Here is a 71,016-nt window from a genome sequence, read left to right on the forward strand (position 1 = left end):
CGGATTCGGATTTATGTGCCGCAATATGCGGTCCTGTTCCAGAGTTCCTATGATATTTTTTACAAATATTTGTTTGTTAAAAGAATTCAATACTTTTACACTTGATAATAATAAGATTTGCATTTGAATTATAACATCATATTCCCATTAGGATCGTTTGATGTATCTTTCATTAATTTTTATTATTACAACTTTTCACTTTTTCTTAAATTTAATAATAAATGAAATCTATATAACCATGCGCTTAAATTGAATATGCAATTTAATTCTGTTTGCCCTTTATAGTATCGTCCATTAACAAGCTCAATCAAACCGAGTCGGTAACACTTTCAATTTTTTCCGTTTTGGACTTTCTTTAGGCTTTCATATTTTCTCAATACGATATCTAATTTCGTTTCACGCTGAACGCTGTGTTGATAAATATTATCATTCAAAGAATTTTTGTACTTTTACTATCATGTACAATCATTCCAATGAGATGCCGATATATTGCGATATCTGAAATCACTTTCAATGTTTTATTTGTTGGAACTGACACATAATGTTTAAAACAAAATTATCACAGAAATGGAAGTAATGCAAGCCAACACTTTACACGACATTACACGTACAGATGAGTACATTTCACTTGTCTGCTCACTACTTTATTTAAAGACATTACAAATATCTTGTTCTTGTTTTAACAATGGGACTTTCAAACAAGTTTTCTTTCTTCAAATGATAAGAATATTTTTTGTATCAAGTTTATTCACACCAACTTACTACAAAACAATCAGAACAAAGTTTCCGAAGATTCAATTTATTAACATTTCTAAAAAAATTTAATTTATCATTTATAATTAAGTTTATCGCAAGTCACCTCTTTCTTTTTTGCATTTTTACTTTTTTTAATTAGAATATTGCATATTTATCAATTGATAATATAGAATTGAAGAGGTATTTTAATGATGGCTATGGGGGTTGCGTTCATTGAACACTGCCTTTCCTTGTTGATCTTGTTTATCATAGTTTAGTTATTCAAAACAAAACTTTTGGCATCTAAGCATTAGATATAAATCAACACATCAAGATTAAAGAATAAAAAAGCTGAAAACATAAAAACTAGATCTACTAATTGCTTCTTACAATTAATATGTTTGTGTATTATTTACCGATATTTTCTCTTTTCATTTTCGAACAATTTGGTACTTGCCCACGTCGTATGTTCAGGACCATGTTAATAATCGTCGTAGAAAGAAAGAAATACTGGTGGAAATATCTGACTTTGATCTTGAGCTATTTCCTCTAATACAACTATTCCTAATTAATTCCTATTTAAATCGATATTTATATATATATATATATATATATATATATATATATATATATACATACAGTCACATTCCTCCATTTACGGGGCATCGGTCTATTTGAGACCATACTTGTGGGGTTTATATTTAATGTGGGGCATACATAAGGCCTCGCAACTCTGGCATGTTTTAAAACGATGTATGGGGGCGTAGGCTACCCTTCTAACATAGTGCCCGTAGGCCGGTTTTAGTAGTAAATGATATATGTCCCACAAATGTATATATTTTTAATGGGGGTTTTATGTTATTGGTCAATATGTTTTCACCTATGGTAAAATAAATATATAGTTGATATATATAACTTAGTACCCCTTAGTTCTGTTGTTTGGAAATGTCATTATATGCCTACATAGTGGCATATATAAAAACTGGACTGCATGAAATAATGCCACTCAACTCGGTCTTATAAATAGGCCCCGTAAGTGAAGATATGTGTGAATATATATATATGATATATATATATATATATATATTATATATATATATATATATATATATATATATATATATATATATATATATATATATATATATATATATATATATATATATACTGATCAATTCATTATCTATATCTATGACTTTTAACAAATTTCTTCGAGTTTGTTGTTCACCTTTTTGAAAGTGTAATATTAAAAGAACCTTATGTTAGACGTTCTGAACAAGTGAACCCTAAGCAATATTTCTCGTATGTTTAAAGCATTGCTTCTAAACAAAACATTATGATAATATTAACACGATAAAAACCGCCGAGTTTGACAAGGTCCCAAATGTCTGCCCTATGCTTATGTGCTTGTTTAACGGTAGAATGTTAAAACAATTACTTTTATCAGGTGCCGGAGATATGTTTTCTTCGAGGTTAATCCACTGACAAGAAATAATTCTGAAAAACAACTCAGAAGATGACAAAAGATGAAAAATGTGAACATGGCCTTTGTAGATAAAGCGGAAATAAATTTCTGTAAAAATCATTAAATATGAAAAATAAAGCATTAATAAAATGTACATTGAGGACCCTTATACGATGGGTCAATGCTGATTTATAATCTTAAATACTGTTAATGTTATCTTTTAAATGTAACTGATAGAATGGACTATCTTAAAATGCAATCAACATTTAGTTAACCAAGCTTGATTATGTTTGACTGATAAAAATCAAACTGCAACATATTTCAATAAAGGACATGAAGTATTTTTAAGTTCTTATTATTTATACCATCTATGTATGATTATACAACTGGTTTTGTTTATCTTTTTGGTTGCTATGTCGATTTTAACACAATTTTACATATATTTCTGTGTACGTCCAAATTATATTGCGGCCATTTTGAAAATGGCGGCCATCTTGAATGAGCGGAGAAATTTTTGGGCCTACTTAACTTTTCAAATCTACATGGTCTTAAGATGATTTCCTGAAAGTTTCATGCTTGTATCACCATTTGCACTATTTTCTCAATTTCCCGCCCCACTAATTGTCATATTTCGGTGGTCGTTGATCCTTACCGGCTTTTCTAGATAATAAACCAGTAATAGTTATTTCCCCACAAATGGCAGACTACAAATCCCATTTGATTTCTGAATCAACAGCGAGAGACAAATGACAATTAGTCTCAGTGTCTAAGATCAGTTGTCACCGCAAAATTACGCTGTCCTATATAAACAAAAGCGCATATACATATTTGTATTGATAATTATTTTACCATTATGCTTGAAGATATATTTTAATGACAAAATATGTTAACCTTTAAGTTATCTGATATATTAACGGAAAAACACTCCCTCCTAATATGATTTTTAATTTATTAATTTGTCTAAGTTTTGAACACGTAAAATTTGAACAATAACAGAACTAAAACTAAAACATGTTATAATAGAGACTGATTGTATTTATTTTCTCTATAATTGTACAATATACTAGATTTAGTGTAGCGTTGTGTACAAGACTATTAGCATTTCATATATGACTAATCACTCATTTAGAATTCAAAGTTTAAGAAAACGGTTAATTAACTTCGATAAATGAGGCAGTGGAGAGCTGTTATGATTACTCCGTTATGAAGTCTGTGTTACTGTAGAAAATACTCATAGGTCACTTAAGTATTATCAAGACAGGTTAATTACAGAAAGATACAGAGGCACGTGATGTGGCTTTGGTTTGGGCAAAGAGTTAATAAAATTCGTACGGAACAATAGGGATTGGTAAAAATGTTCTTTGTTAGTAAGAAACATAATCAGTAGAATTAATCCCATATAAGTACTCTTCACTGAGAATGAATGACTATATTTTGAGGTATTCAAAATATCTTAGTAGGGGGACTTACTTTAATTGTCACTAGTACCATAATATGCCTATTATAACCAAGATGGCTCCAGTTGATATGGTAGTTATACTATTTATCAAGCGTTAGCCTCGTGCGAAAGTTCTTACAAAGGTCGTGACATCCAGTGACAGAAAGCAATCATGTCAATGTCTATTGGTGTGGCGTCTGGTGAAGCCAATAAATTATTATTATAACTTGAACTACATTATATCATTTTCAACAAATAATAATTAATGACGTTATAGAATATTTGATAAACCATAATAAAATTCATAAAGTATTTCTTTTTCAAAAATCACTGAAGACTAAAATATCTTGAAAGCTGAATGCGCTCCAAAATCTTTGGTTTTGCTTAAATATTTGAATTGCTGTGACACATATAAAAACGTTTTGAGGTATTTTGGTAAATGGACTATAGGGATACAGTACATGATGTTTATTAAGATTTGACTTTCCACATATAAAAGAGGTAACATATACATAAAAAAAAAATGTTTAGTTGGTTTTAACGCTTCTTTTCACACACTTTTTATCATATATCTCGACTGTCGGTCCATTAAACAGGCCTTTTTCCCTGGATAACTTACCGGTAATAACCAATCCTGGATAACCGGTAATAAACAATTTCGCCGCAGGTGACCAACTACTGTCCTAAGAAGATAATTTGGTCTTAACGGTACATGGGAAAGTCGAAAAACGGGGTTATCTGGATTATTATCGGATATCGTAAAAGTAAACACTTACATATACTATATAGCATTATTTTTACAGAATCGTTGTGTATTACCGTTATGGCTCAGTCGGTAGGTCGGAGTAATTGTAACTATTAGTGTTTTGTACTCATAGGTTCGAACCCCACTTGGTGTCATTTTATAACCACAGTTTTTTCTTCTTACTCTGTTTTTTCATCATTATTCTTTGTTTATTTTCGTTTTTCTTTTTGTTTTCTTCTTATAATATATATTTTATAGTATATATATATTTTTTTAATTTCCATTCTATTTTCTTTTTGTATTTTTTTGATCGCAGTGTAATAAAATATTCGATATCATATTCATGTATGTATATGAAAAAACCGGTCAAATTTGTTTTCTGAACAATTGGCTGTGCTGAAGTAAACAAAAAATATGTACCATGTTACCAGTAGTCGAACTTCTGCCTGTACGGGTAAACACATTACTGACACGGTTGCTCTACCTACTGCGCTAACAAGTCATATGATAATATGTAGTTTTATTTTCATTTTTATAGGTTGTGGCATTGATCTGCCTAACCTATTTTTTGCATTGTTATTGGTCTTTGTTATGTAAACAAAGGCTCAAGTTATCATCCTAGGACAGTACTTAATTTAAGGTTACTGCAAATACAAAACTAGTGATAACAATAAAGAATAATTTATTATTAAGAATTAATAATTCCCTATCTATCAGTACACTTTATAACAGGACAAATTAAGTATACAACATGTAGCTAATCATCAAAAAGAGAGCCACGATGATCTTACACCGCACAACTGTTCATTTTGGCTCTTAATAAAAACGATAATAATGATAGTGAGCAATAAAAATAATAGCTGGATCTAAAGGTCAATGGATTTCAAAGTTCGAGTTTGCATTACAAAATGTTCATGTGCTCCAAATGTCAAACCTTAAGCTTAAAAGATAAAATGGCACACAAGCATCGGCTCAAAATCTAGGTTAACTAATAGCAAATCATCTTGAGTATGTGATACATCAAAGTTGATGACGTCGATTAATCAGTAATGTCAATGATATTTGGCTTTAAAAGTTTTATAAAATGTTGAAAAATGGCAAATTATGTCTTAAAATTGTAAAATCGTTACATGTGGGGCTATTACTTAAGCTCTCGTACATCATTCTTCAATTTAAGCTAGATGTAATGGTTTTAAGCCGTTATTTATTGCCCTTTTTTCCTTTTTAAGAAATTGTCATTTATATTATAGCCTTAAACGTTAAATTTTCTCTGATTGAAGCAAATGAGTCTATATACATTTATTTCTAAATTTCTTACAGGAAGGAATATTACGACAGAAGAAATTAAAAAAATCATGGTAAAACAGAGTTCAATGGACGTTTCCTAATTAAGGGTAATAAAAGCACAATAATTCGTATTTTCAACAATGTTTCCAAACAATGCGCAGAAAATATTTAAATTGACATGAACTTATGAAATATAAAACCATCTGTATTGATATTGTTATAATGTGTGCCAATAATATCAGGCTTTTTTTAAAAATAAAACAGTAATTGTCGATGATTAAATTGTACAATAACCAATAAGGAATTAAGAGTTTCATATTTAGTCAAAGGGAGACAAATCGGGTGTTTTAAATCTGACACGATCTATGCATGCAGGTAGTATGCATATTTGCAAATAGAATTCTCGTTTTTTCCTTGAAGAGATTTCAATTGATTTTCTTTCAAAAGTTTTAATTGCTGAGTACATGCAATTGTATATTTAGGCTATATCTATTAAAAAATATTTGTTGAAAATTATTTTTCTTTAACAAGATATACACCAACTCGTGACTTGAAAATAAAATAATAATAATTTTAAGTAATTTCTTTTTTTAATCATTTAAGTTATGTATTGTAGACATGGCCATACTTCTAATAACTGGGAGATAACACTCGCTTCTGCCCAAATGAAAGGGCGGAGAAAGATTTTCGCCTTGTCTTAATCCGGTTTAATGTATTAGGACCCTAATGGACACTATCAGGAACTAAAAAATTGACATCATAGGTCAGATGTATACCTTAAAATACACCAGTCCTGTATGCAAAATTTAAACAAAGTTTACCGTACGGAAATCAAGTTATGGCCACTTTTCTGAACTCAAGCTAGGATGTTATGATGGCCCTTTTTTAGAAATGAGGAACCTTTAAATAATCTGCAATAACATTCTAATGAAAAATGTTTTCCCATTAATTTTTGGTAAGAAACAAATAGTACCATTCAGCTAACAAACCACATGAGCAAAATTATGGTTTCTACTTAAAATTTATGAAATCTGTATAAAAATGTTACCCTACCCCACCAATTTTTACCACGTGTCTGACCATTTTTCTACTTAGGGAGCCTAATTTAAAACATTCTTCCAAATGAGTGCCTGTTTTCAAATTTTTCCTAAATGTTTAAAAAGTATATTGGTTGATCTTGTAAAATATGAAATACTTTTACCATCTAGTTTTGATTATATTACACTTTGAAAATATCAGGTACCATAATTATTACTAGATTTAGCATAATTTAGCCAATAAATACCTAAATAAATTAAAAAAATCAAAATTAAACACTTTTTTCTTTCCAAATGGGACATGAGAGATACATAATGTTAAAAGAAGAAAAGAAAGAAAATAAAGTTGAGCTTTCTGGGGATTGAACCCTTGGCCCTCATTTTCAATGTAGTAAACAGTAGTTCTAGCCTATTTGAATACTCTTCAAATGGGAGGTAATGCATTAGGATGCTCGTATTTAAAGTAGAAAAGAAAGCAGAAATAACATTAGAAGTGACCAGACATGATTTTATAGCGGCGTACCTGTTACGTATAACTTGAAATATTTTCCCATTTATACATGTGCTAAACTTTGTTAAAAGCATATATGATACAATTTTTTTTCTTCTGTAACATATGTTTTTTTTATCAAAAACGTAAGATCAGTCACGTGTTTGTTTGTTTCATTTTACGCCTTTCTCAACAGTATTTCTGTCATATAGGCGGGAACGTTCCAAACCATTGTTCCTGGAGAATTACACCAGTACTTGACTACCTTCCTCCGTGCTAAACTACAACGCATCTACCGGGGATCAAACCTACGCCAGAGAGGTTACTGGATTAGAAGTTATCGACTCTAACCCCTCGACCATGGAGGCGGTATCAGTCACTTGTAATTGGTAATTCAATTATCGGTAATTAATAAAATGCTAAATCTACCAATCACCAAATTATTGTTGTTGTACTCAAAAAGCAGTAGCTGCATTTCATTTGAACGTTTTTTTATTGGGAAAGAAATTGTTATAACTAACATTAAATTAATCTTTTGCATATAACATATTTATTGCAAACATACCATGGCGGCGGTCAAACACACACGCCATTTTTTTTTAATCTTAACACTACTTATTATTTGGCAATGTTGACCTGTGACTCTTTTTTTTCCGTAAGTTTCGTAATTTAATACGATTTACCTCTTTGTTTTTCATGACAGAAAAAATCTTGTTACTAGATTTCAAAAAATTACAGCATTATAAACAGAGCAAAAACTTTACGTTTATGTTTATTTCTTTTGACAGGAATTGTATGAATCATCTAGTTTCATAAAAATGTTAATGTTTCCGTCCATTGTTTTCTCCTTTAGGGCACACGCATTTTTTAATTGGGGACCATAGGCCGCTTGTCATGGAATGGCATGAAAGTGTCACATTAAAGGTTCCATGATAACCGCCGAATGAACACATCTGCGGATGTTTCTAAATTCAAAATTTCACCATTTTCGTGTTCTGCTTAAACTGGTGCTAGTGGGCGTGGACGGTAACTTACGCTTTCAATTTCCGTCCATGAACAGGCTCAATCGAACCGAGCCTGCAACATTTTCAATTTTGCCGTGTTGAGCTTTCTTTAGGGATTCTGTTTTTCTCTATCTTATGGTCACATCAGTGTATTTGTGCCGGGTGGCAGCCGTAAAAATCTCCCCGTACATTTAATCAAATATGTTATATTTTCGATCCTTGAAGATCGGTCAGCACGGCATAATTGATGTGAATACATGTTCTTTGGTTTTATTAAAATCTTTTATTTGGCCTTTTCAAACTTGGGTGGTTCCAGTATTCCTACTTGAATACTGTCTAATCACGCATAGGATATGTTGCCTGCTTTTTTAAATTGTCTTTTGACGTCTTATCTGTGATATGTAGGCTTCATAACCTCAGATACTCTTTCAAAATATCAATTAATTTAGTTCCGCCCATTGCTTTCTCGTTTAGGGCACACGCATTTTTTTAAATTGGGGAACATAGGCCACTTGTCATGGAATGGCATTAAAGTGACACATTGAAATTCCATGATAACCGCCGCAGATGTTTCTAAATTCAAAATTTCACCATTTGAGTGTAAACGTTGTCTGGACATCCTCGGGGATCCGTGGTGCTGTCGTCCTTGGCATCTTCTCCGTCATCTCTGGTCGTTATGAAGATCACTTCGACGTCATCCGTGTCCGAGTTATTTCCATAAAAATGATCATTGCATTGGTCATTTTCAACGTAATCCAGCTCACTATCGTTTGCGGTATCATTGACGTCATTCTCTTATGTTAACGTTATCAGTAACACTAGAGTCATCATTTTCATTGACGTTATCTTCAGCTTCATTATCATAATGATTTTCACTATTGCCGCCATCTTTGCTGGCGTCATACTTATTTTCACTCTCTGTATTGACGCCATTCACGTTGGCGTCATCATCCCTATGATAATTAACAACAACGTCCTCAAAGTCATTAATGACCTCGATGCGATCTGTATTGGCGTTTTTTACTCCATTCACGTCATTATTGTTTTTATCCACCTCAGACGTCTGACCACTAAAACTGACATCCGGTTCATCGCCAAAATCAAGGTTGTCATTTTGTGGCAGCTCATCAGATGATATATCACTATATTGAACGTTACTGTTCACAGGTGACTTGAGCACTTCTATGTTGAAATTATCAATCGTGCCCATGTAGGAGTTCACTTGTCCTCTTTCACTAAACAACACAAACTTTTTTGCTTCACCCAAAGAGAAAGGTGTACATTCATTAAGTGGTTTTTCAAATATCCCTTTCTCATGAACGTGCTTTGGCATTGTTTAAATCACATAGCGTTTTATATTTGTATGTACCTGCGTGAAATGTCGTCTTAGGCTTTGTTGCTTGTAACTTCTAGAACACTGCGTGCAGTAATGCCTTCTGTCATAATTTTTGTAATTATTTATTGTTAACTGTTAGAGGTCCAATGTTTAAACTTTTCAAATATTGTCCCGTTGTATTATGTTTCACATTAATTAGCACTTATATATACTAATTTGGGTTTACATGTACATTTAGTTCACAATTCCACGTGCTTTTTCAGTATAGCGTTTGTTACCACCGTACAATAGTGATTATACTCCGCCGGTGCATTTATTTTACCAATCTTCCTGAAATAAACGAAAAACAAGATATTTTTTTCATGAGAAGTTTATTTTGAAATATAGACTACTTTCATTGCCAGCATTTCGTTCTGAATTACGAATACCAATATTTTCTAAACTGGACTTACCAACAATTGTTTCTCTCATTTGATGTTGAGGTATCTGGTATAGCTTGCCTATTCATTAGTTTCTAGGAGAAACAGTAAGTTTAAGGGTCTACCTATAATTCGACCAGACGGGAGTTGTACTATAGCAGATCTTATTTCACCATCGAAACTTTACGGCAATTTTACTATTTTTCCACATTTCCAACATCCTCGAGGTCAATCATCCTTTATTTGTACTACATCACCAACACATGGTGTTATTGACGATTGTAGTTTGCCTGCTTTTAATCTAGACTGTGTTCTTCCTCTTAGGCTCAAAAGATAGTCATTACGCCAAATTCGCCAAAATCAGTTCAGAAGCTTGTGTCCTTTTTTCCATAATTTCAAAATCTCAGTCTCAGATGACAAATGGAAAATGGCACGTTATCATCATCATTGTTTTCGAAGGTCTTGACTTCCGGAAGACTTAGATTCCGGTTAAATGACAGGAAATGTTTTGGAGTGATACCATTTAAGTACTTATTTCTGCGCGATTTTTGTTAAAATAAGGGTTTTTATATTTCTGCGTATCTCATTTCTGCAGTGTCATAATTCTCACATTGATGTTCGTTTTTTATTTATGTGGTTTAATTTAGATATTTTTACAAAACCCCGGGAGATGCTTTGGTAGTTTAGCGCGGAGGAAGGTAGTCTAGTACTGGTGAAACTCTCCAGGAACGTTGGTTAGGAAACTACCCGCCTATATGACTGAAATACTGTTGAAAAGGGCGTAAAATGAAACAAACAAACAAACAAACAAATTTTACAAAACATTTGTTGATGAAGCATGTACATTACTTCTGGTTAACATTCAGACGACTTCTAATGTGTTTTATCGCAATCATGATGTAGTGATCGGTATATAGACATTAATCAACAAAAATCAACAACGTGCAATGACAACAATTAATTGTTATACTGCATGTGTATAAATATGAAGTGTGAAAAATAAACAGTGGTAAAATTGCACGTAGACACTAAATATTATACAAATACAAAAGGGTATGTTTATTGCACGCATCAAACTATAATAGTTTTTATTTTACAAAAAATAATCAAGCTTAGGGTGTGCGAAAATCATACAAACATGATATTTATACCAAAAAGAACAAGTAAAGTAACTTTTTTTAATATTTTATTCATGACGGATACTTAGAGAGAACTTCTCATGTACAAAACCGATAACGGTACATGGTAATGTAATTATACAATACCTGTAGTTGACAAATTCCGGCATATACATAGGGAAAGGTTTAAAAATCGGTTTTTAAATCTGCGGTTTCCTTAAGAACCGCAGAAATAGCAGATATAAAGTTCCCGCAGAAAAAAGTATTTATACGGTAATTATATTTGAGTTTATATCATCCTCCAAGTATACGAGAGGTCTAGAATTAAGAACCGCTTCAGATTCTTTCAAAAGGGTTTGAAGCTGCATTCTTGTTAACAAGTTCTTTCCAACAGTTTTTCGGAGTGCTCTTTTTACTAACCCAAATAACCTCTCATAAAACCCTCCTATCCAACTATGAAGTGCCATTTTATTTTTGCGTTCGATGCATAGCTCTTGACGTCGTCTGCTTGCACAATCTTTTTCAACACATTCTCTAATGTTTTATAAGCTGCCTTGAATTGCAAAGCATTGTCAGAGATTATTATCTCGGGTGATCCACGTTGAGAGACAAATCTTCTAAATGCCATTAGAAATTCTTCAGTGGTCATATCGTTTACCATCTCTAAATGCACGGCTCTTGTAACCAAACAAGTAAACAGACACACCCACACTGTCTTAGAACCGTTTTCTGTTTTGATGAATATTGGACCCAAGTAATCGAGAGCGGTTCTCGAGAACGGTATAGATTGAGATTGTTTGTTTGTTTGTTTTATTTTACGCCTTTTTCAACAGTATTTCAGTCATATAGGCGGGTAGTTTCCTAACCATCGTTCCTGGAGAGTTACACCAGTACTAGACTGACTACCTTCCTCCGCGCTAAACTAAAAGCATCTCCCGGGGATCGAACCCACGCCAGAGAGGTTACTGGATTAGAAGTCATCGACTCTAACCCCTCGACCACGGAGGCGGTATAGATTCTGAAACATTGGTTTTTTGTAACGGTGGTATTTGCGGCCTTTTGTAAATGGTGTTGCACTGTTTCATTTCAATCATCTGCAATTTTCTGTCAATTTGTAATTATTTCTTTAAAAATTTTGCACGAGTTGAATTTTCTAGACATTTGTACCGTGACAGAAGAATACAATCATAAATATATTATTTGCCAATATACGTAAAAAGTATCAAAGTAACCAACTCCTTTGCTAGCCATATTGCATGACAACCCAGTTAAGATGACATTTGTTTGTTTGTTTATTTGGGGTTTTACGGCAACTACAACCAAGTAAAGATGACAGATCACGGTGTAAACAAAGAAATTATACTAAATTCTGGAAACAAAGGCAGACAGATCAAGTTTGTTTGGTTTTACGCCGCATTATCACAGTTTGGTCTTATAAAATTGAAAACAACAGAGTTTCCTTAAGAAAATAAAAAAAAAAGCAAAATTGAAAATGTTGCAGATTCTGTTTGATTTTTTTTGGCGCCAAAAAGGTAAAGATGGTTTCGGCCAACCTTGCAAATTTTAACGCGTTGGCTTTCTCGAGGGCTTCTGTTTTTCTCTATTTAGGGTGTTACACACTTAAAAACAACTCAGCTTCTTGCTCCAGAAGATAAATAGACTCCAATATATTTAGTCGCCTCTTATGATTACGCAAGTATGAACCATTACAGGCAACCCCTTAGTCAAGTCAAGTGGCGAATGTTTGTTTTATTGCTATCTAACGGTTTAAACTAAATAATTATGATATATATTATCTGAGATGATAAATAAAATAATTATTCCAGATATCAGTGTCGTTTTAATTCTGCATTATATAGCTCTATTCTGTAAAAGTCCTTTCGGATATGCACGTGAAGTTTTTGTCATGTTTTTTTATAATTGATCACAATAAATTTCCATTTTAATAGCTCCTTTGAAGTTCAAAGTGAAATTAGGTGTAAACTCCTGCCTTGCAAACATGAAAGACGATTTCATATTCATGATTTATGAGTTATTATGTGAATGAAAATTATGTCAATTAAATTTCAAGGATAAGTTATTGTTAGCATTTAAAACGAGTGATATATTGACGATATACCTTTGTAGTGTAATAACTTATACGGTATTGGTAATTTGATGCATTAACTAGTTTGGTATATTCCTTATCTAGTGTCTAAAATAATGAAATAATGTTCCTATACAATATTTTGCTTTTGAAGTCAACTATTTTGATGTCGGCTTTAATTTAATGGCATTTAATATTTGTTATAGTCTTAGTAGTGTCATTTGCTCATTAAAAAATGTATTTAGTAGCAGTAACAATGTCATTTTATAATGACACTTCATTGTTGGTACACTACACTACAAATGTAATAACATATTAAATGTTAAAACTGTTTTTCATTTGTATGCACATAGATTATGTCTGATTCGTTTGTATACTTATCATTATTATGTTCATTTAGTAATTTTTTTACGGCGCTACAATACAACTATTGTTATATGATGCTAAAACAAGGCAGATGAATTTGTCTAACCTAAGGTGTAACAAATAAAGAGCAACACCAGCAGTAAAATCACATCACCTTCTGTATAGACTCTTGTGATTCGAACAAAGAAAGTCGTCCGAGTGGCTTCCATTCTGATCAACTCAACCCGTAGAAGCAACCCCTCAGTCAAAAGAGGTTAAAGTTATTGTCAATATTGTTAGTGTTATTACATAGAGTTTAATGAAACGTTTTATTAGCTCCTTTTTCGGAAGAAAGAAGTGGAGCTATTGTCATGACCCTCTCGTTTTCGTCGTCAATGGTATATCCTCTTTGTAGAGCTTATGAATTCAAACTAAGTATACTTGTTAGTTGTCATAACATAGGGCGATATTTCTAAAATTATTTTAGGCAAAGTTATGCCCCTTCATCATCTAAGATATTTTACCTTGTTAACCTTTTTCTTTAGGTCTATTTTCTCAGATACTATGAAAATTGTTTATTTAAAACTTTATATACATGTTTACTATCAAAATATAACATCATTTCAGAATGAAGTTAATGATCAATTTTATTTTGCACAGTTGTGTCTCCTTTTTACTTAATTTATTTCTTCTTAAGTCAATTTTTGAAAAGTTGTCAAAGTTTATCAATGTGAAATATTTGCATTGGAATGCATTTCTAAAGGGCAGGTTACTTTAAGGTAACTTTCTTGAAATTCTTTGTTAACTTTTTTTGTTAACAGAAGGTACATTTCTTTAAAACTATCAAATATTATACATATATTGACTAGTGTGTCATTGAATATCACATTTGATTAACCGGCAGATGACAAATTGACCGAGGCGATAGCCGAGGTCAATATCACTATCTGCCGATGAATATTACCATCATATTCATTGGCACACTAGTTAATAATTGTTTTATCATATAAATAGGCTATAAGAATTAAAAGAAATCACAGAAAGTACAATTTTATACATGTACAGCATTTGCCTCTTTCGTTGAAGCGCGGGAAAAAAGACGCACGTGGAAGGCGTGAACGCTGAGCATACAAAAGTAATTCAAGTTTATACTCTTCATTGCGGTGCAACTTTTATCTATAATTGTAAAGAAATGATATTTTTACCGAGAAATACACCATAAAGAACAAAACGCAACAATTATTTTTTTAATAAGTAAGCGTAATTCAGCTATATTTAGATCATATAATAATTTGTTTTACAACTTGGTGTGCTTGTACTATCAAAATGAATTGCATTTGTAAGGTTTGTAAGGGACAGACACTCCTCATAGCCATTTTTTTTATTATTTAATAAAATATTTGTCGTTTTCTAAAAAAACATTTAAGAAATTCATATCAACTTAGACATATTTGTTGAGTGTGAAAGGCTGGCGTGTCTGCTTGGCATGTTTGCAGAAATATATCAACTTTTCTGTTACTATCCAGCACTGACTACTACTGTGAACCTTTGATTGTAACAAAAATTGTTTATTTGATGATTCTGAGCACAAATGTAAAACGTTTAGGTGTATCAATCGATGCAATCGGTTTATCATGCTTCATGGTAACTGCTTTTAAGTCATTTTTCATTTTTGTTTGCGAAGACTTTACAAGGAACAATGCGTAATCGTTAGTGTCGAATAAATAGATTCGAATTACCGGAGTCTATGAATCTCTAAGCTACAGCAGGTGAATTGATTTTGGCCTTTTGTGTTGTTTCTAAGTTTATAAATCCCGGGTTTGCCAAAATCATCTTTCCTGTCCCGGCGCCATGTGACCTGAATTGTCTTGCTGCGCCGTAAAGCCACACAAAAAGAAAACAACTTTAGTAGGGTACAATTTGGATGAAGAAACAGAACACCGTTATCTTTCATAAAATATGATAAACAAGATCAACAAGAAAAGGCGGTGTTCAATGGACGCTTCCCCAACACGATCCAGCAACATGAACCAGCGGCAAGGAGCCCAAGGATAATACTTATTCTGTAGAAAAGGTAGGATATTGGTATTCGTTTTTTTTTTTTGTTAGTACTTCGATTTATAAATATGTGTGCTTTTTTATGAAACAGAAATATCTCCTTCGTGTGACAATTATAAGACTACGACTAAAGAAAGAAAGGCAATAAGAAGCTTGATAACTGACAAAGGATACTATGTTATTGTATATAAATCAGACAGCTAGATTTCATGTAATGTGTCCACGATGTAACAAAGTGGGTGAAACTATAAAAAACATGCCAGACATGATTGACATGTATGGTATCTTTAACTTTCCATTTCCGTTCGTAAAAAGGTTCGATCAAACCGAGTCATAAATATCCCCAATTGTGTCGTTTTAGGAGTTTTTAGGGATTCAAATGAATTTTCGAGCTTGTTGTATATTTAACAACCAAGGAAGACTAAACTATAAATTGATATTGCTTTTATACATTTCTGGAAAGGCATGCAGTGTGAGTTATTTTAATGTTGAATTTGATAGAAGAGCGATATAAATCTCGTAAAAATTTGGAATCATGAAAGACGAATTTAACAAACAGATTAAAGAAACCTGAAAATAATATGTCGGTTCCATTGAAAAATTAAACTATTTTCTATGCTAAAAGCCAGGCATTAGAATATAATTCATGTCTTACAGCAGTAAAATCAGTACACATGGAACATAACATGGAATGGTTTCAGAACCCGCATGAATGAATATTAATATTTTCACATCAAATATAATTGGAAAGATTAAATTTGATATTGTAATGTTCTAACACGACGTTTAATAGTCATGACAACGAGTAGAAAAAGATGAATGATTGTTCATACATTTTAGTTGTTCAATTCAATTCTGAAAAATGTCTGCGTGCCAGCTCGTCTGGTAAAAGAAACGACTATCAACACACAAGGTAAGCCAAAATCATCTTTCCTGTTCCGGTGTCATATGACCAAGATCGAGTTGATGCGCCGTAAAACAAAGTTTTTGCACGACGGCGAAAACCATGACGCAGCGATTGTTATAGCTGGGCTTTTTCTTCAAAACAGTCGAGTATAAACAAAACATAAATTCGAAATTGTCTAAGAATTTTATATTGACACCTCCGCCAGAAAAAATAAACGAGTTTATATTATATGATACATGTTTTTTTTAAGTTTTTTTTTGTAACATTATGTTTAATTTTTATCAATTTTGCAATAGCGTATTCGTTGCGAGTTTAACAAGTTAAAAGTTTCAAACATTTGCAAAATACCTAGTCTATTTGAAAACCAATCAATATAAATTGTTTTGTTCTAGACATGTTGTTGATTGAAAAGAAGTTATCCAGATCTGTATGAGTGGAGAAATTTGACAAAACTATTGTATAAACTGCCGTTATACAGTGTATCCTGTGTGTTAATATCGAATAACTTTGATAAGTGTTTATAATTGATAACAAACAAGTTTGAATTATTTCCCTAGTGTAGGCAATTATTAGAATCACTCGTGAAAGAAAGGACATTAAGAAAGCCAGATACTTGACATGAAATAATATTTAATTGAACAAAAGTTAGAAGGCTAGACACCGATAATGTGTCTGAAATGTTGAAAAAACACTATATGAGAAATAAACCTATCTTATCAATTTGTTTGATATACCAGACATATTGATGGAATATGATTTATTTTTCCAGGCCCCGTAAATCGGCTTCAGCATAGTGCAACATTTGAAATAAAATGGGTGAAACTGTAAATATAGCAACATCAACAAATTTGTTCTTGGATCATGGAATCCTCAATGTGAAACTTTTCTGACATCACTTATCTAATCCTATGTGCCACGTGCTTACCTTTATGCAAATATAAGAGACACGTCTCCGGACTCTAATTCGATTGCACAAATTAAAAATATTTTGTAGTAAATAACATATCATGGTGAACCATTTGAATATCCTGTTGTTATTCTTTCATCAAAATCTTGATAAGGACCAGTCTGTGGTTTATGTAACTTATAGGGATATTGTCAATGGCCAATAGTCTAAAGATGACCCCTTTTTGTTTGTTGTCAAAGGGCAATGTTACAGCGACACTGAATGTAAATCATCTTGCCAAATCAATTGCATAACTTGAGAATTGATTAATATCTGGAAAAAGTAATCCCTCGGAAGCATAATAACAGCAAAACTACATGAAATTTGCAGATTCGGTTTAATTGGGTAAGCACGTGAGGGATAATGAAAAGTGCATCATTCCTCACGCACCAAATGTCCATTAGATGATCCTTTTTTTCGAGTGTCTTATGGCAACATTCTAGTAACTTTGTGTTTACCAGCTGTAATACATGTATAAATGAAACTTTGTCGTTAAACATACGGTATGCATGGTAACTTATTCAATTTGATGTTATTTTAAGGCCATAGGGCTTGTCGTTGATTTTCAAATCCCGTCATCGGACGTTTGATTTGAATTCGTAAATTGTCAGCTTATAGATTTACAAACACCTTATGTATAACGACAGTGTGATGAAGATCTCTTTTTTACACATTGTTTCATTGACAAAATACAACAGATGGAAAGCAAAACACCTTATTGAAAAACAATCTTTCATATCATTTTTTTTTATGTTGTACCTCACTACAGTGAAAGAAGGAGCGTCCGTAGCCGAGTTGTTAAGGTCGTTGACTTCAAACCATTTGCCCCGGGTTTGAATCCCTAGAGGGACTTTGGACTGTTTCACTTGAGGAAGCTATTCAGCTAGCTTTAAGAACGTCGGTGGTTCTACTGAGGTGCCCGTTCGTGCCTGAAATAATGCACGGAAGTGCACCTGAGGTCTTTCTCCACCAGTAAAGCTGAAACGTCGCCATATGACCTATAATGTGATAGTGTGGCGTTAAACCAACTTAAACAAACATGGAAAAAATAAACTTAAAACTTAGATGTCAGTTAATAGAAAACACAATATTACAATCTAGTCAGTGGTCTAAGACAGCTTCATCCTACGTTGAAATGGTTGTTTTATTATGTTTTAAAATGATTGGTTTAAGAAAGGATATTGTATAAAGAGCAAAAGAAAGAACAACAAACTTAGATAGTGAAGTCCTTAATATCCTTAAAATCATATTTCATTTCAATATTTTGAATATAAATCTTATTGAGGATGATTGTTTTGAATGAATATAATAACAATATGAAGTTAGAAAATTGCAATATTAAAATGCGGATATGTTTTCAATTCGATGTGTAATAATAAAGCTTACTCACGAAAAACAATAAATATAATGATAATACGAGCAGTTTCCGACTGTTGCCATGACTATAAACGCGATAACAGAAACACGCTCAAACGGATAAGCAAACCCCTAGAGTTACTATTATCAGTTTAAGGATAATTACGATTTTGAATCGAGCAAAACGATGTTAAAACAAAGATAACAAAGAACGTTCATGTGAATTAAACATATTTATGGAATGAATATTAGGATGTAGGAAAAAATAAAGTTTAACAAAGAAATACAATAATGCTCATTTGCAAGTCTGTTACAAGTAATATTATGGACCATAATGTCTGTAAATAACAATGTTAACTAAAATTATCATAAAAAAGGCCATGGCTTCTTACTTACTTAATGTACACTAAACATGGCTAAACAGTAACTAAATGATATATTTAAGAACGAATAAAAATATAAGAAGATAATTTTTGTCCAATAAGCACGACTTTCATTATGCCAAATTCGAGTAGATGCCCACATGTAATGATCTTTTTGTACTCATCTATATAAACCAACAAATGCCTTTTCCTATAAGAACATAAATGTAAAGCTAAGTTTAGATTAGGAATAAGCAAATGAGATTAGCTATACGTGATCTGGCATTGATTATCATGTGAGCAAATCATATGAGAATGCTACAGTAGTAACTTAGAAAAGAATTACTCCTAATGTAGCATTTAAAGCTTTTACTGCCTCATTTGAACTGTCTTCTACTTCGTGCATATATGACAATGTTGACAATTCTACACAATAACTTCTGTGAGAAAATAAAACCTGGTTTATTATTATGTAACAGCTGCGACGATTGATGAATTATGAATCACAATTATCCGATGAAAATCGACTTTATAAACAGTTAGTATTATAAAGATATCGCAAGCATGTTTAGCTAACTGAGCTTGTAGGATCGTTGAATGTCCGTCGTCTCTCGTCCTTCCACATTTGTTCGTTAACACTCTAGTGGTCACATTTTTTCCTCAATCATCATCAAACTTTGTCAGAATGCTTGTCCAGGTAAAGATGAGTGGATGAAAAGCTAGATCGGTCATAGAAAATGTTTTGTTGATACTCTAGAGGCTACTGTTTGATCCAAATATCCTGGAAATAAGTCTGAAAATTTGTTTTAATAATTTCTAGGTCAAATTAAAATATGAGTAATATAATTTCAAAAACTAGGTAATACTGCCCATATAAGGACAAATCTTGTTAACAATCTAGTGGTCACAGTTTTGACTCGTTTGTCATCAAACTTCGTCAGGATGCTTGTCTAGGTAATTGCTTGAATGAGTTTAAACATGTGTCATCTCAAAAATAAAAAACTAGGTCACAGGCGCTAAAATATAAAAATCTTGTTAACACACTTGTGGCTACCGTTTTGATCCAAATATCCTGGAAATTGGTCTGAAAATTTGTTTTGATGATTTCTATGTCAAGTTTGAATATGGGTCACGTGGGGTCAAACACAAGGGCCCACAGCCCATATATTAAAAACCTTGTTAGCACTTTAGTGGTCACATTTTTGACTCAATTGTCATCAAACTCAGTCAGGATGATTGTCCAGTTAATTGCTTGTAAAGTTCGAACATGGGTCATCAAGGGGGAAAACCAGGTCATAGGGGCTAAAAATAGAAAACTTTGTTAACACTCTGGTGGCTACTTGTTTGATCTTAATATCCCGGAAATTAGTCTGAAAGTTTGTTTTGATGATTACTAGGTCATGTTCGAAAACGGGTCACCTAGGATCAAAAACTAGGTTACACCGCCCATATATATGGGAAAGCCTTGTTACCACTTTGGTGGTCACATTTTTTATTCAATAGTTATCAAACTTGGTCAGGATACTTGTCTTGTTAATTGCTCATATGAGTTCGAAAATGGATCATCTCGAATGAAAAACAAGGTCACAGGAGTTTCAAAATAGAAATGTTTTATTAACTCTCTAGTGGCTACTGTTGTTATGCAGATATCCTGGAAATTGGTCGAAAGTTTGTTTTGATGATTTCTAGGTAAAGTTGAAATATGTGTATACTGGGGTCAAAAACTAGGTCACACTGCCAAAATATTTAACAAGCTAGTGTTTACATTTTTGACTCAATTGTCACCAGACTTTTTCAGTAAATGCTCGGATATGTTCTATTGGTCAGATAAGCGACCTAGGGTCATCTTGGCCCTCTTGTTTCATAAATTGCCAATGATGTTCCCATTTTGTTATCAATAATATTATTGTAAATAATGTTGGAAGGACTTAGAATTCATGTTGTCCTTCTAGTCACGGAAATTTTATTTTATTTAAATAAATCAGGGTAAAAAAATCAAATGATGTGTAAATTTAAATAAGGTAATCGGATATTATGTTATGATTGCATTTTCCACTTGAAATATTTATGATAAAATATTCAAAATAAAATTATCACCTCGCATTTAAACCAAATACCCAATGTTGCTGTAGTTTATTATATGTATTTTATTCAACAAAAAAAAACATAATTAAATGTGTTGAAATATACATGTAACATAAGAAAATTGTTGGCTTCATTTGATAGGCTGGTGTAACGATATATTTTAACAAAGTTATATTGTTGAAAATAAGGAAAACGTAAATGTATCATTACCTAAATTGTTGCCACAATTACAACCTAGGTGGCAAACGTCATTTTCTAATGTAATATATAACATTACTGTTCCTAGTCATCTGAATCGTATATATGAGCAGGAGTCATGTGTTAGAAGTAACTTGTCTGACAAATAAAAATATTCTATGGAAGATATTTGTATTATGTATTCAAATTGCATTTCTGCATTTTGATTTGAAGCATTGAATATGATGGAGAAAATGCATTTTCCATGAAATCTTTGAATGGTAAATTGTCTGTTACTGAATGCATTCAAAACCATCTATGATCCATGGAGTACAGGTGGAGATCAAACATAATGTTCTTAAAGATGTTTCTGGTAGATTTTCATTGCCTTTTTTCTCATTCGGGAATATATTTAATTATATCTGTGATTGGAGCACACATGGGAAAAGTAACAATGAACGACACACGTCAGACATCAGCATAAGGTTAACAGACAAGGGGTTCATTTGTTTAACCAAGTAAACAGAAAATGTACGTTATAAAGTGAGTCATATCATGTAAATGTTGATTTACCCCGCCATTTTTATATTTCACTCCTTCAATGTATTCACAGTAAATGATTGAACTCCTCATTTTCTATATAAAACCGTATTACTAACACAATTACATGTTGTTTTGTGTCGATGACTTTGCATTATTCTGGTGTTGCAAGTTGATAGTCAGAAAGGCATTTAGCATAAAGTGGCAAACACTGAAAATGTCTATTTCTACAAAGAAGTCACGTGAATAATTAAACAAAAAAAGCAAATACTCTTTATCGAAGCATTATAAGTGTTTTCACAATATTTACGCATTAATTATATGAGACTTTTTACTCAGAAATACTGATATGTTGGGAAGTGACAATAATGAAAGTATGGCAGCACATAACATCTAATTTAATCAAAATTTCCAAGAAAAACCATTGTTCCTAGCTATACACATTTTAAATAGAAAAGCTGTTAATCTTATACCTCTGGAAAAGGTTTTCTTTAATTTAATATGTCAATATAAAATCTTGGTTAAAATAATAAACTGCATGAACAATAATGAAAAACTATGATGTTGATATTCTGTTTTGTTTCTACTTCAAAGTCTTCCTAGTTTCAGTATCTCACGTCCTGAGAAATATAAAGAGTTGATATATGATATTCACATGTTAGTGATTACATTTCTTTCATGAAAATTTTATATTGATGTTCTTTTACAAGTTATATAATATTTATGGTTACCATCAGTGAGACGTATTTACATTATAAGATTTATAAGTTTGTTTTGATTATGTTTATGGAAATTGAATCTTATTGTAAATAAATATTAAGCTGTCTTCTATAGTTGACTAATTTTATCCTTGATATATAGTGCTTTATAAGTCAAATATATTTCATATTTGTTAAAAACAAATATGAAATACAAATATGAAAGTTGAAGGAATCAAACTTCAATATAATTTCATAGACTACTTTTTTCAGATGTTTTCACATAATATTATTTTTTCATAACATTTTTAAAAATAATTCTGGTTATGTTTTTGAAATATAGTTCATGAAAGCAGCGATAAATTGAATTTGCATATTAAACAGCGTCACGTACCTATACCAATCAATATATTACTACGCGCAGTAAATATAGGTGCAAACCAAGCTATGTTTTACGTAGAAATGTTGTTGTTTACTATAGATAAATTAAGTCTACTCCTTTCAGCTGTTCATAGTGCTGATAATAATTGCTAGGATTGTCATAAATGATACATTATTGGTATTATATTATACACAATATTTCAACTGTTGTTATTATTATACAATTGTCAAAACATGTAGACAAGAAATGATTGTGAATGTGTAGACGCAGTTAATATCTCAATTGTTTCCCATGTTATCTTTATTTACAAATCTTAAACATATATGCATAGTTTGAGACAAATACAGAAACCTTTTAATTTTGCCATGGTTTTACCATTATTAAACAACACACATATATAAAACAACAAAAACAAAAAACAAAACAAACCCACCCCCACAAAACGATATAACAGGTTACTGGAATCTCAAAAGTTGAGCACCAAAGCCAGCAATTATATATCTGAGTTGAAGAAAACCATCGTTATATCATATAAAATTTAGCGCCTTGTGTGGCTGCTATTTTTGTGCTCTGATATTTTTAAATATTTATGTGTTTATTATTGAACATTTCTAGGCGATTTTGAGCAAAGATTTGAATGAACTATGAAAGAAAATGATTTGTGGAATTATTTCTTTGAACATTTTATTAGATAAAAAAAATGCATATAATCAACATACATAAAAATCAATAATTTATCATAGATGTAAAATATGGGTTAACGATTGCTTAACAGATACAATCGGGATCAATTATTGGATTGAGCTAGGTTGCAAAGAAGAAAAATTAAAACCTTACAAAGAAAAATTCACAACATTGAAAACCCTAATCTTTTAAACTACATAAGTGCTCGAGGGAGGAAGTGATAATTATATTTAGATCTTGGGATAACAATAATGAAGTTAACTGTTCAAATCTTCAATTTTTCCCATAAGCAATTTCAACGGTAACATTTATTAAAAGACAAAATACACTATTACATAGTGGCAGTGATAAAATAATCAAAAGATGATTGTCAAAACACTTACGCCCCCGGCAGTAGACGTTCTGGGCAGTGTACAAGGAAATATAGTTTCTCTTTTGAAATTAAATCAATGGCGGTCATCTACCGGTATAACACGAGATGCATCAACATATCAAGTATGGCTGTCAAACATATAGTGTTTTGTCTGTAACGCGTGCAGAAAAGCATGGCAATTAAACAAGTTAAAGGATATTAAACAATGTTATAAAGCTTTCAAACATGCAGTTTCTTAGCTCAAAAGACACATCAAAATGAACGTTAATTTTCTAAATTAAAATGAACAGCCAGTGTATTTAAGATGGGAAGAACGTTCCTCTTACAGGTCTGCCGATCACGTTATTAGTTGTATAAATCATTTTGTCTTCAAGGATCGATTAATGTTTTAAGTGACTTGTTTCAATAAATTCAGTATAAATTAGTTTCAGTTGATGCATTATCACTTTTGTTTTTTAGATCGAAGTGGTCATTTTCAATTTGTTTCCGTTGAGACATTTTAATGGATGAACAAACGAACAGATTGCATGAGTGATGGTTAACACATTTGTTTCATATGATGCACTCTTTCCTGGTGAGATCTTCATTTGAGATTTTGAAAAAAAGTTAATTTGACTAAAACAAAAGCACAACAGTTATAAACGAAACCTTCAAAACATATACTCTGGTGTGTTTTACCTAATAAAGTAATATTGCGCAAGAGAGTACAGTAAAAAACAACAAAAACAAAACAACAAAAATACAAACACACCAAGATATAAGTCATAGACGAGAGATCAAAGTTGGACACTGCTACATTTTATGTCATTTTAAAAATGTCATTTAGAAAAATTAAAAATTAGTTTACTTAAATGTAATTTTATATTTTTAAAAAGTTAAATAGTCTAGGTGTGAGAGAAAGAAAATGGTAAATAAGAAGGAGATAGTGGGATCTTGATCACTACTTAATATAAAAGTTGGCCGTGTAACAGAACCATGACGTCTTGGGCTTGTTGAAACTTCATAAAATCACTTGCTGTATATGTGTATATGTGCGTATATATCACAAAACACTCAAACACATTTGTACGATATTTATAAACCTCTGTTTAGTGCCGTTTCGGACTCCGTTTAGTTGTTGTGTCTTTCTTATCACGGTCAAAATGCAATATTGCAAAAACACAACAAAGTAAAACTTTTTCGTGTTTGCGCATTTTCGTTTTTTTTCTTTCAATTTCGCACTGTTGCATTTTCGCTGCGCTGTTTTGATTTGTTGTGTTGTCACATTTTCGTTTTGTTGAACTGTTGCATTTAAGAGTTCTAATTGACGTCAATATTGTATGTGGTTTGGCATACGTCATATTTACAAATGCACAACTGTAACGAAAGATATGTAAAAGGGAACATTGTGAAAGGTGAAAAAAGCAATTATGTGAAAATAAGACAAAGCACAATACTTGAATCGCCCTTTCGCTTTTTCTCCTCGAGAAAGTACATCGACCATTTGTTTTTATCCCATCTTTGTGTTTTTTGCATTTTTGTGCCAAAAGAAGTAAATATATGACACATGGTAAAGCTGATATCATATCTTAAGATATGAAACGAAAGAGCAGACTCAATGATTTGATTACTTATTTCTGTTTAAATATAATTTATTGCTTAGTTAATCCTTCATTTACAGATATATAACAGTAATTACTATCTTGCGCATCGGTCGAATGTTTCACTATCGACCACTTTGTGTATTCAATGAGCTGCGAAGGAACTGAACTAGAAATATATTTTTTAATTCTAAAATGTCAAAAAGTTACTCGTATCTCAGTGTCAAACGTTTGTTATAGAGCATGACAATTTAAACGAGAAAACATATATTATAATCAATCTTTTTAATATTAGATTCTGTGTATATATGTAATTATACAAAACAAAAGCATATGCAGTTTCCCTTTATAATATCGAAACAAAATGTAATTTGCTGAATGTCTGTAATGCAATTTCGAGTCTTATGTTTGCTTTGTTTCAAAACTCGTCACCTGCACATGTGCATCTTGTATATATGGCAAAAATTATATATCAAATATACAACCTTCATAACACAGAAATGCGTTAGATCGGCGATGCACATATATTCCGAAATATATTGACAGCCTTGTATAAGCTATCAGAAATCGGGAATTAAAACAGCAATATCTAATAACTATTTTTTCACGATAAATTAATTGTACATAGACCAATATTGAAACATGAATTCATTGATCATGGCGAGTTATCATTGTGACCCTTTGTACACAGCAATACACACAGGTAATATACTTCTATTTAACTAAAGTCAATGACAAAATCTATTAAAAATAATATACTAGTAGAAGTAATTATAATTCGGTTCTTATACGGATTTTTACATTTTGTTACCGCTAATTTTGTATTTAATAAAAATATTTCAAAAACTCGAAATGTTACATATAACAGCGTATTATTTATTGTCATACCTTGAAATCAAGTTACTTTCCTTTTCACTTTAGTTTTCATGTCTCACATTTAACTTCTGAAGCTTAAAAAAATATCTATATTCATTCATCATTCATTTAAGTTAACCGCGTTTCAATAATCTCAGTTAGTCAATCACGTTGTGCATACATTGGATGGTAAACATAGATTTGATTCATTCAAGCTATAAATAGACTGATATACAATGGAGTCAACTATTAGTAATAGTTACCGTACGAGGAATAGGTCTGCATAGTATTTACAGACCCGGGTGGCGATTTGAAGACCGAGAGAGCGTAGCGATCGAGGTTTTTAAAAGGCCACCGGGTCTGTAAATACTTATGCAGACCTATTTTCCGAGTGCGGTAAACTATCTGGGACCACATGCTCGATTTGTTTTTCTATTCAACACGAGAACACATGTATTTATTAATATTGCTCACACGAGAACACATTACTCATTATCTACAATAACGCCTACACAAGAGAGCAGCGCAGAGGAGAGAGCAGGAGGGCAAAAAGATACCATCCGCTAGCCTCTTGTAATTCATCCTCGTTCACAATCAGGCTGTGTATTTGAATAACTCGTGAATTTTCGAGCTGAGAGAGAGCAGAGCGCGAGCACGATAAACTTAGTTTGGTTTTAACCCGTTTTTAACCCTAGGGCATATTGTTTTTGCAGTTTCTCACTTAAATAAAACTGATTTTAGTTGTTTAGAAGCGGAAACTAAGAAGGTTTAGCAAACGAACCAAAACTGCCATCCAGGTGAAGTTTTGATGCGGTTTAGGGTGTCCGAACATACATGCACTTTCCTGGAAAAATGGCGGCAGCCAAACATGAAGGAATGTTGGACCAAATTCAAAATCGAAAAAAAAAAAAAATTAATTGACAATGAGCATAATTTTTTAAACATTTTTAAGCGGAACAGTAATGTTAGCTTATTAGTATGCAAAGTTTTGTATGACACAGCTTATATATTGCTTTATAAGTATAACTTTGTGATGTTGCATTTATAATCTAGAAGTATAGACGAAACGTACTCGAAGTCTCTAACGTACCCAGCATTAAAAAAAGTCAAAGTAGAGTTCTACTTAACATATATATCACAAAATATTCTCTTTCTATATTTTAGTTTTAAATATTTAAAAAGTAGCTATATATGTGATGAAATTAAGTATTCTTTAATAATTTACTTCTCACTCTCAGTCCTGTAATAAATTACGTTGAATTATTATTTTCTAAGGATTGAAGTCCCAAAATGTGTAAGTAAAGGCTATTATTTAGAAATCATATTTTGATGTAAGGTATTAAAGATGGTGATTGAATTAAGCTTAAAGGTGAAGGTAACCAACCGGCCACAGACACCCCTAAAATACTTTGTGATATGTACTGTAATATTTAAGTGGCAATGCAATACGTATCACAATTACTGTCATCCTTGGAAGTCAATTCCTAACCTATATATGTCAGTGTTAGAAAAAGAGTAATAAATTATTAATAACCATTTAATGACATTTTTTTTTAAATGACAAGTTGTATGTCAACTAGGGTCTTACTGGGCTCCTTGCCATTGGTTCTTGTTGCTGGGTCATATGGGGGTTGCGTTCATTGAACGCCGCCTTTCCTTGTTGATCTTGTTTATCATATTTTACTACCTCACACGCAGCCTAAATTGTAATGAAAGATGACAAATATATCATAATAGGAATATTCATCGCATTATTTAATCTAACAAGTCACAATTAGTATATGTTTGACATTTCCATTTCCTGGAGTGCTTTTCTGTATAAACAATAGTGCACATATAACGAAGGTGCATTGCAAGGTAAAAAAACATATTGCTTCACCTTGTATGGCCATTGGCATTTTGTTTGTGATGCATACATTAGTTGAATAGTGGATTGCGATGCATGGATGAATCCTTATACCTCTACAATTAATCTGTTAATCAATTTTAAGGTGGTGTGAAATAACTACAGACACTGAAAATGCCAGATAATTAAAGCGATGCTTTTGTTATAGCGTATTATCTAGGAAACAGTCGGTTAAAAATAGTGTGATTTTTCGATGGTCAGGGTCAAAAGCACTGACACCTTTGCTTGTGTTAACATGCTGGTCTGTCACACTTACCAGCCGTTGACCTGCGAGGCCTAAAATATATTTTAATACATATTTCCTCTAATATCCTTATTAAATTACTATTGCAGATAAATTTACTTATATTTTCAGAATCATGGCAATTGGGCCGTTATGTACAGTCGTGCCTAAACAGTTTCATTGGTATTTGTCGCCAGCTACATTAAAATCATACTTGGCTTGTAATGAAACCTACGGCAATGAACTTAGAAATCTGTAGAGCCTGCTGACATTCCCGTCATAGTAAAGAACTACAGTGAAGTAGTGTATGATGGTGTTTTTTAGACATGTTTAGTTACGACATGTGAGTTATTTCTCAGATGTGAGAAGGTGGAAATTAATATTGTTCTAGGTTTTTTCACAACTGATCATATTTTCATTAGAGATTCTTTATTTTACTTTTAAGACTTGTAGGAAAAAGTGTACAGTGTACAAGATTAATTAAGAAAATTTCTTTTCTGTTACATGTGTTGTTATGTTTATAACATTCAGTTAAATAAAAGAGAAACACAGCTTATGAATGTTTTCTTTTTAATTTTGACTAAATCAGTTATGTATTATCTTATCTGTAAATAATACTGCCACTTGGTATACACCATAATGCATGTACTGTTCAAAGTTACAAAAGGTCGGCAATGGCTTTTTGTTTCACGTCAGCTGACGCACATGTTTTACAAATGTCCATAAAATTGTTGACCTCTTCGTTGTCCTCGGCGCTATCCTGTATGAAATCCAGGTTGATGAAGACAACAACAACTTAGTACAACATGCACAATAGCTTTGATGTCTGTCAGATCCACAAATTTCAGTCTGCGAAAACGTCCTTTAAGAGCTCCAAAAGCTATTTCTATGCAGACTCTTGTTGAACTATGTTTGTAATTGTACCTTTTCTGGATTTCATTGAGGTTTCCAAAGTCCTTAAAAGGTACCATTAACCAGTTGGATAGTGGATAGGCTGAATCTCCAAGTAGATGTGTGTTGATGGGAAACATGTAGATTTCTTCACTTTCAGCTGCTGAAGCACTCTTGAATAACGGGGAATTTCTAAGGACTCGTGCATCGTGCACTGACCCAGGCCACCCGCAATATACATCTAAAAACTTAGGGTTACAGTCGCAAACTGCTTGAAGTATCAAGGAAGGGTAACCTTTTCTGTTAATATAGTTTTCTGGGAATTATGTTGGGGTGCGGATAGGGATATGACTTCCATCAATCGCTCCAATGACACCTGGAAAACCATTGATTTCCTGGAATCCATCTACAGTTCTATCAGCTGTCCGTTTCTCTGGCCATTTCACTAAATCTGGTAGCAAGTGTTTACAAATTTTCTCTGAAATTTCATGAATGCATTTGTGAACAGAATACTCGCATACCCCAAATATATCTGCCAAAGCTTGATACGTCTGTTGTGTTGATATATACTTGACATATATTAGCAGTTTCTTTTCAACGCATATTTCCCCTTTACCTATGTATGGAATCATTTGTTCTACTAACGAGTCGAATGTTTCCCTACTGATTCGGAATCTGTCCTTAAAATCATCAACACTATAATATGGCAATACTCCCTCCACATAGTTCTGGATTCGTTTTTTTCTTTCTCTAAATGTTGTGGTGGCAACAGCCATGCTACAAACTGTGTTCCTGGTTATTTTTTGTAGCAAAAGAATATTGTCATCGTATTCAGAACACATTAATTCTTCTAAAATTAGATATCTGGATACATTGTCAACCATTTTTACTTGATAAACCCACAGTTTGGTGATTAAAACTAAACAGGTTTCAGGTTGATCCTAATAACACTAAACTGCAAACCTATAACATGAACTGGTTTATCGGCAACAAATGCGCTCAAATGTACTTGTTGAGTTGAGTCACAGAAAACAAGTACAAATGTTGCTGCAATGCAGCAATTGAGAAGCTCCGCGCAAAAAAAATGCGCTCATTACAGATACCTTACCAAATTATTCCTACGCACAGGTCATGTTATATTCAGATTATGCACTGTCCATCATTAAAAAATGAAAGATATTTAATATAAAAAAAATGCTTTCACTGATGCCTACCTGGTAAGGAAAGGAATTCCATTGAATACAAACAAGACTTACAAGACTTGTAAATGTTATGTGACATGACTGTACTATGTTCTGTTTTTGTGTCACTACTGTAGTCAGTAACATAAGATGATAAAAATATCAAAGTCTGTTTTTTTGGCCGGGTTGCACTGGTGCAAACCCGGGTTATAGTACGGTGAATGTAGGGCGGCGGGCGGGCGGTGGGCGGTCAGGGAAAAACTTTCGTAACAGTTTTCTCAGCAACTACTTATTACAGCCCCTTTGTATTTTTCATACAGCATTGACACTTGGTCCCATACCGTGGGATTCGATTTCAGGCCTGTCGCCTATCCACTTCCTGTTTATCGACTTAGTTAAATGTTCAACATAAATGGTAATATTCAACATTAAAGGTCAATGGTAGGAAATTTTCGTAACAGTTTTCTCAGCAACTACTTATTACAGCCTCTTGATATTTGGTATACAGCATCAACACATAGTCCCATACCGTGGGATTTGATTTCAGGTCCGTTGCTCATCCACTTCCTGTTTGCCAACTTAGTTAAATTTTCAACATTAATGGTCAATGGTAGGAAATTTTCGTAACAGTTTTCTCAGCAAGTACTTATCACAGCCTCTTGATATTTGGTATTAAGCATTGACACGTGGTCTCATACTGTGGGATTCGATTTCAAGTCTGTCGCTCATCCACTTCCTGTTTGCCAACTTAGTTAAATTTTCAACATTAATGGTCAATGGTAGGAAATTTTCGTAACAGTTTTCTCAGCAACTACTCATCACAGCCTCTTGATATTTGGCACAGGGTAGCATACGGTGGGATTAGATTTCAAGTCTGTCACTCATCCTTTTCCTGTTTATCAACTTAGTTAAATTTCCGACATTAATGGACAATGGTGGGAGGAAATTTTTGTAACAGTTTTCTCAGCAACTACTTATCACAACTTCTTGATATTTGGCATACAGCGTTGACCCATGGTCCCATACTGTGGGATTCGATTTCAGGTCTGTCGCTAATCCTTCCTTTTTACCGACTTAGTTAAATTTTTGACATTAATGGTCAAAGGTTAACATTTTTTGTAACATCACAGCCTCATGATATTTGGTATACAAATGCAACGCGGCCTTTTCTGTCTTTGACCAATTTTTTTTCTTTAATGAGCAAGCACTTTGTCATGTTTATTTTTAGCAAAGAAGCAGATTTATTTTGCATATCTCTACAAGTAAACAGTAATTTTATTGTAAAATGTAAATGTATAATTGGCCAGGTTGCACTGGCGCAAACCCGGGTTATAGTATGGTGAATGTTGGGCGGCGGGCGGGCGGGCGGGGAAAAACTTTTCGTAACAGTTTTATCAGCAACTACTTATCACAGCCTCTTGATATTTGGCATACACCATTAACATGTGGTCCCATAATGTGGGATTCGATTTCAGGTCTGTCGCTCATCCACTTCCTGTTTGCCGACTTAGTTAAAACATTACACTTCATGTTCAAAATGCAGATCAAAGTTTCTGTTGTTATCAATGATGCTATCTATCTATAGCCTATGCTTAATGAGGGTCCATCCACTCGTAAGGCCACAAAATGCAGGTTTCGCTGTCGAGTACGGACCCTCGGACATGTCACCAATCATACCCTTAATGAGTGAATTTTGAAGTACAAAGTGGTATGCTGTATCATTGACGCTAATGAAATGTAACCTTATATACTAAAGTTTAATTTTTCAAAACAACCAGTATATCAACATGTTATTATTAAACATTTAATTTCATAAATATAAATTAAGAATTATTATCAAAAGCAAAATTATTAAAGTTTTATGCCTGAAATCTTCTTTATATTGACACATTCAATAACTAATAGTATACTTGATATGCTGTGTGTAAATGTAATTCACAATGTAACAAATTATAATTTCATGTACTACTAAAAAAGGGAAATAACAAATGTATAACCTAAGTGTCAAAAATCAGAACATTTAAAGCTATTTATAGCTTTCGAATTCATGTACAGCAGAACTGCTTTCCTGTTCTCATTCATTAATATGACATGTTGCGAATCACCAAAGGGGAAACCAATATAGAAATCGAAAGGAGTTCTTGAATGCGGATTTATTTTTAGCTGTAAATCGAAAGGATTAAATGATCAAATCCGGGCCCATGGACAAAAAAATAGTAAACACAAATAGCTCCGCGCCTGTTGGCGCGGGGCAATGAAAACAGAACTTGTCGGTAGGGAAAGGTAAGATCATTATTTTGATATATGAATACATAACATATTAAATAATATAAACAAATACTGAGGAAGATAAAAAAATGTTTTCTAATCATAAAAACGGAACACTTTATCTTTATATATAATAAATTTCATGGTAAATAGATGATCAGACTATTTCTTATAAAATTAAAATATACTATTTTTTCAAAGGAAAGTAAAAGACGGGGTTCTATGAATAAATATTAGTAATACATGTTGTTACACCGTTATGTAAGTTGGGTTTTGTTGGTTTTTTTTATGATGGCTGATTTTAAATGTTCTTAGAATTTCATCCATGTTTGGAAGAATTTTCTTTCCGTGTATTCATCCGTTATAAGACCACATGTAAGTACGCGGTCTAGAATGGAAGCGCAAGTCGTATTCTTGGTACTGGTATACAAAATCCAAATTGTAATGTAAAAATAACTGGGAAAAAAATTAGAAAAACGGTCTTATACTTAAGATGAACTATACTCTCACTGAAAGCAATATTTTGGGAAACAGAAGTTGACTTTGATTCGATATGCACCAATAATATAATCGTCGTATATATCCCATAATGCAGAATTGTTAAAATAATGCAGGATTGTGCAATTGTGGAAATAAATACCGAAAACTAGTATCTTATGAAGCTATATAGTTCGGCAAATGTGTTAGGTATACCGAAAAGCAAACTTTAAAGAAAGTCTTAATGTGCGTTGTTATACTCATTAATATCGGCGAAACACAAAACTTCAACGCCAAAACAGTAGCCGGTTCGTTTTTCTCACAAACAATCTGGAATATAAGTTATGAGGGTCCTAACAGCCGTATGCGCTAATTTATTTCAATTAATCTTTAAAATATATATCGACTCTTTTTCCTACTCAAAGTAGTCATTACCCCCCCCCCCCCTCCCCCACAATTCAGCGTTCTTTTACGGTGAATATTGTGTACGTAATGCACGAGTTTCTCGACTTCACATATTTTCTATTGCATAGAGAACAATAGAACAATAACCGGTCGGTATCTATTTGCAGACCTGTTAACCGGGCGGTAAGTGATTTACTAGACCGCTTTTAACAAAGGAGCCGGTAGGTAATTAGGTATACCCATACATGTATATAATGTTAGTCCTATTTAATTATTTAGTTCTCATCAATGGTCAGATGTGACCTGATAGGGTAATTATTATAATAAAACTTATTTGTATGCATATGTTCATGGACAGTTCACCATTTTTATGTGTAAAAAATGTAATATTACGCTTAAGCCGGTGCTAGAGGCGTGGACAGTCGCTTGCAGTATCCAGTACCGTCCATGAATATGCTCAATCAAATCGAGCCTGCAACATTTTAAATTTTGCCGTTTTTTGGGCTCCTTAGAAATTTTGATTTTTCTCTTTTAGACTGATCAGCATATTCACATTACATAAATAAATTGGGACAGTTTAATAGTTTCGATTGATTATGAAATAAGCTCGATTCTAGTGTAATCGTCTCGTTTTGTATTATTCATTATTTTGACTTGAATAACTTCAGTGATGTTATATTTTTTTTTGGTCCATCAAGAGCATTGATTGTAGCACTTTTAAGTGTTAAAATACTGCTCCAGCAAGTGTTATAGGGCGTGAGGGATGTTGCACGTTTTGACTGTACCTCATGTACAGGCTCAAACAAACCGAGTCTGTAATTTTCGTGTTCTTTTGTTGTTTTGTTTTTTTGGGGTGTGGGGGTGAAAACCGTTGCACAAGTTGAGCTTTTTAAGCGCTTGTGCCATAAACAAATATTGTTATAAATACGTTATTTGAAAATACGTATAAAACATCACCAACTCCTGTACAAGCTATACTTGGAAACCGAATTAAGATAGCAGAATGACCTTGGTCTAAAGTCTTACAAGCTTAAAAACAATAACAGGGGTTGAAACCACCTCAACTGCTGGATCTCAGAGATGCATAGACTTCAATTGATCGAACTTATTTAGTCGCCTCTTACGATCACACACGGATAAACGGTGGCTGCAATTCTTTTGCATCAACTTTTAAAGGCTCTGTCACAAGGGGTCATAATATCAAGTGGTGAATGTTTGTTTTATTGCTATCTAACGGTTTAAACTTCTAATACACATCTTGGTTGATAAAAACATAATTATTCCATATAACAGTGTCCTTTTAACCTTGATTATACTGCTCTATTCAGTAAAACAGGTAAACGAACGTTCAAATATGCGCTTGAACTGTTTGTCATATTTTTATTATTGATCACAATAATTTGCCATTTTAATAGCTTCTTTGAAGTTGAAATTGAAATTAGGTATGAACTCCTGCCTTGCCAACATGAAAGACGATTCATATTTAACGATTAATGTGTTAATAAGTTAATATGTGAATGAATATATTATGGCTATTAATTTAAAGGATAGGTTATTGTTAGCATTTAAATAGAGTCATAAATTAACGATATACCTTTGTAGAGTAATCACTGATATGGTATTGGTAAGGAACATGGATTCAAGTAAAACATTAACACGTTAGGTGTCGCAAAATAATATAGGATTGTGCCTACAAAACATTTTACTTTTGCAGTTAACCATTTTGATGGATGCGTCAAGTATCTGTTATACTCTTGGTGTCATTAGCTAGTGAAAGTAGCAGTAACTGAACATTGTACATGTATTTAGCATTTCACTGTAAATACAGAACACAAGAAGTGATATATATATAGTCGTTTAACTGTTTCTCATTCGTATGCACATTTATTAAGAAAGCTAGATTTTAAGATTATCAGTATGTTACACAGGAAAAAACTATGGGGTAAAAACCACCTCACCTGCTGGAGGTAACAGATGCAAAGACTCCAGTTATTCGCCTGTTACGATCGCGCAGGGTTAATCAGTTGTTGCAATTCCGGCGCCATGTGACCTAAGCCGTAAAACCACCCAATTTGGATGAAGAACCAGTATATCCTGTTAGCTGTCATTTTACTTATCATGTAGAAAAGATAGGATATTGGTATTCTGTTTGTTTTGTTAGTACTTTGATTGATTAATGTATGTGATTTATTATGAAGCAGAAATATTTCCCTAGTGTGACAATTACTAGTCTATCACTCAAGAAAGAAAGGCAATAAGAGAAGCTTGATAAGTAACATGGGATACTATGTTATTTTATATTAATCAGAGATAATGTGTCTGCGATGTACCATCGCGGGTGAAACTATAATTGTTTCTAACTTACAAGAACAATATCATTAATAAAAACATGACAGACAAGATTGGCGTGGATGGTAACTTTAACTTTCCATTACCGTCCATAAACAGGCTCAATCAAATCAAGCCTGAAACACTTTCAATTTTGTCGTTTTCGGCGTTTTTCAGTGATGACCGATTTTCATCATTCTGTTAAATTCTTGAAATAATATAGACAAATCAGACTGATGAATTTGATTTCATATATATTTTTCTTTATAAAGCAATTTAAGTCGTCAAAACTTGTTTTAGCGTTTTATTTTCAGTGATTTAAAGATTGACAACAGATTACTGAAAACAAGGCTAATCACTCACGGTTCCGGCATATTTAGGGTCAATGTAAATAATATCTGTGTTAAAATGAGTAGTTCTTATACATATCAAGTATAAAAGACGGGATATATATATACAGAAATGTTTGGATTTGTAACTGCAAATGTTTTAAGACAATTAAATATAAATAGACAAGAAAATATTGAAATTCTTCAAAATATATTTAAACATTAAGCAGTAAGCAGTTTCAGATTTGATAAAGTGAAAAAAATGTTGGTAATTGCTAGTTATTGACTACGATCTCGCGTAAGACAGATTTTAACAACGCAAACAAGACATATTTCTAACTGTACATTTCTTTGTTCTGTTAAATATGTCCAAGTAAAAATGTTTTTAGAGAAATATCTAGTATATAAAGTGTTGTTTTAAACTGATATTGCTTATAAACTATCTCTTTAATACATGGCTTTTAGAAAGGCATGCAGTGTGTTTATCATATATTTATTTCTTTGTTGCGAGCATAATTACTAACATTCGTTATCTTTTGCATTCGCAATTATTTGATGTTAAATTTGATAAAAGAGATATAAAAGAGAAATATAAATCTCGTTAGAAGTTTGGATCATGAAAGAAGTATTTAATGACTTGTGACTGAAAGGGTAATAATCTAAAAATAATACGTCGGTTCCATTAAAAGGTTGAACTAATTTCTGTGTAAAGCAAGGCATTAAAATATTATTCATTTGGTACAGCAGTTAAATCAGTTTACATGGTTCATAACGTGGAATGGTATCAGAGCACGTATGAACAAATATTAATATTTTCACATCAAATATGTTTGGATAGATTTAATACGATATTGTAATGTTATGAAACGACGTTAAATAGTCATGGCAACAAATCAGAAAAGATGAAAGATTGTTCATATATTTTAGTTGTTTCGAATTCAATTGTAACTAAAAGACCAGCGTGTCAACAGCTCGTCTGGTAATAGCAACGAATATCTTCACACGAGGTTAGCCAACATCATCTTTCCTGTTTTGGTGCCATACGACCAAGATTGTGTTAATGCGCCGTAAAACCAAACCAATTAAACAAACATTTATATGAATTAGTGAAGAAAAAGTAAATAACACCTTAAGATATTGCTTGTTTCATGTGGACACCTTTCATAGTTTTATTCATTATATTCAATAAACAATTTGAAGATTACAGTAAAAAAGAGTATAACTCAAAACATTTAGTTTACAGAGCAATGTCCCTTGTATAACAACTGTGACTTTTTATGACAAATAATTACTAGCATTTGAATATTTATTTTGATATCTTTCATTATTTTAAGATCATTTTAATTGATAGGCAATTTTAATTTACACATCAATTTTGAATTTATTTTAGAACTTGTTATTTGTACAAAATTAAATTTCACCTGACTAGAATGACGTCCTTAAATTATAATTGACATTTATATACACATACCATAATATTATTGCATGATAACAAAATAGGAACACCATTGACTGTTTATATATATAAAAACATGCATGTGGTATCTTAATTACAGTGTACGTTTCATACTGAAATACATTTTGCACATTTAATTAAATCATGTATTCAAAGTTTCATGTTGAACCCCATAACATGTTTCAACAGTGGGCTATATTGAAGCTTTTGCACGACAACGGCGAAAACCACGACGCAACAATTTTTAAAGCTTGAATGTTCTTCAAAACAGACGAGTTGAAACGATAAATAAATTCGCAAATGTCTAAGAATGTTATCATTGCACCTTTTTCAGATGACATTGACATGACAAAATAGACGAGTTTATATTATATTATATATGTATTCTTAAAGTTTTGGGTACCTTTTTTGTTTAGATTGTTTGTCATCTTTGCAACAGCTTATGCTTTGTGAAGAGGAATTTGGTGATAACCATTTGTCAATTTTACAAGTTAAACATTTCAAACATTTGTAGTTAAGCTTTGTAACACACCTAGTCTATTTGAAAACCAAAGAAGTCCGATATTTATTTTTCGTTCTGGACATTTCTTTGATAAAAAAAAAACTCCAGGGGCCGTATTCATAAAGAATCTTAAGTTTTAAGGGAACAATTTCCTTATCTTGAAGAAAACTCCCAAAGGTAAAATTTCCCCTTAACTTTGAAGTCAAAAATCCCTTAAGTGAATTCCTTAGGCAAGAAATTCCTTAACTTAAATTTAATCCTAAGGCAAAAATTTCGTTCAATAGCAGTTTTTCTATTTGTAATTACCGACTGGAGAGCACTGATTGTGCTAAAAATAGTAACAAAAACAAGATGGCTGACCTAGAGCAGGAAATGCGCTACGTTTCAGACCTTTCATGGATATTTGTTGTATTTAATGGAATTATTCGGACAATCACCATAGGACGATGGCAGAGGAAAACGATTGTGGGTTTAACACTAGTGTCATGGTTTGAGACTGACGTTTTTAAACAATATCAGTTTCATTCGCATGTCGTTCTTATTTACCTAACTCGCTTCGAAATTTTCTGAAATTACAAAGTGAAAGAAGGGTAAGTGTTTACTATTTTACTGATAAATTAGGCCGATATGATTAAACATACGTAATAGCATCTTTATGAAAGAACCATTGTTTCACTCTTAATTGATTTTGTGACGATACATTTGACTATTTTGTCCTTAAAATATAAACCTGGAAGTGTACTTTCAAATGGTTCATCATTTTACAGTAAGAGCTTTGTTGTTATATGAATTTTGGCCTACTTTCACTTTGGACAGACTTTGTGAAAACAAACATGGCTGACAAAGCGGAATCACCTTAAAGTTCCTTTTATCTGAGTGTAAGCTAAAGAAATACATATCAACGTACATCTACTTACCAAAAGTTTTTAGCAAATTAAGTCCTGAATCCAGGTGAATGATTTGTACATCTTTTTCTCGAGTGTACAGTATATTTGTCAATTGGAGGTTTTTTAACATTTTTGAAACCTCATCAAGAGTGTATTGAATATAAATCTTCAATTTTCTTCCATATTCTCTTATTATAACTTGATTGCATTCATTATAATGTTGACTTTTGTAGATGTCAAACCGCATCCGAAATATCAGTCCGAGCACTATTATACTTATAGCTCTCCGATTTATCGCAGGTTCCCAACATCATGTAAGGATTGGGCTATCCAGGAAACACACTGTTTCTTTTTTAAGACAATAAAAAGTCAGTTCTGCATTCGTAAAATACGTTCTTCATACAATAAAGCATTCATTTAAAATGTTAAAATATTCAGAAAATTGCCTCCACTGGAACGGAAATTTCCGGTTAGCTGCTTTGTTTGGCTAATATACGAACGAATTATTTTCATCGGATATTATTATGATTAAATCTCCGTCGATTCCAAAATGGATAGTAGCTGGATTTGTTATTTGAGTAAGCGAATGAACAAATCGTCTGCTAATCGGCCATTTTTTCTCTTCATTTTTATCCCTTAACTTTTTTCCTTAAAAGTTAAGGGAGCATATTGGCTACCTTAATATTTAAGGAAAAAATCGGCCAAAATTAAGGAATTTTTGTCCTAAGGAGTTTTATGAATAGCAACTAAGGAAATTCTTAAAAAGTAAGGGAAATCTTACGTTTTTTAAGGGAAATCTTAGAATCTAAGGGAAATTTTTCCCTTAGGAGCTTTATGAATACGGCCCCAGAACACTATGAATGGAGAAATTTGACAAATCTATTGTATAAACTGCCGTTATACATAGCAACAAAACAGAAGCATATTGTTATCTTGTGTGTTTATATCGAATAACTTTGATTGATAAGTGTTTATGATTTATAACAAAAAAGTTTGAAATATTTCCCTAGTGTAGGCAATTATTGGAATCACTCGTGAAAGAAAGGTAATAAAGGAAGCCAGATACTTTGCAAGAAATAATATTTGATTGGCAAAAAATCAGTGGGCTAGACACCGATAATGTGTCTGAAATATGAAAAGACACTATATGATTAAAATCTATTTGTCAGGCAATTTGTTTAAAATACCAGGCACATTTATGGAATAAGAGTTACAGTCTTCCAGACCCCATAACATCGACTTCAGTAAATTGAAACAATCGAAATAAAATTAGTTCAGATGTGTTCTTGGATCATGGAATCTTCAATGTGACACTTTCGTGACATCACTTATCTGATCCTATATGCCACTGGCATACGTTTATGCAAGTACAAGAGCCTGTGTCCGGGCTCTAATTTAATTGCACAAATGTTAACTACAGAGCAAATAACAGGTCATGCAGGACCATATTTTTATTGCGTTAATTAAACATAAGGTTGTACATCTTGTTATTCTATTTTGATCAAAATCTTCAGATGGAATAAGCATGGCTGATGTAACGTAACAGGAATATTGTCAATTGCCAATAGTCTATAGATGACCTCTGTTGCTTTGTGGTCAAAGAAAAACGTGACAGCGACACTAAATATAAAAAACCTGGCCAAATCAATAACTTCAGAAATGATAAGCCGTTGGGTTTGTGTTGCCATTGTTCATTAGATGGTGTTTTCGAGTGTCCTAAAGCAACATTTCTAGTATATTTGTTATAATATAAATAAATTTCGTCATACATGAAAACTAATTTAATGTATTAATGTTACTTTTATTCCAGAAGGTTTGTCGTTGATTTCAAATCCCGCCATCGGACGTTTAATTTTGAATTCGTAAATGCGAGGTCAGCTTATAGTTACAAATAATTTATGTCTTACGACTGTGTGATGGAGTACTTAATTTTAAAAAAATATATATTGACAAAATACCAATACGCAACATATTGACAAAATGAAATAAATTTCAATTAAAAGACCTTTGTATCATATTTCTTTTTACCTTACTGCTGTGAAAAAATGAACCTAAAACGGAGATATCGGTCAGTGAAAAAAAACACAATATCACATACAATCTAGTCAGCGATCTAAAACAGCCTCATCTTACGTTGAAATGGAAGCTTTTACGAGTATTAACGTTTTAAAATGATTGCTATAAGTAACATACTATTTACATGCAAAACAAATGACAACAAACTTACAGAGTTGTTTCCTTATTAGAAAACAACGTCATATTTTATTTCAATATTTTAAATATAATTTATTGAGGATAGTATTATATTTAGCATGTTTACTCAAAACAAACTGAGATACTGAAAAAATGCAATATCGAAAAAAACCCAGATATTTTCTCATCTTGATGAGCACATTCACAAAACAAACAAACACACGTTTTTAGTTTTATTTCTTATAATTATAATTAGAGCAATTTTCGAATGCTTTCATTACAGCGCTGGAAAGGAAACACATTTAACGGCTACGCCTGTGCAAGCAAAAGCAATTTTAGCTCTTAGTCATTATTGCAGAGTTATTATTATTTCAGGATAATTACGATATTTCAATTAAGAACAAAACACAACAGTGAACGTTCATGTTAAATAAAGGAATTACGGAGCAAACAATATTAGGATGAAAGCAAAAAAAAATAGTTCGGCAGAGCGATACAATAATGCTAATTTGTAAGTCTGATACAAGTAATAATATTGACCATAATGTATGTTAACAAAATTGTCAACTAAATCCACCATGAATAAGGTAATGGCTTTAAACTGAACTGGTGTACAATAAACATGGCTCAACAGTAAATGATATATTTAAGAACGAAAGAAGATAGATTTTCCAATAAGCACGACTTTCGTTATGCCAAATACGAATAGACGTGATCATCGTATGAACCAAAATATTCCTATCTTTCTAATAGGAACACAAATGTCTTGCTTAATAAAATAAAATGCGCTTTTTACAGATACCTTACCAAATCATTCCTACGCACAGGTCATGTTCTATTCAGATTAAGTATTATTGTACATTATTCCGGATGTTTTGTAAATCTTTTTATTTACATAATAAAAAATACATGCTTTTATGAGGCAGTAAAGACGTTCAATATAAGCGTGTTACATCTTTTGTCCTATTAGAAGTATGCAATTTTCGATGATTAAAACTTTAAAAACTGTTAATGTTTTAGTTACTGATTTTATTTTGCTTACAAATTGCTATAAAACAATAAAAACTGCTGCAATACTAATCGAACTTGGCATAAATGTTAACTGGACCATTGCCTTTGTAACAAAATGCCAACCCAATTTTTCTGTTACCATGGCAACAAGGGCTCATCTCCAAATTGCCAAAAATCATTATTTTGCGTTGATTTCTTCCATCAAAATTGATTTCAAAGTGCTGCAACTTCTCAATGAATTGAGATAAAGTCAAAGGCTTTTCAGCGTTGGTTACACGTTACCTTATGATCGACCTGGGGTCATTTTAGCCTCTCACAAGTCCAAAATTTTCTTGGCGATGAGGGGGACTGCCGCGCCCCTTCAAACCCCCAAACATTAGCCGGCACATCCCCTTTTGGCAACCCCCTGATGTATCTTTTGGATAGGGGGCGGCGCCGAAAAAAGTGGTCATTTTTTAAGCAACATTTGTCAAACAAAAACAAGTGTTGGGGCCTAAATAAGGCATTTTTTCACAATTTGAGACATCAAATGGGGGGAGGGGTGAAAAAAGGCATTACAAGGCGTTTATATCTGGTATTGGGTTAATGTCTTCATACATATAAATAATTTTAAATAAATGTTCAGCGTCCCTCAAGAAAGAAATGGAAAAAGCAACAAAAAACGAAGTTAACCTAAATGCACGTTTTTAGTTTAATATAAATGACAAAGCGTATAGTTATGATTATTATCATCAAAAGCTCATGCTAACTAGGAGGATTAAATACATTATTATACCCCCGAAACGAAGTTTGGGGGTATCTAGGAGTCACCGGGTGGTCGGTCGGTCCAGCGGTCCGTTGCATTTTCCTTGTCCGGAGCATAACTTGAAGACTAATAGTTGGAATTCAATATAACTTCATATAAGGTTCAAGCACATTGAGAGAAAGTGCAGTGCACAAGAACCATAACTTCATCTTGACTAATTACAGAGTTATTGCCCTTTGTTACTTTTCTTTGTCCGGAGCATAACTTGAAAACTACTAGTTGGAATTCAAGACAACTTCATACAATTGTCAAGCACAATAAGGGAAAGTGCAGTGCACAAGAATCATAAGTCTATCTAAAGTAATTACAGAGTTATTGCCCTTTGTTACTTTTCCATTGCTTTTTTTCCGGAGCATTTCTTGAAGACCTATGGTTGGAATTCAATATAACTTCTTACAATGGTTAAGCACATTGAGAGGAAGTGCAGTGCACAAGAACCATAACTCCATCTTGACTAATTACAGAGTGATTGCCCTTTGTTACTTTTCCTTGTCCGGAGCATAACTTGAAAACTACTTGTTGGAATTCAATACAACTTCATACAGTTGTCAAGCACATTAAGAGGACGTGCAGTGCACAAGAACCAAAACTCCATTTTGACAAATTACAGAGTTATTGCCCTTTGATACTTATCCTTGTCCGGAGCATAACTTAAAATATACTGGTTGGAATTTAAAACAACTTCATACAATGGTCAAGCACAATAGGAGGAAGTGCAGTGCACAAGAACTATAACTCTGTCCAGAGAAATTATAGAGTTTTTGCCTTTGTTACTTTTCCATTGCCTTTTCTTGTCCAGAGCATAACTTGAAAACTGCTAGTTGCAATTCAATACTATTTCATACAATGATCAAGTATATTGAGAGGAAGTGCAGTGCACAGAAACTATAACTCTTTTTTTGACTTATTTAAAGGTTATTGCTCTTTGTTACTTTTTATTGTCCAGTTCATAACTTGAAAATTAATGGTTGGAATTCAATGAAACTTTATACAATGATCAAGGGCAGTGAGATGAAGTGCAGTGCACAAGAACCATAACTCTATTTGGACTAATTACAGTTATTGCCCTTTGTTACTTTTTTGTCCAGTGCATAACTTGAAAACTGGTAGTTGGAATTCAATACAATTTCATACAATGGTCAAGCACAATGAGAGGAATTGCAGTGTACAATAACCATAACTCCATCTTCAGTATTTATAGAGTTATTGATCTTTGTTCATTTTCCTTGTCTTTCTGGAGTAAATCAATAAAAATTCATCAACGGCCAAGCACATTGAAAACAAATGCAACATACAAGAACCACAACTATCTTTATTTGCCCACAACCATAACTCTATTTTAATTCTTTTACAAGGTATTCTGTTACTAGTAGCATCCTCATTTCCGAAGCTGTCTTGCGGGGGTATTAATCACATTTAGTGATAGTTCTAGTTTTATAATACTGCACGTATTCCTGTATTTCGAATCAAAGCTAACGTATTCTGTAAAACGATTCAATCGAGTTGCAATATTTTGATCTTGGAAACTGGATATCAATGGCAAGATGAATATCATTTTAATGACCAGGAATGCTTATGATGCACGCAGTACTTGCATGACAAAAGGTTTTTTTTCTGTTATATACAGCTATTGCTACTCAAAGAATGCGTAAATGTTTCTATCCAAATAATATATTCAACCATTAAAACCCTTCATTGTGCTACATCTAACTTTATTAAAGCGTTTTCCGAGTTTCATAGAAGCAGCAAATAAGGATACATTAATATGTATTTTACATGAACTAGTTCGTCTGGAACTGATTTTGCTTATCGTTGAGATGTAATTATCTTTTGGGAGAATGCTCAGTCTGTTGATAATTAAGTCTAGTACATAGCTTACCAGGTTAAGAGCGAGATTACTTGGACCCGTGGTGGGCCGCAGAGATTTTGATAAAAACGATGGTACGGTCATTGATTAATTTCTTTGTAATTATTGTTTTCTTCTTTCTTGCTTGTCTGTAGTTAAGTTTATTTTTTATAAAGGCCACAAGAATTGGGTCTTAATATCTGCGCACTTACTGGTCCGATGTCCGTACTTTCATCAGTGGCGACTTTTTATGCTGTCTTTCTGTAGCAGTTCAGTGTTCGTCGGTGGTAGTAAAGACGACATTCCTTTGTAACAAAACGACCATTTGCAGGACCACTCTCTCCCAAGGTAAGACGGGAAAGGACAACCGATCATCCCTTGTACTTTGGAGGACTTGACTTTTATATGTCATATGCCTTCTCCGCCACGTACACGTGTCGGGAGAGGTTAGAAGGAGATATCTTCTATTTTATGAATTGTTTATTGTCATTGTTTGTTTAGTTATAATAAAAAATACTCATGGTTTTAAAAGGGTCACGAAAAATATTCAATTAACAATACAGTCTTTAATATTTATCCGAAATATTTAAATGATCTCATCTTATTAATTAGAAAAGTAGATATTTTTAGAAAATTAGACATTTTTTGCCAACCTTGATAGTGATTTGTCTGCCCTAAAATAAGCACAAGTTTTAAAATTCAACGACAGAAGACGAGCTCAATTACCCTTAAATGGGTTGTTGTTTTTTTTGTAGGATATTTTGGCTATCATTTTCTAATATCAAGTTTAAATGAACTATATTATTCAGTTTCATTCTTAAAAGATGCTTATATGTACTTCAACATTTCGACACAAAAAATCGTATTTACTAAACATTATTATTAGCTCACTACAATTTGATTTTACACATAAAATTCGGCTGGTTCACACAAATCATGGGAAACATCAGTTCTTAACGTAAATAACCCCAGTTATGATCTTTGAAATTATCCTTATTTTTTAAAAGAATAGTCCACGTAACAAAAATATCAAATATAATTACAGATTTATTAAGGCTAACTTTCATTTAAATTTAAAAACCATTTCTTAGGTAAATTATATGTAATTACAAATGGAAGTAGACAAAAGCTTCTATAATATATTCCCCCAAATACTAGCATGCTTGTTGCTTTAATTTACGCATCAAGCAAAATTAATAGAAACAAAATTATTAAACAGTTTTCAACATTCGCCCCAAACACGGTGGTATATGACCTTGAAATATGATATTTTTATGCAGCCGCAACGGAATCCCCCAGAATTTAACAAGGTCACGTTTGACAAATTCGCAGGTGAAAGTTTTATGGCGTTTTTGTACTGCCCAACTAACTTAATCTTTTATGTAGCGAAAGAATTGTTAAATTGCATGTCTCATCGTTAAATAGAAAAATGTACCGCTCCTTACGGGAAATTTCGCTCCGGCCCCAATATTCGATTTTTAAACGTGCCGTTTTCCAAACTTAAATATTAAAACAGGTGTTCAAATTGCATAGCTATCTTGACAAAAGATTATGAACTATCAAAAAAGCACTAACAAATAATAAAAAAAATTTGTCTTGCATAGACAAATCGACAAAAATTAAAAGCTTTAAAAAGCACCCCAAAAATTAGATCAGTTATAGACATTCTTGCAAAATGATATTGATAATCCCGACAAATTTTGTAAATTAATTTGATATCAGTTTTATCCCAAGCTTCATACGGGGTAAATATGTCTCATCAGTCATAAAGACTTCTTACAAATTTTGCGAAAGCACAAAAAGGTCAAATAATTAAATTCTTCTTATTTTCCCTTAAAAATACATATAGTTTAAAATAGCCGACAAGTGTTCAATGAATACATGACTTACGATTTCATACATTAATTTAATTGTAAAAAGAATTGAATAAAGGAATTAATATCAATTATAAGTTATAAAATTTTTTAATATGCAAACCTATGACGCGAATTAAAATTGGTCGTAACAGATAAACTTGTTTTCAATGATTAATTATTGAAAATTTTATATACAAATGATTTGATATATTCTTCGGTCTCTCTAATTGTTTTTGTTTTAAAAACATATGCCTGAGAATATGAAACGCTCTTGATGCCAATATCAAATGCAAGCATGATATATATTAAGGGAGAAAACATGCAGAAATAATGATACAGCTTTATAACAAAGTTGTTGCTCTTTTTGAACAAGGACACCTCGACGAGCGGCGTTCATTTTTGGGATAAATTGTGTTTTTGTCACAACGCAGATAAGTTATATGACTGCTGAAATATTCTCAATTATGCTTTTTAAATCGTTTCCAGCTGTATGACTACTAATTATGTTATTTTGTTACGGAAATCAATTGTATCATAAGAAGTTACGGAAATTTTCTTTCGAAGCAATAATACATTTAAATTATTGGTAATGATTTCTCTCAAAAATTATTTCTCTATTTTAATATGTCAATTGAAACATTTCTGATTGAAATAATAAATCCGTTTAAACACATTATCCCTGACACTTTTGTGAATTACAAATGGAAAATTATGCCCCTGAAGGTACGGAAGTATGCTGTAGAAGCAATAGTTCATTTATATGATTGTTAATGATTTCTCCCGAATATTGTTTATCTATTCCTATATGTAAACAGGAATATTTTTTATTCTAATATAATGTTCGTTTAAGCACATTAGTAACACATTCTCCGAGTTATTGTAATTAACGATGTTTAATTATCGATGAAGCTGTTGTGGACGGTACATTTAGGCACATGTGTATATGTTTACGAGTAACTTCTAACTGAAATTAACTAGTATGCGACTTGGGGGCGAAAGGGATTTTGCAATTTTTATTATCCTTTATATACAGACTCAACCAAACCGCGCCTGCAATTTTTATGTCATTTGTTTGTTTTTTTAGGCTTCCAATGGATCACTGTTTTTTTCAGGTTTTGGTGTTGATGAAAACTTGCACACCACAATGAAATGATTGACTTTCAATCAATAGCATTCAAGAAATAAACAAAATAGCAGATATGTGTTGAAACAAATGGCGTTATAACAAATTAAACGATTGAAACTTGAAACTTGAAACTTTTTATTTAATTAAACGCCTGTTTCTATTTAACAATATTCAACGGCGTTGTACAGTACATATAATATAATAAGAATCAACATCAAATGAAATAAAAGCTTTAACATACAATTCCAATTAACATATTTTTAAAAAAAATTTAGAGACCTTAAAATGATAAAACTGATATACATGTAGCATGATATAAGATTATTTACATACATGTAACTTGATTACAAATAGATTAAAAAGAACAAAACATTCATTTACATTGCACATTCATCACACTGTCAGTCATCAGTTATACGTTACTCATGTTTATCTCATTTCAGATTTTAAAATAGTGATTCAAACTTTCTGAAAAAAATGTGTTTTAAGATTTCTCTTAAATACATCAATATTTTTAGATTGTTTCAAGGAACGATGGTTAGGAAACTACCCGCCTATATGACTGAAATACTGTTGGAAAAAGGCGTAAAATGAAACAAACAAACAAACAAACAAAAGATTGTTTCAACTCTAATGGCAGCGGATTCCACAATTTTGAACCAATAGTTCCGAAACTTCTGTCACTAAATGTTTTTCTTTTATTGAATGGAATAACGTAGCAGTTCTCAGAGGTTTTAGCTGAACGTAGTCGGGTATTTGGTACTTGTTTGGTTAGGAGTTCAGAAAGGTATTTTGGAGCATGACCGATTGAACAATTGTATACAAAAGTCAGAATTTTATGTTCGATTCTAGATTTGATGGGCAGCCAGTGAAGGTCGAACAATGCTTGCACTTTTCATTTTCTCTAAACGATCGTTTATATTGACGATTTAAAATATTGCTAACTTCTATTTTTAAATAAAATCATGGCGACCGACTAAGCAAACTTGGTTTTCATTACTTCTCCATTTTTTCTTGTAATCGATTTAGTTTATAATAATTTATATTTGACTTATATTGAATAATTCAATAGATGCATATACTCATATTAGTGCCCAAATTTCATTTGACAATATTTAAAATTGATATTTCATTTTTTGTGCAAGTGTTAACCGTAATTAAATCTCAATGTTTCTGTTTGACAGTATACTCGTCTCTTGATGTATCGTCTATTTTATCTTTTGTTTGTAATGACCTGTCTAGCGATGTCATCAGTTTTAAGTTCATTATGATCAAGCCTTAAGTATGATTTATATTATCTTTCTGGATCAACGGCCACAGTCAAACCAATTCAGCAATTTTCATTTCTCTAAACGAATCCCAACTCTTCACATACTCTTGAAAATGCCCTTATAGATCGTTATTTATAAAATTTAATTTGATAAGAGCCGCTATATTAAGTGCCTGGTACGTGTTTCCGAGTGATAGTGTTACGGATCCTGTTGAATGTTAAGAGCATAGTAAAGTATTATAACCACAATTTGATTATTTTCGATAATGAGTCAAGGTCTGCTATGTTCCCAAGTATGAACAATATATAATTGAGTATATTTTTCATAGATTTGCACGAGGATAACGTTAATTTAAGCATGCTACTTGATTTACACGGTTGTAAACTATAGATAATCCTGTCTGATATGCAAGAATACATAGATTTTAGAGTAAATCATTAGTCAATTTGCATTCATCAACCGTGATTTTATAACATGCAATAAATGCGAAATATAAAGAGGTAATAATAAACACGAAGTATCTTTAAAAAAAGATACTCGGCCGAAATAAAACTGGATAACTTGCATATGTTAGTTGTTGTTTTCCATGCACTCATATAGAAATGTTAGCATTGCTTACATAACAATGACATAATAATTTCTTGTAGGGTTATTAATCTTGAGAAATGAAACGCTTTAAGATGTATTGTGTCTAAACAAACCTGTCGTGTTTCGGTAAGTGAACTCAATTTCTTACACCAATATGTACACAGTCGGTAAGGCAATTATTTTTTTATAAATACTTGATTAATATGCAAAAATGTAAAAATATATAAAATTATGAGCATTATATCAATTGACTGGAAAACATTAATTTATATTTCATCTGCCATCGACAAATGTTCACAAATACAACGGTAACAATGTGAATGTTGTTCATATAGGCCCGCTTTCATTTGGTCAGCTAGTTGCTAAAGTTGTACCGTCGTAAACTAATAAGTTTGTTTTTCGGTGTTTAAATGTTTACTAGTGATATAATCTGCGTAATAAAAGCAAATATATGTTATGATGCATATAAATAAACTGTCATTCAAAAGTTTAATTGTTTTAAAATGTTTTCTGAAATTTCGATGTGGTTTTTCATTTTGTAATTAGTTTATTGTTTTCGGAAACAATCTAATTGAACAAAACCCATAATCTTTTTCAACAGGAAACACATTTTATCGGAGAAATCTTCATCAAACGTTCGATCTTAATCATCAATATATCCAAAACTCAATGACCTTTTCAATGACATGTTTTACCGCCCACTTACTGATTAATAAAATAAAATTGACGGTCACTTTGATATTGGTGTAAGTCAGAGCTAAACAACCCAGCACGTAAGTACATACATTTTATTGATTTAAAATGCAATTAGTGAAATTGCAAATATCTGCAGAAATTTGTAAACTTATTATTTAAAAACACGTTTTATAAAAAATGTTGTTTTTTTAAATGAAAGTAGTTTTTTTGTAAAATGCTGTGTTTAAAATGAAATCTGAAGAACGATATTGACTGGTATTGTTGGTGATGAAATTAAAGATAGAACGCTATCAAACAAATGTTTTTTATCATCTGTTGGGGTGTAGGGGATGGGGGTGGAGGATTTCCTTCCTTCACCTGAAAGTTTTGCTACGTGGTTTCAATTGTACATGTGCATGAACCAGTACAGTCTTAAAACCAAGAGAGATCATTTCTAAAGACGCATACAATTTTATCTTCCTTTGAAATCATACATTGTTATTTTTGTTGTGTCCTCAATTCAAAACGATTTTAATTCAAGTATTTTCAAGAGATTCTTGAAAAGAGTTGAACATAAAGAAACACAAGGAATATAAAACTAACTTGTATTTTCATGAATCAGTAATGTGTTGTTACAAACGGTCGGAAAAACAAAACAATGAAACAATATTTAACCAGTTATCAATATTTTTTAGGTGGACCATGGCATTATTTGTTTTGTTTCTGGTGGCATCTGCCACGGCTAGATCGATGGAACACCTAAGCGCTGAAAACCAAATTGCTGGCGAATATGTAGCTCCAGATTCAAATCACCAGTTCAAAACTGACATATCAGGTAAAGCGAACATCCTTAAAAGAAATTATTAACATTTCGTCTTTAAAACAATACATTTTAGATGATAACGAGTTGTTTTTAATAGGTAATATTACCATATAGTTTAACTGATATATCGACCCCGGCCTTGCAATGTGTGATACATATATTAAAACAGTCACTCTTACAAACACTCTTAACAGTTTCTGACAAAATCAGCATTTTTGTAATACAATATGCATAATGTAAAAATATTGCTGTGTAAAATATGTATAAGCCATACGATAACTCTATGTCAAAACTGCAAACTGTCCAAATTTTTAAACTGGTAAACGCTATTTTATATTTGTTTTAATAAATTAAATAATCAAAAACACAAATACACATGAGTGTAATAATGTCGTTTGATAAATAGCGGATATCGAATGAGTGTACGTTCAATACTGAATTATTGCACGAGTTGAATGAAAATATATTATGCGAGCCTCTGGCGAGCATAATATTGTTTCATTCTACGAGTTCGGTAAATTAAGTAATGAAATTATACAAATAAAATATTCTTCTTATCACATACCCAAAATAAAGACCGTTTGAAGTAAAAAAAGAGTAATTTTTCATTGATACGCCTATAGCTTAACGCTAACATTGTGCGCGTCTTAACGCTATGTTCAAATAATGCTAAGGACGTCCCGTCAATACATATGCACGGCCGTGCAATAACATTTTTACGGAGTCGCAAAATCGGCATGGTTGTGTGATAAAAAAGAATATTACACTAGCGTAATATTTGTGCAAATGTGACTTTTTACTTTATTAACGAATTAATAAGCACTGCCAACGAAATGTACAAACATGGCGGGGCGTCGGCGAAGACTGTATCTACTTCTATTTAAAAAAAAAATAATAATAAAAATAAATAACGTCGCAAGTTTACATTCTGATCTAGATGTTTTTCTTAAGTTGATCTATATATTTATATTATTGATTATATGTAACTTATTACTTTCTATACATTGACGTATTCAGCGTACATTAAATAACGGTTGTTAATTTGTTTAGCTATAAAGTCAACATTTTGTCGTACTTTTGCTCCGCAGGCACAAACACGATAAAGTTTTATCATATTTTCGTGTTTTCACTTAACTTTGTCGTATGTTAGTGTTTTCGTCAGGCGCCCCGCATGCGAAAATACGACATGACACAAGTCAGCCACCATCCATATCATATAGAAAAGTTATATAAATGTAAAGGTATTAAAAGCACCGATTGGTACTATTTGCATTGATACTTGCATTTCCAAGAAAAAATCTCGGTTTTTGACCCACCTTATGCATTACCTCTACTTTGAAGAGTACTCATATAGGCTAGAACTACTGTCAACTGCATTGAAACTGAGGGCGCGGGTTCAAGCCCCAGACGAGGCAACTGTTTTTCTTTCTTTCTTTTTTTTTCTTTGAACATAATTTGTGTCTATGAGATCACTTTTGATAAGAAAAAAGTGTTTCACTTTAATTATAAAATTATTATTGGTATTTTTGGCTAAATTGTGCCAAATATTATAAAATATGGTACCTGATATTTTCAAAGTCTAATAAAGTAAAGACGGTAAAAGTATTTTATATTTGGCAAGCGCAACCAATATACTTCTAAAAAAATATAAACAGCCCCTGATTTGAGTAAATTTTAGGGATATTTTGAATAAGGCCCTCCAAGTAGATAATGATCAAACAACTACTTAAAATGGGTGGGGTAGGGTAACATTTATATACATTTTTCAAACATTTTGAGTAGAAACAATAATTTTTCAGGGTCATTTGTTAGCTGAATGCTATTATTTGTTTCTTAAAAATGTTCTTTAGGAAAACATTTTTTCATAATGATTATGTAATAGAATATTTAGAGTTTCTAATAGCCAAGTTTTACTTAAGAAAAATCTCCATTACTCGTAAATCATACGGTAAACTTTGTTTAAATTTTGCATTTTTGTGTCTTTTAATGTATATAACTGACCTATGTTGTCAATTTTATAGTTCCTTATCGTGCCCATTAGGGGGCCCATACCTTAAAATCAACTCGATATGAAACGACATTTATGTAGGATCACATATCTATATATCACAGACATAGAAACCGAAACAGCAGAAGATGATGAGACAGGTTTGAGTCACTGGTTTGGAAACAATAAAATTGCATTCTCTACCTATCTAAGCCGAAGATACAATCATCTTGGTAAAGGACAACATGTGAAGTTTGACAAAGTGCTACTCAATGATGGGGACGGGTATGAAGCTTCCACAGGAGTGTTCAGGTTGAAATATAATTTTTATTAATATCTTATCCTTTGTCGTATGTAGTTTGCGTTTGCTTAAAACGTTTATCTGGAAAAAAGAAAAGTTTAAAAAATACTGTTAAAACTGTTGTCTTGATAAATATTTCCTTAGATGGTACATACTACTTACAATATATGCATATGTATTTCTTTTGATTTGTTTTAGAAACAAATATCCCGAGCAATAGCATTCTTTGTATGGTAACAAACAGCTTCATCAAATGTTGTCAGAACCAATAGTATTGTAATGCTTTAAGAATGGCCAACATTACATCTGTGTCATAAATTTATTCTAGGGCAAAAGTAAGTGGAGTTTACATGTTCACATACGCCATTGCGCAAAGAAACAAGAATGAGATCCGAGTGAATCTTATGTACGACGGTAAAATTATTAATGGGGCTGTTGCAGAAGGTAAAATGAAGTCTATTGTACACGCATTTTACACTTCTTATATATCATTACATTTAGTGGTGACTTATTCTTCCGTACGGTAATAATCAAAGGCAGCTTGTGTCATTTCGTCAATTGACATAATTTGTCACTTGTATTCAAATCATATTCTTTAGTATATGTTTATATTATTCTTAATTAGCAAACGGTTAAGAAATTAAACAGATCAAATCCTCCAGAAAAAACATCCTGTTTAAATTTATGTATGTACTTTTTCACATATAGTACTCTGTTTTATATAAACATGTACAAAGTGTTGCCGTGTGTATAACAAATGTATTTAAAATACATAACTTTCACGTTTCAATTACCTGTAATTAATTTATATGTTAATATTTATACATCAGGTAGACACACATATCATGATGCACAAGGTACAAACACTGCAATAATTCATGTGTGTAAGGATAAGGCAGTTTGGATAGAAGCTGTAACCTGTGGTCCTTTGGAGGGAAACAGTGCCGACAGAAGATTTACTACTTTTAGTGGATTCTTGCTGTACGCCAGGCGTTAAAGATAGTCAACCAAAGTGTTCTATGATATTGTCATTTTTTGTGGTGACAAAACCGTAACCCGCTTCTATAAATGCATAGCCTGTTCTTATCTTTTATATCGTATGTCAGTTGTTTTAAATTATCATATAACACACTGTATAATAAATAGTATATTGGTTGATTTCATAACATTTATGAAATGTATTCTAGATATATGGAATGTTAAATAAATTCTTTATATGATTATTGAAAGAACTGTCCAATATGCCATTTTCTTAAATTGATAAATTTCGATAATTTCCGCTTTAAAGTTTTTATCTAGATGATTACTAATAAACAAAATGATGTATGCATGCCCTTATTAAAGAACTTAAAATACGACGAAAAACAAGATAAACAAGGAAGAGTGGCATTCATTCGAAGCAACCCCACATGACCAAGCCACACAGGACTACAGACAAAGAGCCCTGAAGGACACCAAACAAATACTTGAGAGAGCACAATATATGCTGTATACTGATTTTCTGTTGTTGCTTTCTGTCTTTCTAAATGATGGAAACACTCCAAGAATAAACCATTAAAACCGTTTTAAGCCCAAAGAGGGCTCAATATGAGTTTTTGTGATCACAATTTGTCTGGCGTCCATTGTCGGTTAGTGCGTCCGTCGTCAGAAGCCACCGGATTCAAATTGGATGTAATTTTCCTTTGATTACGGAACGTCGGTGGTTCTACTCAGGTGCCCGTTCGTGCCTGAAAAAATGCACGAAGGGGCACCGGAGGTCTTCATCCACCAGTAAAGCTGGAACGTCGTCAAATGACATATACTGTGTCGGTGTGACGTAAAACCAAAATCAAACAAAAAAAAATATAATCCTTTGATGTTCCTAGCATAAAGCTCTACTAAAAGTGTTCATATTGTTCTGTTCCATTAAACATCTAGGTCAGAAGGGCTAAAATATAATAGATTTTTAAAATGAAAACTTTAAAAATATTCTTCTTTTCAAGTGCAAGAACTTGAGCTTAGATATTTTGTGTAAAGCCTCATTAACCCATTACCAAATATACACGCCTTTCAACACATTTTTCACCTCCCACCCCCATTTTGTTGTCTCAAATGGTGAAAAATGCCTTTTTTATACCCCAATGACTTGTTTTTGTTTGAGAAATGTTGTTTAAAAAAGTGAGCACTTTTTCGCCGCCCCTTTCCAAAGATACGTCAGGGTGTTGCTAGAAGGGGGATGTGCAGCCCCCCTCATCGCCAATTAAATTTTGGACTTTTGAGAGGCTAAAAATGACCCCAGGTCGATCAGAAGGTAACATGTAACCAACGCTGAAAAGCCTTTGAGTCTATCTCAACCCATTGAGAAGTTGCAGCACTTTGAAATCAATTTTGATGAAAAAAATCAACGCAAAATAGTGATTTCTGGCAATTTTGAGATGTCCTTTCGTTGCCATGGTAACAGGAAATTTAAGACTAAGCATGTTGTTACAACGGCAATCGTCACCAAGTGTGATTAGTATTGAAGGATTTTTTATAGTTTTATAGCAATTTGAACTTGTAACGGGAGACTTTTCAATGAAAACAGCCATTTTTACAAAATGCTCCTGCAATAATTGGTTAAAGCATGTAAAGAAAACTTTACAAAAAATTGTCAAAATTGAGCCCGTCCCAGGAATTATTGATTTTCCTCATATAGTAAAATTTTTCGAAAATCTTCTCGGAAATAACAAGGGCTATATCTTTGATATAAAACAATACACGTTGTATTTAGATCCCTAAAACTTGTTCAAATTCCTTATACATTGTTTGTAAATAGTAAACACTTTACAAAAAATCTCCCCTTTAATTACAAAAGCTAAAGCTAAGTTCTTAGATATGAAACATAATCTAGTAGACCTCTGCTGAATCTGTTAAAATTATAGCCCTGAAGTCAAATTAACCCCACCTTGGGGGGGGGGGGGGTTCAACATTGATTTTCAATATACTGTAAAAACCCTCAAGACCACCATCGAGACTGAAATAAATTGTTCTTAATGTAGGGTGGATTCAGTTTGGTCATCCAGGGCTCCTTGCCATTGGTTTTTATTACTGCGTTAATTAAGCGCCGCTTTTTCTTGTTGATCTTGTGTATCAAATTTTATTGATATCATTAAACGACACCCTTCCTTGTTGATCTTGTTTATCAATTTTACAAGATAAAACGTTACTCAAATATTCGAAAGTAGCAAGGAGGGTAGACGACTTTAGTGGACCATTCCACCTCGTGCAATTACATACTAATCAGATACACCTGCTCCTGAGTCAACATTGGTGCAACCGTCTTATAGACCAGTAGACAAGAAGGACCTGGTGAATGTGCCATTAAAAGGCGTTTGCTAGACTGCTGGGGGCAGGGGGAGAACATGACTACCGATGCCAGGGAAAGTGTAACTGCAGAAAGGGCAAGGGAATAAGTTACTGTTGTCAAGTATCTACACGAGAGACCGGTTAACATTATGGAGTACTCAAATTCTCCTGATTTTACAGGCCGGTGTTATTTTAACTTTTTACAAGTTGTAACAATTACTTAATAAGGTATTGGTGGATAAAATCTGGTATCCGTTATAATATTATGTTAAAAGAAATATCGGTGTACATAACTCTAACAAATATTTATTGATTTTAATGAAACTAATGTAAAATTTGTCACGTTTGTTAATTAGATGAAATGATTTCGAATTTTAAGAAAGATGAATGATTCACATTTCCTGCAGATACTGTTATTATAAACCTGACATAAAATTTTCAATTTCCCTCATTTTACTATGCCAAATTTGCAAATTTGGCCCTTTTCATGACTCAAAAATCCCCAATTTGGTGGGTACAGGACCCGTCCTATTTTGGCGGAAAAATGCTGCCTTTAGATATAGAAAAATATGGCTATAGAATACACAAAAAGCGAACATGTCTTGTTATTCTGGTTTAAAACTGACATCTATTATACTGACATGTATAAAGTTAGTTCTATATGCATTTGCTGTGATAATCGGGGTGTATATATCTACTGCAAATTTAACTTTTGTGCGTATTTAATAACTGTAAACAAATATGTTAATAGTATAATTACCAGCAATTTTGTCATCGTCAGATGCAAAATTGCAAAATAGATAAATACAGAATCCCTAAAGAAAGCCCAACACGACAAAATTGAAAATGTTGCAGGCTCGGTTTGATTGAGCCTGTTCATGGACGGTACTGGAAAGTGCAAGTTACCGTCCACGCCCCCTAGCACCGGCAGAAATAATGTAAATAAACAATTACACATTACAAAATAATGTTGAAAACGTCTAAAACTTTGTTACTTACTATATTTTTATAGAAATAAATAATATTTCTGGGTTTTAAATACTCTGCAAAACTTAAAAGGTATTATGTCTCCCAAAATTTTGGGGACACATATTATTTTTGCCTTCGCTATCTGTCTGTCCGTCCGGTTTTCCGTCCGTCCGCATTTAGCTTGACCGCCCTTCACAGGTCAGACTACAGGAGTGATTAGTACCATTCCTAGTTGTACACACAATATTCGCTGCACAAAATGGCCGTCTGATCTATTAATAGAAAAATCTTGTTTGGCTTTCAATGGTCAAGCTACTGGTGTGATTTCAATGAAACTTCATGAGTTACCATCCATAGTTTTGGGAGACATGTGTTTTTGTGACAAAAACCTTTCTAGTTATCCATACATCATGGCTTTTTCCTTAGATACACATGTGTATGACCATGTATATTTGTCGGAATATACACGGAATAAATCTAAATTTTATAATGTATATGTTTTGTTAAACTGTATTAAAGAATGTTTAAATGATTCTGACAATATGAAAAAGAGAAAAGAAGAATCCCTAACAAATAAATTTGTGCTCGAAAACCAATTTGATGAAAATATAGGTATTTCAGGATATACATTAAAATTGTAGAAAAGTTTTATTTATTAGGGTAACTTGCACTTTCCAGTACCGTCCATGAACAGGCTCAATCAAACCGAGCCTGCAACATTTTCAATTTTGTTTGTTGGACTTTCTTTAGGGATTCTGTTTTTCTCTATTGTATTGTCACATCCGTGTTATTTGTGCCGTGTGGCGGCTGTAAAAAGTCTCCCCGTACATTTAATCAATGATGTTATATTTTCGATCCTTGAAGATCGTTCAGCACGACATTATTGTTGTGTATACATGTTATGTGGTACTTTTAGTTTCTTCTTTTTGGCCATTTTAACTTGGGTGGTTCCAGTATTCCTACATGAATACTGTATAAGCACCCTAAGGATATGTTGCCTGCTTTTTAAATTTGTCTTTTGACGTCTTATCTGTGAAATGCAGGCTTCATAACCTCAGATCTCCTTTCAAAATTCCATTTTATTTAGTTCCGCCCATTGTTTCCTCGTTTAGGGCAAAAGCATTCATTGAACGCCGCCTTTCCTTGTTGATCTTGTTTATCATATTTTTTACTTGGGGACCATACGCCGCTTTTATGGAATGGCACTACTGTGTCACATTGAAGGTTCCATGATAACCGCCGTATGAACACATCTACGGATGTTTCTAAATTCAAAATTTCACCATTTTCGTGTTAAATGTTGAATTCTGCTTAAGCCGGTGCTAAGGGGCGTGGACGGTAACTTGCACTTTCCAACAGGCTCAATCAAACCGAGCCTGCAACATTTTCAATTTTGTTGTGTTGGACTTTCTTTAGGGATTCTGTTTTCTCTATTATAGTTTTATCTTAGTACAATTCAATTATCTAAAAATTTGTTTCTAATATCTTTATCTTGACATTGTAAAAACGTTTCACGTTGACATTTATGTACTGGACAATATTTTTAAACAATTTCCCATTTGTTTTGATAATAGTTTTGGCGTTATCACGGTAGATTTGTAGCCATGTTTAATAAGACGCTTGTCACAGTGTATACATACAAAACTGACAGACCAGAAAGCATCTAATAGAGAAACACAGAATCCTTAAAGAACGCCTTAAACGACAAAATTGAAATTTCTGCAGGCTCGGTTTGATGGAGCCTGTTTATGAAAATTATTGAAAAATGCAAATTACCGTCTGCGCCCCCTGGCACTGACTTAAGCAGAATTCATCATTTAAACACAAAAAGCAGATGTCCTTAGAAAACAAAACCATTCATGTATATGGAAAACAGTTAGCATGAGGACTTTTTTTTACCTTGATCAGATCTTTACACAGTATGAAATTTAAACATAATGGAGAGCTGCTGTCAAGTGCAAATTTATCCAAGTAGAATTTTACACATTTATATATTTTATGTATTTCATGTCCAATATATCGAAAAGTATTTGCTACAACTTATTAAAGGTACTCCACTGAGGTACGGCCGAATGTCACAAAAAAAAGTAAAATTTCACGAACCGATATTTTTTTGTTACCTGCGAGTTAGGGACATTCAAACAGAATCAGTGATACATTGATATGTGTTCTTTGGATTGGCAAGTCGTTTGAAATACATATTTTCTCCAACTTTGTGGGAAAAGCGTTTAAACACCTTTCAGTTTGCAAATCTGAATAAAAACAACGGTCACGTGATGATTCTCGGGATGACTAAAAAGCGAAACGGAGAATTTTTTGTGTATCGGCAGCAACGAAAGTGCGAAACCGTAATATACCAACAATCCATAAATTTAAAAGCAAATAATGGTTTTGTTTGTTAAATTTCTTGTTGTTCACATATGTTCTTGTGAGAAAAATCTTTCAAAAGCAATTTCAATATATTTAAAGCATTACATTGTTGTAATCATGTTTTTTTCTCCATTACAATGATGAATTTAGCTAAACGTACGGAGTTCGAAACTGACATACACAAATTTTACAAATATTCTATGTTAATTTGAGAGCTTTCGTGTAATTATTAAATATTATGTATTAACTTTGTAATGGTTAAAATATCATGATATCTAGGCTAAGAAAATTTACTTTGTCAATCAGTGTAATGGGTCCTATTTCAAAGGTCACTTTGGTTTATCTGACACCCGTTCAGGAAAAAAAACTTCGTAATACCTTTTATACAACGAACATGAATTTGAGTATTGTAAGCATAAAAAATCACACGCACACACAGAATGTTATTCCAGAATTTTCTCTTTAACTCTGATCAAAGCACTGAAAGCACTGGCTAAATAGAGACTGAATCCGGCCTCATTATAGGACATTTAGGCTTCAACTGTATTAGATAAAATTTCTAATGTATGTCTAGTGCACATAATTAAAATTCTTTAAGAAAAAATCGATCTCCTTTGCTAGATAGATCTGAAATTTAATATTTATCATTTTACATACATACTTGCATATTTATCCGCATTGGATGTAAACTTTGTTGATGAAAAGATTACTATGTTTTGATCTAGACATTCAAAACTATAGGTAATTGATACCTGTTTCATGCACATGGTAAACATTATCAAGAAGGTCGGAAAAGAGTTACAATCTGGCTCTATTAATATTATTATTATCATTATTGATTTAGCAGATATCCTGATAAATTTTTTCTTATTGTAAGGCCTCCGTGCTAGTGATGGGTCAATTGAGCTGTGCTTTAATGTTACCAATATATTGAAAGCTTCCCGGTGGAAAAGAAATTGAGAGCGTTATAAGAGTAAAAAAGGAAAACTGGAATAAAGACAATCAAGGCGACGGCAACGTTCACATGACGCAGCCCCCGACATAGTCAAGCTTCCACAGCAGGGATATTGCCGTGACTAGTGAAATAAACTTAAAACTGATTATATAGTTGATGTTTTTTAAACCCTAACTTTCTTTCAAATTAAACGAAACAAACAAAATCATGATACAGCAAGACAAATGTGAAGGGCAGGTAAGTAAAAGTAACTTTAAGAATTCAGTAAGATATTATTAACCTCACCTCATACAACAACCATTGCTTAAACTATGTTTTATAATACTTCCAACTCCTAGACGGTAAAGGGCAATGCATATATAAAATAGAAAAATACAGAATCCCTAAAGAAAGCCCAACACGACAAAATTGAAAATGTTGCAGGCTCGGTTTGATTGAGCCTGTTCATGGACGGTACTGGAAAGTGCAAGTTACCGTCCACGCCCCCTAGCACCGGCTTAAGCAGAATTCAACATTTAAACACTAAAATGGTGAAATTTTGAATTTAAAAACATCCGCAGATGTGTTCATACGGCGGTTTTCATGGAACCTTCAATGTGACACAGTAGTGTCATTCCATGAAAAGCGGCGTATGGTCCCCAAGTAAAAGAATGCGTGTGCCCTAAACGAGAAAACAATGGGCGGAACTAAATAAAATGGAATTTTGAAAGGGGATCTGAGGTTATGAAGCCTGCATATCACAGATAAGACGTCAAAAGACAAATTTAAAAAGCAGGCAACATATCCTAAGGGTGATTCAACAACCATTGTTTTTACTCCTTATAGCCTGTTTATCATGGCATACTCATTGTTAATAGTTTTGTAAATGTTTTGATAAAAAAAGTCGGGTTCATTTCCCGACTATTTTGAAAACACGAGTGACTGGTTTCAAAAACTACAATGGCTAAATATTGATCGGATGCATTTCATTGCATAAATAAGTTAGGGAGAGAACGCTGCTTTTCTTTCTTTATAGCACGAAAACCTTTACTTTTCTCTACTTTTGTCTCTTCTTTCTTCCTGTTTTTCATTTTTGTTGTTTATTCTTTTTATTTACTACTTGAAAGCTTGAAATTAATGTTTTCATTGATAATTTAGCTGTGGTCCTGTTTTGCTTGGTCGTGTGGGTGTTGTATTCATTGAATGTTACCATTCCTTTTTAGCTCACCTGAGCTTGCTCAGGGTGAGCTTTTAGGATCGGTGAATGTCCGTCGTCCGTCGTCCGTCGTCCGTCGTCCGTCGTCCGTCCGGCCGTCCACAATTACTTGTGAACACTCTAGCGGTCGCATTTTTGCCTCAATCATCATCAAACTTGGTCAGGATGCTTATCTAGTTGAAAGCTCGGATGAGTTCGAACATGGGTCATCTCGGATGAAAAACTAGGTCACAAGAGCTAAAAATAGAAAAACCTTGTGAACACTCTAGAGGTCACATTTTTGACCCAATCATCATCAAACTTGGTCAGGATGTTTGTCTAGGTGATAGCTTGGATGAGTTCGAACATGGGTCATCTCGGATGAAAAAGTAGGTCACAGGAGCTATAAATAGAAAAAACCTTGTGAACACTCTAGTGGTCACATTTTTGAACCAATCATCATCAAACTTGGTCAGAATGCTTGTCTAGTCAATTGCTTGGATGAGTTCGAACATGGGTCATCTCTGATGAAAAACTAGGTCACAGGAGCTAAAAATAGAAAAACCTTGTGAACACTCTAGTGGTCACATTTTTGACCCAATCATCATCAAACTTTGTCAGGATGCTTGTTTAGATAATAGCTCGGATGAGTTCGAATATGGGTCATCTCGGATGAAAAACTAGGTCACCGGAGCTATAAATAGAAAAACCTTGTGAACACTCTAGTGGTCACATTTTTGCATCAATCATCATCAAACTTGGTCAGGATGCTTATCTAGTTGATAGCTTGGATGAGTTCGAACATGGGTCATCTCGGATGAAAAAGTAGGTCACCAGAGCTAAAAATAGAAAAACCTTGTTAACACTTTAGCGGTCACATTTTTGCATCAATCATCATCAAACTTGATCAAGATGCTTGTCTAGGTGATAGCTCGGATGAGTTCGAACATGGGTCATCTCGGATGAAAAACTAGGTCACAGGAGCTAAAAATAGAAAAACCTTGTTAACACTCTAGTGGTCACAATTTTGACTCAATTGTCATCAAACTTGGTCAGGAAACTTGTCTAGGTCATTGCTGGGAATAAATCGAACATGGGACATTTCGGATGAAAAACTAGGTCACAGGAGCTAAAAATAGAAAAAATCTTGTTAACACTCTAGTGGCTACTGTTGTGATCTAAATATTCTGTTAATTGGTCTGAAAGTTTGTTTTGATGATTTCTAAGTCAAGATCGAACATGGGTCATCTTGGATGAAAAACTAGGTCACACCGCCCAAATATGGAAAAACCTTGTTAACATTCTAGTGGTCACATTTTCGACTCAATTATCATCAAACTTGGTCAGGATGTTTGTCTAGGTAATTGCTTTGGATGAGTTCGAAATCGCATGTGAAACTAGGTCACCGGAGCTAAAAATAGAAAAATCTTGTTAACACTCTAGTTGCTACTGTTTTGATCCAAGTATCCTGGAAATTGGTCTGAAAGTTTGTTTTGATGATTTCTAGGTCAAGTTTGAATATGTGTCACCTGGGTAAAAAACTAGGTCGCACTGCTCAAATATGGATAATCCTTGTTAACACTGTAGTGGTCACATTTTTGACTCACCTGTCATGAGACTTGGTCAGAATGCTTGTCTAGGTAATTGTTTGGATGAGTTTGATAATTCAGGTGAGCGATCTAGGGCCATCATGGCCCTCTTGTTGTATTTCTGATCGAAGATTAGGAAATACAAAGCTAACATTCAATCTCTGACACAGCGGTTTCACGACAAAACTAACAACAAACAGTTCTTAAAACACCTGAAAACTACCGATTTAAAAGAAAGAAATATTTTCATTTTGTTATATGTATCCAACAAATTACAACGCATTCAAAGTTTAAAAGTAGCTTTGGCTTATAGAATTGTCAATGAATGCACATTCACAAATTACGCGGATGAATATCATTTTAATCAATGAAAATGCTATTTTAAGCGATGTCGAGAGCTTATTTCACAAATAAATCTGACTGTCGAGTAGTGGAATATATACATGTCGGACTGTTTTGGCGAGAAGATTTTTGTTAAATTATTTACATCAATGTTAAAGAACAGGTTTATCTTGAACAAAAAACCTCGAAATTAACCCGAAATGCAGTGAAAAAATCTAAATTTAGTATTACTTGATTTTATTCAGGCATTGTTCGTATATCTTCTCCGTGGTGCAAGGGTAACGCGCTCGTTTAGTGTGTCTGGGGTTCAAATCCAATTCAAGGCAATTATTTTTTATAAAGTTTCTTTGTTAAGGAAATAGCCACGATATGCAAGGATAAAGTGTGGCTGTCATAAAAATGAACATAAATGATTTTTGATGCAACTCTAGTCATGCAAAATGTTTCAAACTCTGGTACCAAGCAAGAAGAATTATAGTACATAAAAATAAACTTATACAGGAAAATAATACAGTTGTACAGTGCGATTTATATTGCAAAGATCAGAAAATACCACAGAGCTTGCAGCCTTTTGATTTATCTTGTTTTTCGTATGTATGTCTGGAGATTAAATGGGTGGTTCTCGTAATATTTTAAGATTCATAAGATTGTGTATTAAAAGCCTTTGTAAATTGTTTCGGAAATACTGGATATCGTTTTGAAAATTTTAGAGCTACTTAAGTATTTTAAACACGTGAACGAAAAATTTCACAGTAACAGGAATTAAAATTAATTCCTAAGTATTTCGATTATAGTGATTATACCGTAATCAAACGTTAAAGGTCTCCTAAGAAATGTTCTTTGGAATTAAAAATTAAGTGTAAGCACTAGAACATAAACCACCAGATTGCTTGCAAACTCTTTATCGGCAGGATAAATTGGTTCACAAAACATGATTTTTCACAGTCAAGATCAAATGAACAGACTGTCATTTTCTTCCTGTTACCGAATGATACGAACAAACTGTCATTTTCTTCCTGTTACCGAAAAAAACACACCAGGAAGATTTCAAGAAGAGGACACGTCACTGACAGAATGCTCTTAATATTTGAATAGAAAAGATTTTGCTAAAGCCAATTTATGAAAGAGAAATCGGGGATGCTACTTATTAAATTATTTGCCTATAAAAGAGGATTTATTTTACTCGTTTAGATTATTTTCAAAAACAAAAGTCTCAAAAAGCAAAGGTTAGCTGATATTTAGATGTAAACCGCGACATATAAAATTAATTTACCTGTGAAACTGGAGTGAAAATGTAATAGTTTATCCGTTTTTTCTTCAGTGCCTTCAGCACTTTGATCTTATCTGTAGTACAAGTAAACTATATCGTTTTCACCAAAAAATCATTAAATTCTAAACAAGTTTCTAATAGAATCATAAACATTTATTGTATCATAGTTTGAAGACTTTTCTGTTGAAAACGTGTCAGAGTTAAATCGAATTCATATACATGCACAGTGCGTAACTGGAGTGCAGGTAATAAATACCAACACTCCAGAGCATACCCATTGATGTATTCATTCTTTTTTTTTTTTGGGGGGGGGTGCTTTTATGGAATAACGATAGAAATGCCACATTCAGAAGCTAGTTCATAGGTTTTTTTCTGGGGTTTCATATTGTTACAATAGGACACGTGCATTTAATTTTGCCTATGGTATGAATATGATGTAATTGTGTGTGGAACGTGTATGTACGATCCTATCAAGATAGCCTACGAAACGTCACTCATTACATACACAGATGCCCGTTTGTGCCAGAAACAATTTTGCAAAGGGGGCACCTGAGTTCTTTCTCCACCAGTAAAACTGAAGAGTCGCCAAAATGACCTACACAGTTTTGTGTGACGTAACCCCCACTCCATCCCAAATACAAACAATCAAATCAAATGAGACATATGTCATTAACTGTATTTGATTTAAATACGTTATAGAAAGCGTTAAATACTTTTATTAGTGTGATTACACTGTGCTCGTTTTAGTATAAATATCACCGATGCATTATGTTTGCCTTAGAATATTGAAATTGAAACTGAAATGTCAATGAAAATAATTGTACATGTATATAATATCTTTCCGTTTTGTCTAGAAAATGACCGCTTCGCTGGCGTTTGATTTTTCAAGACAACGAAATTGCTAACTTGATTATCTTTTATACAGTTTTTCTTCGTTATACTCAAGTTATATAAACATGATAGGTTAGAGAGTTGAGAAAAAATCAATAGACTTTTTTACCCCCGTTTACTCTGTTGTTCCAAAAATGTCCGTTGCGTATTTTAGTTATACCCGATGAATTGTGGGTAACTTCTGTACATGTCTGGGAAAACCAACTTTCATTTTTGCATCAAAAGCTAATGTGAATATGCATTTTCTAGCATAATTGTTGTTAGAGGGTTGGTTAAAGTGTAAGTTATTGTTATTTTAGTCATAATATTGTGATTTGTGGGGAAATTTGTATACATTTTTTTTGGACACCAAATTACCCGTCAGACCTCAGTGTAGCCCCTTTAAACACTAATCTACTTTTTGATCACCACTATTTGTTTATGTTAGAACCACAATCATTGTCAACAGTAACTATGGTTGTTAACTGTTTAAAGATCTGACCAAATGGTAAACATCTAGTGACTAATCAGATTATACCAATATAAGGATTACTAGGAGTATGTCAAATGTTGATTAAATCAAGGTGTCGTTATGTACTAGAAGGACTTTTTAAGAAAAGCAGGACGACAAACACATTGCTGTTGTAATGCAATGAATATAATAATTTTAGCATTTCTCTTAACGGAAGCCGACGGAAAAGTTACCCAGATTCAGTACAAAGTTCTGGAAACAAAGTGATCCCTCGGAAGCATTAATCACAACAAAATTACAAGAGAATTGCAGACTCGGTTTGATTGAGTCTGTACATGAGGGATAATGAATTTTTTGTTTTTTTCTGATCGCTGAACAGGAAATACAATGCTGACATTCAATCTCTGGCACAGAATTTCACGACAAACCTAACAACAAGAAGTTCTCAAAACAGCTTAAAACTAGCGATGTAAAAGAAAGAAATAGTTTTATTTTGTTATAAGTATCCAACAAATTACAACGCATTCAAAGTTTAAAAGTTGCGTCGGCTTATAGAATTGTCAATAAATGAACAAATTAAATTACGCGGATGAATATCATTTTAATCAATGAAAATGCTATTTTAGCGATGTTGATACCGGATACTTCAGAGCGTATTACACAAATAAATCTGACCGTCGTGTAGTAAAATATATACATGTCGGGCTGTTTAGGCAAGAAGATTTTCACTAAATTATTTACATCAGTGTTAAACAACAGGTTTATCGTGAACAAAATACCTCGAAATTGATAAGGAGTACAAACCCAAAATGGAAATTCCAAATTTAGAATTATTTGATTTTGTTTAGGCTTTTTTCGTTTAACTTCCCCCGTGGTGCAGGGGTAACGCGCTCGTTTAGGGTGCGAGAGGTCTTGGGTTCAAATCTCAGTCGAGCCAACTGTTTTTTATTTTAAGTGTCATTTTTAAGGAAGTAGCCACGATATGCAAGAATAAATTGTGGCTGTCATAAAAAATGAACATAAAATGTTTTTTTGATGCAACTCTAGTCATGCGAACTTCCGTATGTATCAAACTCAAACTGTGAAAGTAAAAAAAACTAAACGCAGGCGCTGCATCTAGGTGCACTGCAAGATGAAGTATAGTATATAAAAATAAACTTATACAGGAAAATACATACAGATAGATTACAAACATCAGAGAATACTACAGAGCTTGTAGCACTTTGATTTTGGATAAACGGATCAAGGTGACACCCCTTATGACTACCTCCGAAACGTCGCCCAGAATCAGAACCTCCAATATCAAGCAAAAAAGAAATAAACTGAGAGAAACATATTCAAGGTATTTTTGTTTTGCATCAACTCATATTTTTGAAACAAAAATTTAAAAATGATATACTCACATAGACATACATGAATATATTAATATCTGGATAATGCATATACATGAAGTTAAATTTTGCTCTCATCGAATCATTTCTGAGTTTGCATTTAAAAAATTTTTGTAGAGTATCATTCAACAAGACAGAGATTGTAACTATTCACAGTCAACACATGGATTTTGTACTGATGATTTGTACAAACAAATTTATCGAGAAAATTGGTTTCATTTATAGTTCAAATTTACCAACAACACAGCACCGTTTTGAAAGTAATGCCTCCATTCTTTAGATTTTGATGTTTTGTATATAAGCAGTCGTTCCGTCCTAAACAACTTTTAGGTCTCGATTGACAAAACGTGGCTAGTGAAAGTGCATGTGTCGGGTTTTCGGCGCTGTACTTCTGATGTAAATCAGTCAAAATGCGTGTGTACTGAAGCATCTTTGTTGTGTTTTTATTTGTTTGGGTCGTCAGACCACACAAATAATGGTAGCGAAATTTCAGACTCTGATGCTGTTAATTGCAAATGCCGAAAGTAGTCCGCTTTTTTGAAGCGGTTACTTCCCTTTATATGTGCACTAACGCCGAAAAATTCAGGGAAGATCACTGCGTCAAGATGACAGGCGCATTAATTTTCAAGCAAAATAGTTCCCGAATGGTCGAAGATTTCTAATATTGTTTAATTCTTTATAGATAGATATACATGCTTATAGTAAGCTCCATGATTATTTACATCTGTGTTAAACAACAGGTTTAGCGTCAAATTAATAAGAGTGACAAATATGATAAACAAGATCAACAAGGAAAGGGGGCGTTCAATGAACGCAACCCCCATATGATCCAGCAACAAGAACCAGTGGCAAGGAGCCCAGGCGGACCCCAAACAAAATCAGGGCAGGGCACCCTAACTTAGAATAATATAGTTTTCTTCAGACCATTAATATATAACTTCACCGTGGCCGAGGGGTTTGCACGCTCGCTTAGGAATTGAGAGGTCTGGAGTTCAAATGCCAGTTAAGGCAACTCATTTTTTAATTGTTTAAGTCAAATAAACATTGAATTGAATATCAGTGTTGCAATTAGTCTTATAACCTATTTACTACAGTTAAAGCACTGGAAAGCATTGGTTGCACTATACAAAAACAAATTGGTTTATAATCTCACAACCTTCACCTTTTGACATTCTGAGACCCAAACAAAGTCAGCGCCTTCTGTGCTTTGATTTGGTATCCTTTTTTCAATGTTGAATTCGGCAATTATCCTCTTTGAAGAACAGTTATACTAGACTTTCCGGCGCTGTACTTCTGATGTAAATCAGTCAAAATGCGTGTTTGAACTTTGGCATTTTTATTGTTTTTGTATCCTTTTTCCAAGGTCGAATTCGGCTATTATCCTCTCTTTTAAGAATAGCTATACTAGACTTTAATTTTGCAGCAGTGCTACATCTTCGTATTTTGGCAAAGTTTACACCATTGTGCACCGCATAAGATACTTTATTTCTGTCTATCATGAGTGTTATTCCTAACCTGTTATACTTTGGAAAGTCTTAAATATATTTCCAGCAATCGGAGTATACTGTTCTTTTCCTTTTTATATGCCCGAAAGGGCATATTATGTTATACCCCCTGGCGTCTGTCTGTCTGTCTGTCCGTCCGTTAGCAATTTGGTTTCCGGAGCATAACTTAAGTTCTATTTGGCCCACAATGTTCAAACTTCATAGGATGATTGTCCATATTGGGTAGAAGACCCCTATTGATTTTGGGGTCAAAGGTCAAGGTCACTATGACCTTAAAACTGAAAACAGTTTCCGGAGCATAACTTAAGTTCCATTCGACCCACAATTTTCAAACTTCATAGGATGATTGTCCATATTGGGTAGAAGACCCCTATTGATTTTGGAGTCACAAGGTCAAAGGTCAAGGTCACTATTACCTTAAAACTGCAAACAGTTTCCGGAGCATAACTTAAGTTCCATTCGACCCACAATGTTCAAACTTCATATGATGATTGTCCATATTGGGTAGAAGACCCCTACTGATTTTGGGGTCACAAGGTCTTGTCCATATTGGATAGAAGACCCCTATTGATTTTGTGGTCAAAAGGTCAATGTCACTTTTACCTTAATACTGAAAACAGTTTCTAGAGCAGTTATTTAAAGTTCCAATTTTTAATTACTTAAGTATTAATCAACCTACAGCTGTAAAATTTTATAGGATGAACAGCTTATTCCCATGTCTTACAAATGCTTCATCCTTACTAAAAAAAATAACACTTTCGGGTATATAATGCTCCGCCTAGCGGTGCTCTTGTCATCCCCCGTCGAAAAGGCGGCGGGGGATATAGTAATAGTCTCCGTCCGTCCGTCCATCCTTTCTTCCGTCCGACATTTTTGTCCGGAGCATATCTCAAAAAGTATTTGAGTTATCAACTTGAAACTTCACAGGTGGATAGACCTCAT

The 71,016-nt window shown here is 32.9% G+C and overlaps 2 protein-coding genes across 2 annotated transcripts; one reads left to right on the forward strand and one right to left on the reverse strand.

The window, feature by feature from the left end:
• Positions 1-29,392: 29,392 nt before the first annotated feature.
• On the reverse strand, positions 29,393-30,304 carry LOC132714414 (putative nuclease HARBI1). The gene is made up of 2 exons (XM_060697303.1): positions 30,145-30,304; positions 29,393-29,844 (listed from the first exon to the last, which is right to left on the reverse strand). Exons 1-2 carry the CDS (start codon positions 30,302-30,304, stop codon positions 29,393-29,395), a joined length of 612 nt encoding a protein of 203 aa, XP_060553286.1.
• Positions 30,305-50,675: 20,371 nt separating this feature from the next.
• Positions 50,676-55,340, forward strand: LOC132714415 (complement C1q-like protein 2). The gene is made up of 5 exons (XM_060697304.1): positions 50,676-50,830; positions 51,428-51,567; positions 53,668-53,854; positions 54,172-54,287; positions 54,674-55,340. The coding sequence occupies exons 2-5, from the start codon at positions 51,435-51,437 to the stop codon at positions 54,838-54,840; spliced, it is 603 nt and encodes a 200-aa protein (XP_060553287.1). The 5' UTR covers positions 50,676-50,830; positions 51,428-51,434; the 3' UTR covers positions 54,841-55,340.
• Positions 55,341-71,016: the final 15,676 nt, after the last annotated feature.

Source organism: Ruditapes philippinarum, unplaced genomic scaffold (assembly GCF_026571515.1).
Source record: "Ruditapes philippinarum isolate M1 unplaced genomic scaffold, ASM2657151v2 ctg3538_1_1_1_1, whole genome shotgun sequence".
Lineage (NCBI taxonomy): Eukaryota > Metazoa > Mollusca > Bivalvia > Venerida > Veneridae > Ruditapes > Ruditapes philippinarum.

Coding starts and splice junctions, on each gene's coding strand:
- LOC132714414 (XM_060697303.1), bottom strand. CDS start 30,304: ATGGCTGTTGCCACCACAACATTTAGAGAAAGAAAAAAACGAATCCAG. Junction 29,845..30,144: donor ACAAATGATTCCATACATAG/GTAAAGGGGAAA, acceptor CATAATTCCCAG/AAAACTATATTAACAGAAAA.
- LOC132714415 (XM_060697304.1), top strand. CDS start 51,435: ATGGCATTATTTGTTTTGTTTCTGGTGGCATCTGCCACGGCTAGATCG. Junction 53,855..54,171: donor GCTTCCACAGGAGTGTTCAG/GTTGAAATATAA, acceptor AATTTATTCTAG/GGCAAAAGTAAGTGGAGTTT. Junction 54,288..54,673: donor TAATGGGGCTGTTGCAGAAG/GTAAAATGAAGT, acceptor TTTATACATCAG/GTAGACACACATATCATGAT.